The sequence below is a fragment of the Triturus cristatus genome, chromosome 12, assembly GCF_964204655.1.
Source record: "Triturus cristatus chromosome 12, aTriCri1.1, whole genome shotgun sequence".
NCBI lineage: Eukaryota > Metazoa > Chordata > Amphibia > Caudata > Salamandridae > Triturus > Triturus cristatus.
The window spans coordinates 177,791,951-177,864,039 of NC_140595.1; positions in this window are offsets into that span (position 1 = coordinate 177,791,951).

Genomic DNA, 72,089 nt, shown 5'->3' on the forward strand with positions numbered 1-72,089 from the left:
ACTTCCCGTGGAGGAGAAACACTTTTTAAGGCCTCAGAATGAGTAAATTGGCCATTTTCATTCACTTTTAGCCATTCCTCAAATCTCGTGTTTAAGGCCCCTGGAAGCATGAAAATCACTTTAAACATCTCAATTCATCTTTAAAGTGATTTTCCACGTACAAATGTGAATTGTAGTTCAAAGAGGCGACATTTGAAAACGGACCATTTTTTTTTTGTTTCTGAAGCATGTCGTAAGGGGGGTGGTTATCTCTTTCATCAAAAATCGGGCGTTTTTGATTGAACAATAAAGGCCTACAAATGTTATTTAATTCACTTTCTGGGGTGGAGAAAAACTTTTTAAGGCCTCAGAGTGAATAAATTGGCCATTTTCATTCACATTTACCCATTCCTCAAATCTTGTGTTTAGGGCCCCTGGAAGCTTGAAAATCACTTTAAACATCTAATTTCATCTCTAAAAGTGATTATCCACGTACAAATGTGAATTGTAGTTCAAAGACGAAACATTTGAAAATGGACCATTTTTTTCGTTTCTGATGCATGTCGTAAGGGGGGGTGGTTATCTCTTTCACCAAAAAACGGGCATTTTTGATTGAACAATAAAGGCCTCCAAATGGTATTTTATTCACTTCCCGTGGAGGAGAAACACTTTTTAAGGCCGCAGAGAGAGTAAATTGGCCATTTTCATTCACGTTTACCCATTTCTCAAATCTTGTGTTTAGGGCCCCTGGAAGCTTGAAAATCACTTTAAACATCTCATTTTATCTCTAAAAGTGATTATCCACGTACAATGTTAATTGCAGTTCAAAGAGGCAAAATTTGAAAACGGACCATTTTTTTAGTTTCTGAAGCATGTCGTAAGGGGGGTGGTTATCTCTTTCGTCAAAAATCGGGCGTTTTGCTTGAACAATAAATGCCTACAAATTTTATTTTATTCACTTCCCGTGGAGGAGAAACACTTTTTATGGCCTCAGAGTGAGTAAATTGGCCATTTTCATTCACTTTTACCCATTTCTCAAATCTTGTGTTTAGGGCCCCTGGAAGCTTGAAAATCACTTTAAACATCTAATTTTATCTCTAAAAGTGATTATCCACGTACAAATGTGAATTGTCGTTCAAAGACGCAACATTTGAAAATGGACCATTTTTTTCGTTTCTGAAGCATGTCGTAAGGGGGGGTGCTTATCTCTTTCACAAAAAAACAGGCGTTTTTGATTGAACAATAAAGGCCTCGAAATATTATTTTATTCACTTCCCGTGGAGGAGAAACACTTTTTAAGGCCGCAGAGTGAGTAAATTGGCCATTTTCATTCACTTTTACCCATTCCTCAAATCTCGTGTTTCAGGCCCCTGGAAGCATGAAAATCCCTTTAAACATCTCAATTCATCTTTAAACATGATTTTCCATGTACAAATGTGAATTGTAGTTCAAAGAGGCAACATTTGAAAACGGACCATTTTTTTAGTTTCTGAAGCATGTCGTAAGGGGGGGGTGGTTATCTCTTTCGTCAAAAATCAGGCATTTTCGCTTGAACAATAAAGGCCTACAAATGTTATTTAATTCACTTCCAGTGGAGGAGAAACACTTTTTAAGGCCTCAGAGTGAGTAAATTGGCCATTTTCATTCACTTTTACCCATTTCTCAAATCTTGTGTTTAGGGCCCCTGGAAGCTTGAAAATCACTTTAAACATCTAATTTTATCTCTAAAAGTGATTATCCACGTACAAATGTGAATTGTCGTTCAAAGACGCAACATTTGAAAGTGGACCATTTTTTTCGTTTCTGAAGCATGTCGTAAGGGGGGGTGGTTATCTCTTTCACAAAAAAACAGGCGTTTTTGATTGAACAATAAAGGCCTCGAAATTTTATTTTATTCACTTCCCGTGGAGGAGAAACACTTTTTAAGGCCGCAGAGTGAGTAAATTGGCCATTTTCATTCACTTTTACCCATTCCTCAAATCTCGTGTTTCAGGCCCCTGGAAGCATGAAAATCACTTTAAACATCTCAATTTATCTTTAAACATGATTTTCCATGTACAAATGTGAATTGTAGTTCAAAGAGGCAACATTTGAAAACGGACCATTTTTTTAGTTTCTGAAGCATGTCGTAAGGGGGGGTGGTTATCTCTTTCGTCAAAAATCGGGCGTTTTCGCTTGAACAATAAAGGCCTACAAATGTTATTTAATTCACTTCCCGTGGAGGAGAAACACTTTTTAAAGCCTCAGAGTGAGTAAATTGGCCATTTTCATTCACTTTTACCCTTTTCTCAAATCTTGTGTTTAGGGCCCCTGGAAGCTTGAAAATCACTTTAAACATCTAATTTTATCTCTAAAAGTGATTATCCACGTACAAATGTGAATTGTCGTTCAAAGACGCAACATTTGAAAATGGACTATTTTTTTCGTTTCTGAAGCATGTCGTAAGGGGGGGTGGTTATCTCTTTCACCAAAAAACAGGCGTTTTTGATTGAACAATAAAGGCCTCGAAACATTATTTTATTCACTTCCCGTGGAGGAGAAACACTTTTTAAGGCCTCAGAATGAGTAAATTGGCCATTTTCATTCACTTTTAGCCATTCCTCAAATCTCGTGTTTAAGGCCCCTGGAAGCATGAAAATCACTTTAAACATCTCAATTCATCTTTAAAGTGATTTTCCACGTACAAATGTGAATTGTAGTTCAAAGAGGCGACATTTGAAAACGGACCATTTTTTTTTTGTTTCTGAAGCATGTCGTAAGGGGGGTGGTTATCTCTTTCATCAAAAATCGGGCGTTTTTGATTGAACAATAAAGGCCTACAAATGTTATTTAATTCACTTTCTGGGGTGGAGAAAAACTTTTTAAGGCCTCAGAGTGAATAAATTGGCCATTTTCATTCACATTTACCCATTCCTCAAATCTTGTGTTTAGGGCCCCTGGAAGCTTGAAAATCACTTTAAACATCTAATTTCATCTCTAAAAGTGATTATCCACGTACAAATGTGAATTGTAGTTCAAAGACGAAACATTTGAAAATGGACCATTTTTTTCGTTTCTGACGCATGTCGTAAGGGGGGGTGGTTATCTCTTTCACCAAAAAACGGGCATTTTTGATTGAACAATAAAGGCCTCCAAATGGTATTTTATTCACTTCCCGTGGAGGAGAAACACTTTTTAAGGCCGCAGAGAGAGTAAATTGGCCATTTTCATTCACGTTTACCCATTTCTCAAATCTTGTGTTTAGGGCCCCTGGAAGCTTGAAAATCACTTTAAACATCTCATTTTATCTCTAAAAGTGATTATCCACGTACAATGTTAATTGCAGTTCAAAGAGGCAAAATTTGAAAACGGACCATTTTTTTAGTTTCTGAAGCATGTCGTAAGGGGGGTGGTTATCTCTTTCGTCAAAAATCGGGCGTTTTGCTTGAACAATAAATGCCTACAAATTTTATTTTATTCACTTCCCGTGGAGGAGAAACACTTTTTATGGCCTCAGAGTGAGTAAATTGGCCATTTTCATTCACTTTTACCCATTTCTCAAATCTTGTGTTTAGGGCCCCTGGAAGCTTGAAAATCACTTTAAACATCTAATTTTATCTCTAAAAGTGATTATCCACGTACAAATGTGAATTGTCGTTCAAAGACGCAACATTTGAAAATGGACCATTTTTTTCGTTTCTGAAGCATGTCGTAAGGGGGGGTGCTTATCTCTTTCACAAAAAAACAGGCGTTTTTGATTGAACAATAAAGGCCTCGAAATATTATTTTATTCACTTCCCGTGGAGGAGAAACACTTTTTAAGGCCGCAGAATGAGTAAATTGGCCATTTTCATTCACTTTTACCCATTCCTCAAATCTCGTGTTTCAGGCCCCTGGAAGCATGAAAATCCCTTTAAACATCTCAATTCATCTTTAAACATGATTTTCCATGTACAAATGTGAATTGTAGTTCAAAGAGGCAACATTTGAAAACGGACCATTTTTTTAGTTTCTGAAGCATGTCGTAAGGGGGGGTGGTTATCTCTTTCGTCAAAAATCAGGCATTTTCGCTTGAACAATAAAGGCCTACAAATGTTATTTAATTCACTTCCAGTGGAGGAGAAACACTTTTTAAGGCCTCAGAGTGAGTAAATTGGCCATTTTCATTCACTTTTACCCATTTCTCAAATCTTGTGTTTAGGGCCCCTGGAAGCTTGAAAATCACTTTAAACATCTAATTTTATCTCTAAAAGTGATTATCCACGTACAAATGTGAATTGTAGTTCAAAGAGGCGACATTTGAAAACGGACCATTTTTTTAGTTTCTGAAGCATGTCGTAAGGGGGGGTGGTTATCTCTTTCATCAAAAATCGGGCGTTTTTGATTGAACAATAAAGGCCTACAAATGTTATTTAATTCACTTTCTAGGGTGGAGAAAAACTTTTTAAGGCCTCAGAGTGAATAAATTGGCCATTTTCATTCACATTTACCCATTCCTCAAATCTTGTGTTTAGGGCCCCTGGAAGCTTGAAAATCACTTTAAACATCTAATTTCATCTCTAAAAGTGATTATCCACGTACAAATGTGAATTGTAGTTCAAAGACGCAACATTTGAAAATGGACCATTTTTTTTCGTTTCTGACGCATGTCGTAAGGGGGGGTGGTTATCTCTTTCACCAAAAAACGGGCATTTTTGATTGAACAATAAAGGCCTCCAAATGTTATTTTATTCACTTCCCGTGGAGGAGAAACACTTTTTAAGGCCGCAGAGAGAGTAAATTGGCCAATTTCATTCACGTTTACCCATTTCTCAAATCTTGTGTTTAGGGCCCCTGGAAGCTTGAAAATCACTTTAAACATCTCAATTTATCTTTAAACATGATTTTCCATGTACAAATGTGAATTGTAGTTCAAAGAGGCAACATTTGAAAACGGACCATTTTTTTAGTTTCTGAAGCATGTCGTAAGGGGGGGTGGTTATCTCTTTCGTCAAAAATCGGGCGTTTTCGCTTAAACAATAAAGGACTACAAATGTTATTTAATTCACTTCCCGTGGAGGAGAAACACTTTTTAAGGCCTCAGAGTGAGTAAATTGGCCATTTTCATTCACTTTTACCCATTTCTCAAATCTTGTGTTTAGGGCCCCTGGAAGCTTGAAAATCACTTTAAACATCTAATTTTATCTCTAAAAGTGATTATCCACGTACAAATGTGAATTGTCGATCAAAGACGCAACATTTGAAAATGGACCATTTTTTTCGTTTCTGAAGCATGTCGTAAGGGGGGGTGGTTATCTCTTTCACAAAAGAACAGGCGTTTTTGATTGAACAATAAAGGCCTCGAAATATTATTTTATTCACTTCCCGTGGAGGAGAAACACTTTTTAAGGCCGCAGAGTGAGTAAATTGGCCGTTTTCATTCACTTTTACCCTTTTCTCAAATCTTGTGTTTAGGGCCCCTGGAAGCTTGAAAATCACTTTAAACATCTCAATTTATCTTTAAACATGATTTTCCATGTACAAATGTGAGTTGTAGTTCAGAGAGGCAACATTTGAAAACGGACCATTTTTTTAGTTTCTGAAGCATGTCGTAAGGGGGGGTGGTTATCTCTTTCGTCAAAAATCGGGCGTTTTCGCTTGAACAATAAAGGCCTACAAATGTTATTTAATTCACTTCCCGTGGAGGAGAAACACTTTTTAAGGCCTCAGAGTGAGTAAATTGGCCATTTTCATTCACTTTTACCCATTTCTCAAATCTTGTGTTTAGGGCCCCTGGAAGCTTGAAAATCACTTTAAACATCTAATTTTATCTCTAAAAGTGATTATCCACGTACAAATGTGAATTGTCGTTCAAAGACGCAACATTTGAAAGTGGACCATTTTTTTCGTTTCTGAAGCATGTCGTAAGGGGGGGTGGTTATCTCTTTCACAAAAAAACAGGCGTTTTTGATTGAACAATAAAGGCCTCGAAATTTTATTTTATTCACTTCCCGTGGAGGAGAAACACTTTTTAAGGCCGCAGAGTGAGTAAATTGGCCATTTTCATTCACTTTTACCCATTCCTCAAATCTCGTGTTTCAGGCCCCTGGAAGCATGAAAATCACTTTAAACATCTCAATTTATCTTTAAACATGATTTTCCATGTACAAATGTGAATTGTAGTTCAAAGAGGCAACATTTGAAAACGGACCATTTTTTTAGTTTCTGAAGCATGTCGTAAGGGGGGGTGGTTATCTCTTTCGTCAAAAATCGGGCGTTTTCGCTTGAACAATAAAGGCCTACAAATGTTATTTAATTCACTTCCCGTGGAGGAGAAACACTTTTTAAAGCCTCAGAGTGAGTAAATTGGCCATTTTCATTCACTTTTACCCTTTTCTCAAATCTTGTGTTTAGGGCCCCTGGAAGCTTGAAAATCACTTTAAACATCTAATTTTATCTCTAAAAGTGATTATCCACGTACAAATGTGAATTGTCGTTCAAAGACGCAACATTTGAAAATGGACTATTTTTTTCGTTTCTGAAGCATGTCGTAAGGGGGGGTGGTTATCTCTTTCACCAAAAAACAGGCGTTTTTGATTGAACAATAAAGGCCTCGAAACATTATTTTATTCACTTCCCGTGGAGGAGAAACACTTTTTAAGGCCTCAGAATGAGTAAATTGGCCATTTTCATTCACTTTTAGCCATTCCTCAAATCTCGTGTTTAAGGCCCCTGGAAGCATGAAAATCACTTTAAACATCTCAATTCATCTTTAAAGTGATTTTCCACGTACAAATGTGAATTGTAGTTCAAAGAGGCGACATTTGAAAACGGACCATTTTTTTTGTTTGTTTCTGAAGCATGTCGTAAGGGGGGTGGTTATCTCTTTCATCAAAAATCGGGCGTTTTTGATTGAACAATAAAGGCCTACAAATGTTATTTAATTCACTTTCTGGGGTGGAGAAAAACTTTTTAAGGCCTCAGAGTGAATAAATTGGCCATTTTCATTCACATTTACCCATTCCTCAAATCTTGTGTTTAGGGCCCCTGGAAGCTTGAAAATCACTTTAAACATCTAATTTCATCTCTAAAAGTGATTATCCACGTACAAATGTGAATTGTAGTTCAAAGACGAAACATTTGAAAATGGACCATTTTTTTCGTTTCTGACGCATGTCGTAAGGGGGGGTGGTTATCTCTTTCACCAAAAAACTGGCATTTTTGATTGAACAATAAAGGCCTCCAAATGTTATTTTATTCACTTCCCGTGGAGGAGAAACACTTTTTAAGGCCGCAGAGAGAGTAAATTGGCCATTTTCATTCACGTTTACCCATTTCTCAAATCTTGTGTTTAGGGCCCCTGGAAGCTTGAAAATCACTTTAAACATCTCATTTTATCTCTAAAAGTGATTATCCACGTACAATGTTAATTGCAGTTCAAAGAGGCAAAATTTGAAAACGGACCATTTTTTTAGTTTCTGAAGCATGTCGTAAGGGGGGTGGTTATCTCTTTCGTCAAAAATCGGGCATTTTGCTTGAACAATAAATGCCTACAAATTTTATTTTATTCACTTCCCGTGGAGGAGAAACACTTTTTATGGCCTCAGAGTGAGTAAATTGGCCATTTTCATTCACTTTTACCCATTTCTCAAATCTTGTGTTTAGGGCCCCTGGAAGCTTGAAAATCACTTTAAACATCTAATTTTATCTCTAAAAGTGATTATCCACGTACAAATGTGAATTGTCGTTCAAAGACGCAACATTTGAAAATGGACCATTTTTTTCTCTTTCACAAAAAAACAGGCGTTTTTGATTGAACAATAAAGGCCTCGAAATATTATTTTATTCACTTCCCGTGGAGGAGAAACACTTTTTAAGGCCTCAGAGTGAGTAAATTGGCCATTTTCATTCACTTTTACCCATTTCTCAAATCTTGTGTTTAGGGCCACTGGAAGCTTGAAAATCACTTTAAACATCTAATTTTATCTCTAAAAGTGATTATCCACGTACAAATGTGAATTGTCGTTCAAAGACGCAACATTTGAAAATGGACTATTTTTTTCGTTTCTGAAGCATGTCGTAAGGGGGGGTGGTTATCTCTTTCACCAAAAAACAGGCGTTTTTGATTGAACAATAAAGGCCTCCAAATGTTATTTAATTCTCTTCCCGTGGAGGAGAAACACTTTTTAAGGCCTCAGAGTGAGTAAATTGGCCATTATCATTCACTTTTACCCATTTCTCAAATCTTGTGTTTAGGGCCCCTGAAAGCTTGAAAATCACTTTAAACATCTAATTTTATCTCTAAAAGTGATTATCCACGTACAAATGTGAATTGTCGTTCAAAGACGCAACATTTGAAAATGGACCATTTTTTTCGTTTCTGAAGCATGTTGTAAGGGGGGGTGGTTATCTCTTTCACCAAAAAACAGGCGTTTTTGATTGAACAATAAAGGCCTCGAAATATTATTTTATTCACTTCCCGTGGAGGAGAAACACTTTTTAAGGCCTCAGAATGAGTAAATTGGCCATTTTCATTCACTTTTAGCCATTCCTCAAATCTCGTGTTTAAGGCCCCTGGAAGCATGAAAATCACTTTAAACATCTCAATTTATCTTTAAAAGTGATTTTCCACGTACAAATGTGAATTGTAGTTCAAAGAGGCGACATTTGAAAACGGACCATTTTTTTAGTTTCTGAAGCATGTCGTAAGGGGGGGTGGTTATCTCTTTCATCAAAAATCGGGCGTTTTTGATTGAACAATAAAGGCCTACAAATGTTATTTAATTCACTTTCTAGGGTGGAGAAAAACTTTTTAAGGCCTCAGAGTGAATAAATTGGCCATTTTCATTCACATTTACCCATTCCTCAAATCTTGTGTTTAGGGCCCCTGGAAGCTTGAAAATCACTTTAAACATCTAATTTCATCTCTAAAAGTGATTATCCACGTACAAATGTGAATTGTAGTTCAAAGACGCAACATTTGAAAATGGACCATTTTTTTTCGTTTCTGACGCATGTCGTAAGGGGGGGTGGTTATCTCTTTCACCAAAAAACGGGCATTTTTGATTGAACAATAAAGGCCTCCAAATGTTATTTTATTCACTTCCCGTGGAGGAGAAACACTTTTTAAGGCCGCAGAGAGAGTAAATTGGCCAATTTCATTCACGTTTACCCATTTCTCAAATCTTGTGTTTAGGGCCCCTGGAAGCTTGAAAATCACTTTAAACATCTCAATTTATCTTTAAACATGATTTTCCATGTACAAATGTGAATTGTAGTTCAAAGAGGCAACATTTGAAAACGGACCATTTTTTTAGTTTCTGAAGCATGTCGTAAGGGGGGGTGGTTATCTCTTTCGTCAAAAATCGGGCGTTTTCGCTTAAACAATAAAGGACTACAAATGTTATTTAATTCACTTCCCGTGGAGGAGAAACACTTTTTAAGGCCTCAGAGTGAGTAAATTGGCCATTTTCATTCACTTTTACCCATTTCTCAAATCTTGTGTTTAGGGCCCCTGGAAGCTTGAAAATCACTTTAAACATCTCAATTTATCTTTAAACATGATTTTCCATGTACAAATGTGAATTGTAGTTCAGAGAGGCAACATTTGAAAACGGACCATTTTTTTAGTTTCTGAAGCATGTCGTAAGGGGGGGTGGTTATCTCTTTCGTCAAAAATCGGGCGTTTTCGCTTGAACAATAAAGGCCTACAAATGTTATTTAATTCACTTCCCGTGGAGGAGAAACACTTTTTAAGGCCTCAGAGTGAGTAAATTGGCCATTTTCATTCACTTTTACCCATTTCTCAAATCTTGTGTTTAGGGCCCCTGGAAGCTTGAAAATCACTTTAAACATCTAATTTTATCTCTAAAAGTGATTATCCACGTACAAATGTGAATTGTCGATCAAAGAAGCAACATTTGAAAATGGACCATTTTTTTCGTTTCTGAAGCATGTCGTAAGGGGGGGTGGTTATCTCTTTCACAAAAAAACAGGCGTTTTTGATTGAACAATAAAGGCCTCGAAATATTATTTTATTCACTTCCCGTGGAGGAGAAACACTTTTTAAGGCCGCAGAGTGAGTAAATTGGCCATTTTCATTCACTTTTACCCATTCCTCAAATCTCGTGTTTCAGGCCCCTGGAAGCATGAAAATCCCTTTAAACATCTCAATTCATCTTTAAACATGATTTTCCATGTACAAATGTGAATTGTAGTTCAAAGAGGCAACATTTGAAAACGGACCATTTTTTTAGTTTCTGAAGCATGTCGTAAGGGGGGGTGGTTATCTCTTTCGTCAAAAATCAGGCATTTTCGCTTGAACAATAAAGGCCTACAAATGTTATTTAATTCACTTCCAGTGGAGGAGAAACACTTTTTAAGGCCTCAGAGTGAGTAAATTGGCCATTTTCATTCACTTTTACCCATTTCTCAAATCTTGTGTTTAGGGCCCCTGGAAGCTTGAAAATCACTTTAAACATCTAATTTTATCTCTAAAAGTGATTATCCACGTACAAATGTGAATTGTAGTTCAAAGAGGCGACATTTGAAAACGGACCATTTTTTTAGTTTCTGAAGCATGTCGTAAGGGGGGGTGGTTGTCTCTTTCATCAAAAATCGGGCGTTTTTGATTGAACAATAAAGGCCTACAAATGTTATTTAATTCACTTTCTAGGGTGGAGAAAAACTTTTTAAGGCCTCAGAGTGAATAAATTGGCCATTTTCATTCACATTTACCCATTCCTCAAATCTTGTGTTTAGGGCCCCTGGAAGCTTGAAAATCACTTTAAACATCTAATTTCATCTCTAAAAGTGATTATCCACGTACAAATGTGAATTGTAGTTCAAAGACGCAACATTTGAAAATGGACCATTTTTTTTCGTTTCTGACGCATGTCGTAAGAAGGGTGGTTATCTCTTTCACCAAAAAACGGGCATTTTTGATTGAACAATAAAGGCCTCGAAATATTATTTTATTCACTTCCCGTGGAGGAGAAACACTTTTTAAGGCCGCAGAGTGAGTAAATTGGCCGTTTTCATTCACTTTTACCCATTCCTCAAATCTCGTGTTTCAGGCCCCTGGAAGCATGAAAATCACTTTAAACATCTCAATTTATCTTTAAACATGATTTTCCATGTACAAATGTGAATTGTAGTTCAAAGAGGCAACATTTGAAAACGGACCATTTTTTTAGTTTCTGAAGCATGTCGTAGGGGGGGGGTTATCTCTTTCGTCAAAAATCGGGCGTTTTCGCTTGAACAATAAAGGCCTACAAATGTTATTTAATTCACTTCCCGTGGAGGAGAAACACTTTTTAAAGCCTCAGAGTGAGTAAATTGGCCATTTTCATTCACTTTTACCCTTTTCTCAAATCTTGTGTTTAGGGCCCCTGGAAGCTTGAAAATCACTTTAAACATCTCAATTTATCTTTAAACATGATTTTCCATGTACAAATGTGAGTTGTAGTTCAGAGAGGCAACATTTGAAAACGGACCATTTTTTTAGTTTCTGAAGCATGTCGTAAGGGGGGGTGGTTATCTCTTTCGTCAAAAATCGGGCGTTTTCGCTTGAACAATAAAGGCCTACAAATGTTATTTAATTCACTTCCCGTGGAGGAGAAACACTTTTTAAGGCCTCAGAGTGAGTAAATTGGCCATTTTCATTCACTTTTACCCATTTCTCAAATCTTGTGTTTAGGGCCCCTGGAAGCTTGAAAATCACTTTAAACATCTAATTTTATCTCTAAAAGTGATTATCCACGTACAAATGTGAATTGTCGTTCAAAGACGCAACATTTGAAACTGGACCATTTTTTTCGTTTCTGAAGCATGTCGTAAGGGGGGGTGGTTATCTCTTTCACAAAAAAACAGGCGTTTTTGATTGAACAATAAAGGCCTCGAAATTTTATTTTATTCACTTCCCGTGGAGGAGAAACACTTTTTAAGGCCGCAGAGTGAGTAAATTGGCCATTTTCATTCACTTTTACCCATTCCTCAAATCTCGTGTTTCAGGCCCCTGGAAGCATGAAAATCACTTTAAACATCTCAATTTATCTTTAAACATGATTTTCCATGTACAAATGTGAATTGTAGTTCAAAGAGGCAACATTTGAAAACGGACCATTTTTTTAGTTTCTGAAGCATGTCGTAAGGCGGGGTGGTTATCTCTTTCGTCAAAAATCGGGCGTTTTCGCTTGAACAATAAAGGCCTACAAATGTTATTTAATTCACTTCCCGTGGAGGAGAAACACTTTTTAAAGCCTCAGAGTGAGTAAATTGGCCATTTTCATTCACTTTTACCCTTTTCTCAAATCTTGTGTTTAGGGCCCCTGGAAGCTTGAAAATCACTTTAAACATCTAATTTTATCTCTAAAAGTGATTATCCACGTACAAATGTGAATTGTCGTTCAAAGACGCAACATTTGAAAATGGACTATTTTTTTCGTTTCTGAAGCATGTCGTAAGGGGGGGTGGTTATCTCTTTCACCAAAAAACAGGCGTTTTTGATTGAACAATAAAGGCCTCGAAACATTATTTTATTCACTTCCCGTGGAGGAGAAACACTTTTTAAGGCCTCAGAATGAGTAAATTGGCCATTTTCATTCACTTTTAGCCATTCCTCAAATCTCGTGTTTAAGGCCCCTGGAAGCATGAAAATCACTTTAAACATCTCAATTCATCTTTAAAGTGATTTTCCACGTACAAATGTGAATTGTAGTTCAAAGAGGCGACATTTGAAAACGGACCATTTTTTGTTTTGTTTCTGAAGCATGTCGTAAGGGGGGTGGTTATCTCTTTCATCAAAAATCGGGCGTTTTTGATTGAACAATAAAGGCCTACAAATGTTATTTAATTCACTTTCTGGGGTGGAGAAAAACTTTTTAAGGCCTCAGAGTGAATAAATTGGCCATTTTCATTCACATTTACCCATTCCTCAAATCTTGTGTTTAGGGCCCCTGGAAGCTTGAAAATCACTTTAAACATCTAATTTCATCTCTAAAAGTGATTATCCACGTACAAATGTGAATTGTAGTTCAAAGACGAAACATTTGAAAATGGACCATTTTTTTCGTTTCTGATGCATGTCGTAAGGGGGGGTGGTTATCTCTTTCACCAAAAAACGGGCATTTTTGATTGAACAATAAAGGCCTCCAAATGTTATTTTATTCACTTCCCGTGGAGGAGAAACACTTTTTAAGGCCGCAGAGAGAGTAAATTGGCCATTTTCATTCACGTTTACCCATTTCTCAAATCTTGTGTTTAGGGCCCCTGGAAGCTTGAAAATCACTTTAAACATCTCATTTTATCTCTAAAAGTGATTATCCACGTACAATGTTAATTGCAGTTCAAAGAGGCAAAATTTGAAAACGGACCATTTTTTTAGTTTCTGAAGCATGTCGTAAGGGGGGTGGTTATCTCTTTCGTCAAAAATCGGGCGTTTTGCTTGAACAATAAATGCCTACAAATTTTATTTTATTCACTTCCCGTGGAGGAGAAACACTTTTTATGGCCTCAGAGTGAGTAAATTGGCCATTTTCATTCACTTTTACCCATTTCTCAAATCTTGTGTTTAGGGCCCCTGGAAGCTTGAAAATCACTTTAAACATCTAATTTTATCTCTAAAAGTGATTATCCACGTACAAATGTGAATTGTCGTTCAAAGACGCAACATTTGAAAATGGACCATTTTTTTCGTTTCTGAAGCATGTCGTAAGGGGGGGTGCTTATCTCTTTCACAAAAAAACAGGCGTTTTTGATTGAACAATAAAGGCCTCGAAATATTATTTTATTCACTTCCCGTGGAGGAGAAACACTTTTTAAGGCCGCAGAGTGAGTAAATTGGCCATTTTCATTCACTTTTACCCATTCCTCAAATCTCGTGTTTCAGGCCCCTGGAAGCATGAAAATCCCTTTAAACATCTCAATTCATCTTTAAACATGATTTTCCATGTACAAATGTGAATTGTAGTTCAAAGAGGCAACATTTGAAAACGGACCATTTTTTTAGTTTCTGAAGCATGTCGTAAGGGGGGGGTGGTTATCTCTTTCGTCAAAAATCAGGCATTTTCGCTTGAACAATAAAGGCCTACAAATGTTATTTAATTCACTTCCAGTGGAGGAGAAACACTTTTTAAGGCCTCAGAGTGAGTAAATTGGCCATTTTCATTCACTTTTACCCATTTCTCAAATCTTGTGTTTAGGGCCCCTGGAAGCTTGAAAATCACTTTAAACATCTAATTTTATCTCTAAAAGTGATTATCCACGTACAAATGTGAATTGTCGTTCAAAGACGCAACATTTGAAAGTGGACCATTTTTTTAGTTTCTGAAGCATGTCGTAGGGGGGGGGTTATCTCTTTCGTCAAAAATAGGGCGTTTTCGCTTGAACAATAAAGGCCTACAAATGTTATTTAATTCACTTCCCGTGGAGGAGAAACACTTTTTAAAGCCTCAGAGTGAGTAAATTGGCCATTTTCATTCACTTTTACCCTTTTCTCAAATCTTGTGTTTAGGGCCCCTGGAAGCTTGAAAATCACTTTAAACATCTCAATTTATCTTTAAACATGATTTTCCATGTACAAATGTGAGTTGTAGTTCAGAGAGGCAACATTTGAAAACGGACCATTTTTTTAGTTTCTGAAGCATGTCGTAAGGGGGGGTGGTTATCTCTTTCGTCAAAAATCGGGCGTTTTCGCTTGAACAATAAAGGCCTACAAATGTTATTTAATTCACTTCCCGTGGAGGAGAAACACTTTTTAAAGCCTCAGAGTGAGTAAATTGGCCATTTTCATTCACTTTTACCCTTTTCTCAAATCTTGTGTTTAGGGCCCCTGGAAGCTTGAAAATCACTTTAAACATCTAATTTTATCTCTAAAAGTGATTATCCACGTACAAATGTGAGTTGTCGTTCAAAGACGCAACATTTGAAAATGGACTATTTTTTTCGTTTCTGAAGCATGTCGTAAGGGGGGGTGGTTATCTCTTTCACCAAAAAACAGGCGTTTTTGATTGAACAATAAAGGCCTCGAAACATTATTTTATTCACTTCCCGTGTAGGAGAAACACTTTTTAAGGCCTCAGAATGAGTAAATTGGCCATTTTTATTCACTTTTAGCCATTCCTCAAATCTCGTGTTTAAGGCCCCTGGAAGCATGAAAATCACTTTAAACATCTCAATTCATCTTTAAAGTGATTTTCCACGTACAAATGTGAATTGTAGTTCAAAGAGGCGACATTTGAAAACGGACCTTTTTTTTTTTTGTTTCTGAAGCATGTCGTAAGGGGGGTGGTTATCTCTTTCATCAAAAATCGGGCGTTTTTGATTGAACAATAAAGGCCTACAAATGTTATTTAATTCACTTTCTGGGGTGGAGAAAAACTTTTTAAGGCCTCAGAGTGAATAAATTGGCCATTTTCATTCACATTTACCCATTCCTCAAATCTTGTGTTTAGGGCCCCTGGAAGCTTGAAAATCACTTTAAACATCTAATTTCATCTCTAAAAGTGATTATCCACGTACAAATGTGAATTGTAGTTCAAAGACGAAACATTTGAAAATGGACCATTTTTTTCGTTTCTGACGCATGTCGTAAGGGGGGGTGGTTATCTCTTTCACCAAAAAACGGGCATTTTTAATTGAACAATAAAGGCCTCCAAATGGTATTTTATTCACTTCCCGTGGAGGAGAAACACTTTTTAAGGCCGCAGAGAGAGTAAATTGGCCATTTTCATTCACGTTTACCCATTTCTCAAATCTTGTGTTTAGGGCCCCTGGAAGCTTGAAAATCACTTTAAACATCTCATTTTATCTCTAAAAGTGATTATCCACGTACAATGTTAATTGCAGTTCAAAGAGGCAAAATTTGAAAACGGACCATTTTTTTAGTTTCTGAAGCATGTCGTAAGGGGGGTGGTTATCTCTTTCGTCAAAAATCGGGCGTTTTGCTTGAACAATAAATGCCTACAAATTTTATTTTATTCACTTCCCGTGGAGGAGAAACACTTTTTATGGCCTCAGAGTGAGTAAATTGGCCATTTTCATTCACTTTTACCCATTTCTCAAATCTTGTGTTTAGGGCCCCTGGAAGCTTGAAAATCACTTTAAACATCTAATTTTATCTCTAAAAGTGATTATCCACGTACAAATGTGAATTGTCGTTCAAAGACGCAACATTTGAAAATGGACCATTTTTTTCGTTTCTGAAGCATGTCGTAAGGGGGGGTGCTTATCTCTTTCACAAAAAAACAGGCGTTTTTGATTGAACAATAAAGGCCTCGAAATATTATTTTATTCACTTCCCGTGGAGGAGAAACACTTTTTAAGGCCGCAGAGTGAGTAAATTGGCCATTTTCATTCACTTTTACCCATTCCTCAAATCTCGTGTTTCAGGCCCCTGGAAGCATGAAAATCCCTTTAAACATCTCAATTCATCTTTAAACATGATTTTCCATGTACAAATGTGAATTGTAGTTCAAAGAGGCAACATTTGAAAACGGACCATTTTTTTAGTTTCTGAAGCATGTCGTAAGGGGGGGTGGTTATCTCTTTCGTCAAAAATCAGGCATTTTCGCTTGAACAATAAAGGCCTACAAATGTTATTTAATTCACTTCCAGTGGAGGAGAAACACTTTTTAAGGCCTCAGAGTGAGTAAATTGGCCATTTTCATTCACTTTTACCCATTTCTCAAATCTTGTGTTTAGGGCCCCTGGAAGCTTGAAAATCACTTTAAACATCTAATTTTATCTCTAAAAGTGATTATCCACGTACAAATGTGAATTGTAGTTCAAAGAGGCGACATTTGAAAACGGACCATTTTTTTAGTTTCTGAAGCATGTCGTAAGGGGGGGTGGTTGTCTCTTTCATCAAAAATCGGGCGTTTTTGATTGAACAATAAAGGCCTACAAATGTTATTTAATTCACTTTCTAGGGTGGAGAAAAACTTTTTAAGGCCTCAGAGTGAATAAATTGGCCATTTTCATTCACATTTACCCATTCCTCAAATCTTGTGTTTAGGGCCCCTGGAAGCTTGAAAATCACTTTAAACATCTAATTTCATCTCTAAAAGTGATTATCCACGTACAAATGTGAATTGTAGTTCAAAGACGCAACATTTGAAAATGGACCATTTTTTTTCGTTTCTGACGCATGTCGTAAGAAGGGTGGTTATCTCTTTCACCAAAAAACGGGCATTTTTGATTGAACAATAAAGGCCTCGAAATATTATTTTATTCACTTCCCGTGGAGGAGAAACACTTTTTAAGGCCGCAGAGTGAGTAAATTGGCCGTTTTCATTCACTTTTACCCATTCCTCAAATCTCGTGTTTCAGGCCCCTGGAAGCATGAAAATCACTTTAAACATCTCAATTTATCTTTAAACATGATTTTCCATGTACAAATGTGAATTGTAGTTCAAAGAGGCAACATTTGAAAACGGACCATTTTTTTAGTTTCTGAAGCATGTCGTAGGGGGGGGGTTATCTCTTTCGTCAAAAATCGGGCGTTTTCGCTTGAACAATAAAGGCCTACAAATGTTATTTAATTCACTTCCCGTGGAGGAGAAACACTTTTTAAAGCCTCAGAGTGAGTAAATTGGCCATTTTCATTCACTTTTACCCTTTTCTCAAATCTTGTGTGTAGGGCCCCTGGAAGCTTGAAAATCACTTTAAACATCTCAATTTATCTTTAAACATGATTTTCCATGTACAAATGTGAGTTGTAGTTCAGAGAGGCAACATTTGAAAACGGACCATTTTTTTAGTTTCTGAAGCATGTCGTAAGGGGGGGTGGTTATCTCTTTCGTCAAAAATCGGGCGTTTTCGCTTGAACAATAAAGGCCTACAAATGTTATTTAATTCACTTCCCGTGGAGGAGAAACACTTTTTAAGGCCTCAGAGTGAGTAAATTGGCCATTTTCATTCACTTTTACCCATTTCTCAAATCTTGTGTTTAGGGCCCCTGGAAGCTTGAAAATCACTTTAAACATCTAATTTTATCTCTAAAAGTGATTATCCACGTACAAATGTGAATTGTCGTTCAAAGACGCAACATTTGAAACTGGACCATTTTTTTCGTTTCTGAAGCATGTCGTAAGGGGGGGTGGTTATCTCTTTCACAAAAAAACAGGCGTTTTTGATTGAACAATAAAGGCCTCGAAATTTTATTTTATTCACTTCCCGTGGAGGAGAAACACTTTTTAAGGCCGCAGAGTGAGTAAATTGGCCATTTTCATTCACTTTTACCCATTCCTCAAATCTCGTGTTTCAGGCCCCTGGAAGCATGAAAATCACTTTAAACATCTCAATTTATCTTTAAACATGATTTTCCATGTACAAATGTGAATTGTAGTTCAAAGAGGCAACATTTGAAAACGGACCATTTTTTTAGTTTCTGAAGCATGTCGTAAGGCGGGGTGGTTATCTCTTTCGTCAAAAATCGGGCGTTTTCGCTTGAACAATAAAGGCCTACAAATGTTATTTAATTCACTTCCCGTGGAGGAGAAACACTTTTTAAAGCCTCAGAGTGAGTAAATTGGCCATTTTCATTCACTTTTACCCTTTTCTCAAATCTTGTGTTTAGGGCCCCTGGAAGCTTGAAAATCACTTTAAACATCTAATTTTATCTCTAAAAGTGATTATCCACGTACAAATGTGAATTGTCGTTCAAAGACGCAACATTTGAAAATGGACTATTTTTTTCGTTTCTGAAGCATGTCGTAAGGGGGGGTGGTTATCTCTTTCACCAAAAAACAGGCGTTTTTGATTGAACAATAAAGGCCTCGAAACATTATTTTATTCACTTCCCGTGGAGGAGAAACACTTTTTAAGGCCTCAGAATGAGTAAATTGGCCATTTTCATTCACTTTTAGCCATTCCTCAAATCTCGTGTTTAAGGCCCCTGGAAGCATGAAAATCACTTTAAACATCTCAATTCATCTTTAAAGTGATTTTCCACGTACAAATGTGAATTGTAGTTCAAAGAGGCGACATTTGAAAACGGACCATTTTTTGTTTTGTTTCTGAAGCATGTCGTAAGGGGGGTGGTTATCTCTTTCATCAAAAATCGGGCGTTTTTGATTGAACAATAAAGGCCTACAAATGTTATTTAATTCACTTTCTGGGGTGGAGAAAAACTTTTTAAGGCCTCAGAGTGAATAAATTGGCCATTTTCATTCACATTTACCCATTCCTCAAATCTTGTGTTTAGGGCCCCTGGAAGCTTGAAAATCACTTTAAACATCTAATTTCATCTCTAAAAGTGATTATCCACGTACAAATGTGAATTGTAGTTCAAAGACGAAACATTTGAAAATGGACCATTTTTTTCGTTTCTGATGCATGTCGTAAGGGGGGGTGGTTATCTCTTTCACCAAAAAACGGGCATTTTTGATTGAACAATAAAGGCCTCCAAATGTTATTTTATTCACTTCCCGTGGAGGAGAAACACTTTTTAAGGCCGCAGAGAGAGTAAATTGGCCATTTTCATTCACGTTTACCCATTTCTCAAATCTTGTGTTTAGGGCCCCTGGAAGCTTGAAAATCACTTTAAACATCTCATTTTATCTCTAAAAGTGATTATCCACGTACAATGTTAATTGCAGTTCAAAGAGGCAAAATTTGAAAACGGACCATTTTTTTAGTTTCTGAAGCATGTCGTAAGGGGGGTGGTTATCTCTTTCGTCAAAAATCGGGCGTTTTGCTTGAACAATAAATGCCTACAAATTTTATTTTATTCACTTCCCGTGGAGGAGAAACACTTTTTATGGCCTCAGAGTGAGTAAATTGGCCATTTTCATTCACTTTTACCCATTTCTCAAATCTTGTGTTTAGGGCCCCTGGAAGCTTGAAAATCACTTTAAACATCTAATTTTATCTCTAAAAGTGATTATCCACGTACAAATGTGAATTGTCGTTCAAAGACGCAACATTTGAAAATGGACCATTTTTTTCGTTTCTGAAGCATGTCGTAAGGGGGGGTGCTTATCTCTTTCACAAAAAAACAGGCGTTTTTGATTGAACAATAAAGGCCTCGAAATATTATTTTATTCACTTCCCGTGGAGGAGAAACACTTTTTAAGGCCGCAGAGTGAGTAAATTGGCCATTTTCATTCACTTTTACCCATTCCTCAAATCTCGTGTTTCAGGCCCCTGGAAGCATGAAAATCCCTTTAAACATCTCAATTCATCTTTAAACATGATTTTCCATGTACAAATGTGAATTGTAGTTCAAAGAGGCAACATTTGAAAACGGACCATTTTTTTAGTTTCTGAAGCATGTCGTAAGGGGGGGGTGGTTATCTCTTTCGTCAAAAATCAGGCATTTTCGCTTGAACAATAAAGGCCTACAAATGTTATTTAATTCACTTCCAGTGGAGGAGAAACACTTTTTAAGGCCTCAGAGTGAGTAAATTGGCCATTTTCATTCACTTTTACCCATTTCTCAAATCTTGTGTTTAGGGCCCCTGGAAGCTTGAAAATCACTTTAAACATCTAATTTTATCTCTAAAAGTGATTATCCACGTACAAATGTGAATTGTCGTTCAAAGACGCAACATTTGAAAGTGGACCATTTTTTTCGTTTCTGAAGCATGTCGTAAGGGGGGGTGGTTATCTCTTTCACAAAAAAACAGGCGTTTTTGATTGAACAATAAAGGCCTCGAAATTTTATTTTATTCACTTCCCGTGGAGGAGAAACACTTTTTAAGGCCGCAGAGTGAGTAAATTGGCCATTTTCATTCACTTTTACCCATTCCTCAAATCTCGTGTTTCAGGCCCCTGGAAGCATGAAAATCACTTTAAACATCTCAATTTATCTTTAAACATGATTTTCCATGTACAAATGTGAATTGTAGTTCAAAGAGGCAACATTTGAAAACGGACCATTTTTTTAGTTTCTGAAGCATGTCGTAAGGGGGGGTGGTTATCTCTTTCGTCAAAAATCGGGCGTTTTCGCTTGAACAATAAAGGCCTACAAATGTTATTTAATTCACTTCCCGTGGAGGAGAAACACTTTTTAAAGCCTCAGAGTGAGTAAATTGGCCATTTTCATTCACTTTTACCCTTTTCTCAAATCTTGTGTTTAGGGCCCCTGGAAGCTTGAAAATCACTTTAAACATCTAATTTTATCTCTAAAAGTGATTATCCACGTACAAATGTGAATTGTCGTTCAAAGACGCAACATTTGAAAATGGACTATTTTTTTCGTTTCTGAAGCATGTCGTAAGGGGGGGTGGTTATCTCTTTCACCAAAAAACAGGCGTTTTTGATTGAACAATAAAGGCCTCGAAACATTATTTTATTCACTTCCCGTGGAGGAGAAACACTTTTTAAGGCCTCAGAATGAGTAAATTGGCCATTTTCATTCACTTTTAGCCATTCCTCAAATCTCGTGTTTAAGGCCCCTGGAAGCATGAAAATCACTTTAAACATCTCAATTCATCTTTAAAGTGATTTTCCACGTACAAATGTGAATTGTAGTTCAAAGAGGCGACATTTGAAAACGGACCATTTTTTTTTTGTTTCTGAAGCATGTCGTAAGGGGGGTGGTTATCTCTTTCATCAAAAATCGGGCGTTTTTGATTGAACAATAAAGGCCTACAAATGTTATTTAATTCACTTTCTGGGGTGGAGAAAAACTTTTTAAGGCCTCAGAGTGAATAAATTGGCCATTTTCATTCACATTTACCCATTCCTCAAATCTTGTGTTTAGGGCCCCTGGAAGCTTGAAAATCACTTTAAACATCTAATTTCATCTCTAAAAGTGATTATCCACGTACAAATGTGAATTGTAGTTCAAAGACGAAACATTTGAAAATGGACCATTTTTTTCGTTTCTGATGCATGTCGTAAGGGGGGGTGGTTATCTCTTTCACCAAAAAACGGGCATTTTTGATTGAACAATAAAGGCCTCCAAATGGTATTTTATTCACTTCCCGTGGAGGAGAAACACTTTTTAAGGCCGCAGAGAGAGTAAATTGGCCATTTTCATTCACGTTTACCCATTTCTCAAATCTTGTGTTTAGGGCCCCTGGAAGCTTGAAAATCACTTTAAACATCTCATTTTATCTCTAAAAGTGATTATCCACGTACAATGTTAATTGCAGTTCAAAGAGGCAAAATTTGAAAACGGACCATTTTTTTAGTTTCTGAAGCATGTCGTAAGGGGGGTGGTTATCTCTTTCGTCAAAAATCGGGCGTTTTGCTTGAACAATAAATGCCTACAAATTTTATTTTATTCACTTCCCGTGGAGGAGAAACACTTTTTATGGCCTCAGAGTGAGTAAATTGGCCATTTTCATTCACTTTTACCCATTTCTCAAATCTTGTGTTTAGGGCCCCTGGAAGCTTGAAAATCACTTTAAACATCTAATTTTATCTCTAAAAGTGATTATCCACGTACAAATGTGAATTGTCGTTCAAAGACGCAACATTTGAAAATGGACCATTTTTTTCGTTTCTGAAGCATGTCGTAAGGGGGGGTGCTTATCTCTTTCACAAAAAAACAGGCGTTTTTGATTGAACAATAAAGGCCTCGAAATATTATTTTATTCACTTCCCGTGGAGGAGAAACACTTTTTAAGGCCGCAGAGTGAGTAAATTGGCCATTTTCATTCACTTTTACCCATTCCTCAAATCTCGTGTTTCAGGCCCCTGGAAGCATGAAAATCCCTTTAAACATCTCAATTCATCTTTAAACATGATTTTCCATGTACAAATGTGAATTGTAGTTCAAAGAGGCAACATTTGAAAACGGACCATTTTTTTAGTTTCTGAAGCATGTCGTAAGGGGGGGGTGGTTATCTCTTTCGTCAAAAATCAGGCATTTTCGCTTGAACAATAAAGGCCTACAAATGTTATTTAATTCACTTCCAGTGGAGGAGAAACACTTTTTAAGGCCTCAGAGTGAGTAAATTGGCCATTTTCATTCACTTTTACCCATTTCTCAAATCTTGTGTTTAGGGCCCCTGGAAGCTTGAAAATCACTTTAAACATCTAATTTTATCTCTAAAAGTGATTATCCACGTACAAATGTGAATTGTCGTTCAAAGACGCAACATTTGAAAGTGGACCATTTTTTTCGTTTCTGAAGCATGTCGTAAGGGGGGGTGGTTATCTCTTTCACAAAAAAACAGGCGTTTTTGATTGAACAATAAAGGCCTCGAAATTTTATTTTATTCACTTCCCGTGGAGGAGAAACACTTTTTAAGGCCGCAGAGTGAGTAAATTGGCCATTTTCATTCACTTTTACCCATTCCTCAAATCTCGTGTTTCAGGCCCCTGGAAGCATGAAAATCACTTTAAACATCTCAATTTATCTTTAAACATGATTTTCCATGTACAAATGTGAATTGTAGTTCAAAGAGGCAACATTTGAAAACGGACCATTTTTTTAGTTTCTGAAGCATGTCGTAAGGGGGGGTGGTTATCTCTTTCGTCAAAAATCGGGCGTTTTCGCTTGAACAATAAAGGCCTACAAATGTTATTTAATTCACTTCCCGTGGAGGAGAAACACTTTTTAAAGCCTCAGAGTGAGTAAATTGGCCATTTTCATTCACTTTTACCCTTTTCTCAAATCTTGTGTTTAGGGCCCCTGGAAGCTTGAAAATCACTTTAAACATCTAATTTTATCTCTAAAAGTGATTATCCACGTACAAATGTGAATTGTCGTTCAAAGACGCAACATTTGAAAATGGACTATTTTTTTCGTTTCTGAAGCATGTCGTAAGGGGGGGTGGTTATCTCTTTCACCAAAAAACAGGCGTTTTTGATTGAACAATAAAGGCCTCGAAACATTATTTTATTCACTTCCCGTGGAGGAGAAACACTTTTTAAGGCCTCAGAATGAGTAAATTGGCCATTTTCATTCACTTTTAGCCATTCCTCAAATCTCGTGTTTAAGGCCCCTGGAAGCATGAAAATCACTTTAAACATCTCAATTCATCTTTAAAGTGATTTTCCACGTACAAATGTGAATTGTAGTTCAAAGAGGCGACATTTGAAAACGGACCATTTTTTTTTTGTTTCTGAAGCATGTCGTAAGGGGGGTGGTTATCTCTTTCATCAAAAATCGGGCGTTTTTGATTGAACAATAAAGGCCTACAAATGTTATTTAATTCACTTTCTGGGGTGGAGAAAAACTTTTTAAGGCCTCAGAGTGAATAAATTGGCCATTTTCATTCACATTTACCCATTCCTCAAATCTTGTGTTTAGGGCCCCTGGAAGCTTGAAAATCACTTTAAACATCTAATTTCATCTCTAAAAGTGATTATCCACGTACAAATGTGAATTGTAGTTCAAAGACGAAACATTTGAAAATGGACCATTTTTTTCGTTTCTGACGCATGTCGTAAGGGGGGGTGGTTATCTCTTTCACCAAAAAACGGGCATTTTTGATTGAACAATAAAGGCCTCCAAATGGTATTTTATTCACTTCCCGTGGAGGAGAAACACTTTTTAAGGCCGCAGAGAGAGTAAATTGGCCATTTTCATTCACGTTTACCCATTTCTCAAATCTTGTGTTTAGGGCCCCTGGAAGCTTGAAAATCACTTTAAACATCTCATTTTATCTCTAAAAGTGATTATCCACGTACAATGTTAATTGCAGTTCAAAGAGGCAAAATTTGAAAACGGACCATTTTTTTAGTTTCTGAAGCATGTCGTAAGGGGGGTGGTTATCTCTTTCGTCAAAAATCGGGCGTTTTGCTTGAACAATAAATGCCTACAAATTTTATTTTATTCACTTCCCGTGGAGGAGAAACACTTTTTATGGCCTCAGAGTGAGTAAATTGGCCATTTTCATTCACTTTTACCCATTTCTCAAATCTTGTGTTTAGGGCCCCTGGAAGCTTGAAAATCACTTTAAACATCTAATTTTATCTCTAAAAGTGATTATCCACGTACAAATGTGAATTGTCGTTCAAAGACGCAACATTTGAAAATGGACCATTTTTTTCGTTTCTGAAGCATGTCGTAAGGGGGGGTGCTTATCTCTTTCACAAAAAAACAGGCGTTTTTGATTGAACAATAAAGGCCTCGAAATATTATTTTATTCACTTCCCGTGGAGGAGAAACACTTTTTAAGGCCGCAGAATGAGTAAATTGGCCATTTTCATTCACTTTTACCCATTCCTCAAATCTCGTGTTTCAGGCCCCTGGAAGCATGAAAATCCCTTTAAACATCTCAATTCATCTTTAAACATGATTTTCCATGTACAAATGTGAATTGTAGTTCAAAGAGGCAACATTTGAAAACGGACCATTTTTTTAGTTTCTGAAGCATGTCGTAAGGGGGGGTGGTTATCTCTTTCGTCAAAAATCAGGCATTTTCGCTTGAACAATAAAGGCCTACAAATGTTATTTAATTCACTTCCAGTGGAGGAGAAACACTTTTTAAGGCCTCAGAGTGAGTAAATTGGCCATTTTCATTCACTTTTACCCATTTCTCAAATCTTGTGTTTAGGGCCCCTGGAAGCTTGAAAATCACTTTAAACATCTAATTTTATCTCTAAAAGTGATTATCCACGTACAAATGTGAATTGTAGTTCAAAGAGGCGACATTTGAAAACGGACCATTTTTTTAGTTTCTGAAGCATGTCGTAAGGGGGGGTGGTTATCTCTTTCATCAAAAATCGGGCGTTTTTGATTGAACAATAAAGGCCTACAAATGTTATTTAATTCACTTTCTAGGGTGGAGAAAAACTTTTTAAGGCCTCAGAGTGAATAAATTGGCCATTTTCATTCACATTTACCCATTCCTCAAATCTTGTGTTTAGGGCCCCTGGAAGCTTGAAAATCACTTTAAACATCTAATTTCATCTCTAAAAGTGATTATCCACGTACAAATGTGAATTGTAGTTCAAAGACGCAACATTTGAAAATGGACCATTTTTTTTCGTTTCTGACGCATGTCGTAAGGGGGGGTGGTTATCTCTTTCACCAAAAAACGGGCATTTTTGATTGAACAATAAAGGCCTCCAAATGTTATTTTATTCACTTCCCGTGGAGGAGAAACACTTTTTAAGGCCGCAGAGAGAGTAAATTGGCCAATTTCATTCACGTTTACCCATTTCTCAAATCTTGTGTTTAGGGCCCCTGGAAGCTTGAAAATCACTTTAAACATCTCAATTTATCTTTAAACATGATTTTCCATGTACAAATGTGAATTGTAGTTCAAAGAGGCAACATTTGAAAACGGACCATTTTTTTAGTTTCTGAAGCATGTCGTAAGGGGGGGGTGGTTATCTCTTTCGTCAAAAATCGGGCGTTTTCGCTTAAACAATAAAGGACTACAAATGTTATTTAATTCAATTCCCGTGGAGGAGAAACACTTTTTAAGGCCTCAGAGTGAGTAAATTGGCCATTTTCATTCACTTTTACCCATTTCTCAAATCTTGTGTTTAGGGCCCCTGGAAGCTTGAAAATCACTTTAAACATCTAATTTTATCTCTAAAAGTGATTATCCACGTACAAATGTGAATTGTCGATCAAAGACGCAACATTTGAAAATGGACCATTTTTTTCGTTTCTGAAGCATGTCGTAAGGGGGGGTGGTTATCTCTTTCACAAAAGAACAGGCGTTTTTGATTGAACAATAAAGGCCTCGAAATATTATTTTATTCACTTCCCGTGGAGGAGAAACACTTTTTAAGGCCGCAGAGTGAGTAAATTGGCCGTTTTCATTCACTTTTACCCTTTTCTCAAATCTTGTGTTTAGGGCCCCTGGAAGCTTGAAAATCACTTTAAACATCTCAATTTATCTTTAAACATGATTTTCCATGTACAAATGTGAGTTGTAGTTCAGAGAGGCAACATTTGAAAACGGACCATTTTTTTAGTTTCTGAAGCATGTCGTAAGGGGGGGTGGTTATCTCTTTCGTCAAAAATCGGGCGTTTTCGCTTGAACAATAAAGGCCTACAAATGTTATTTAATTCACTTCCCGTGGAGGAGAAACACTTTTTAAGGCCTCAGAGTGAGTAAATTGGCCATTTTCATTCACTTTTACCCATTTCTCAAATCTTGTGTTTAGGGCCCCTGGAAGCTTGAAAATCACTTTAAACATCTAATTTTATCTCTAAAAGTGATTATCCACGTACAAATGTGAATTGTCGTTCAAAGACGCAACATTTGAAAGTGGACCATTTTTTTCGTTTCTGAAGCATGTCGTAAGGGGGGGTGGTTATCTCTTTCACAAAAAAACAGGCGTTTTTGATTGAACAATAAAGGCCTCGAAATTTTATTTTATTCACTTCCCGTGGAGGAGAAACACTTTTTAAGGCCGCAGAGTGAGTAAATTGGCCATTTTCATTCACTTTTACCCATTCCTCAAATCTCGTGTTTCAGGCCCCTGGAAGCATGAAAATCACTTTAAACATCTCAATTTATCTTTAAACATGATTTTCCATGTACAAATGTGAATTGTAGTTCAAAGAGGCAACATTTGAAAACGGACCATTTTTTTAGTTTCTGAAGCATGTCGTAAGGGGGGGGTGGTTATCTCTTTCGTCAAAAATCGGGCGTTTTCGCTTGAACAATAAAGGCCTACAAATGTTATTTAATTCACTTCCCGTGGAGGAGAAACACTTTTTAAAGCCTCAGAGTGAGTAAATTGGCCATTTTCATTCACTTTTACCCTTTTCTCAAATCTTGTGTTTAGGGCCCCTGGAAGCTTGAAAATCACTTTAAACATCTAATTTTATCTCTAAAAGTGATTATCCACGTACAAATGTGAATTGTCGTTCAAAGACGCAACATTTGAAAATGGACTATTTTTTTCGTTTCTGAAGCATGTCGTAAGGGGGGGTGGTTATCTCTTTCACCAAAAAACAGGCGTTTTTGATTGAACAATAAAGGCCTCGAAACATTATTTTATTCACTTCCCGTGGAGGAGAAACACTTTTTAAGGCCTCAGAATGAGTAAATTGGCCATTTTCATTCACTTTTAGCCATTCCTCAAATCTCGTGTTTAAGGCCCCTGGAAGCATGAAAATCACTTTAAACATCTCAATTCATCTTTAAAGTGATTTTCCACGTACAAATGTGAATTGTAGTTCAAAGAGGCGACATTTGAAAACGGACCATTTTTTTTTTTGTTTCTGAAGCATGTCGTAAGGGGGGTGGTTATCTCTTTCATCAAAAATCGGGCGTTTTTGATTGAACAATAAAGGCCTACAAATGTTATTTAATTCACTTTCTGGGGTGGAGAAAAACTTTTTAAGGCCTCAGAGTGAATAAATTGGCCATTTTCATTCACATTTACCCATTCCTCAAATCTTGTGTTTAGGGCCCCTGGAAGCTTGAAAATCACTTTAAACATCTAATTTCATCTCTAAAAGTGATTATCCACGTACAAATGTGAATTGTAGTTCAAAGACGAAACATTTGAAAATGGACCATTTTTTTCGTTTCTGACGCATGTCGTAAGGGGGGGTGGTTATCTCTTTCACCAAAAAACTGGCATTTTTGATTGAACAATAAAGGCCTCCAAATGTTATTTTATTCACTTCCCGTGGAGGAGAAACACTTTTTAAGGCCGCAGAGAGAGTAAATTGGCCATTTTCATTCACGTTTACCCATTTCTCAAATCTTGTGTTTAGGGCCCCTGGAAGCTTGAAAATCACTTTAAACATCTCATTTTATCTCTAAAAGTGATTATCCACGTACAATGTTAATTGCAGTTCAAAGAGGCAAAATTTGAAAACGGACCATTTTTTTAGTTTCTGAAGCATGTCGTAAGGGGGGTGGTTATCTCTTTCGTCAAAAATCGGGCATTTTGCTTGAACAATAAATGCCTACAAATTTTATTTTATTCACTTCCCGTGGAGGAGAAACACTTTTTATGGCCTCAGAGTGATTAAATTGGCCATTTTCATTCACTTTTACCCATTTCTCAAATCTTGTGTTTAGGGCCCCTGGAAGCTTGAAAATCACTTTAAACATCTAATTTTATCTCTAAAAGTGATTATCCACGTACAAATGTGAATTGTCGTTCAAAGACGCAACATTTGAAAATGGACCATTTTTTTCTCTTTCACAAAAAAACAGGCGTTTTTGATTGAACAATAAAGGCCTCGAAATATTATTTTATTCACTTCCCGTGGAGGAGAAACACTTTTTAAGGCCTCAGAGTGAGTAAATTGGCCATTTTCATTCACTTTTACCCATTTCTCAAATCTTGTGTTTAGGGCCACTGGAAGCTTGAAAATCACTTTAAACATCTAATTTTATCTCTAAAAGTGATTATCCACGTACAAATGTGAATTGTCGTTCAAAGACGCAACATTTGAAAATGGACTATTTTTTTCGTTTCTGAAGCATGTCGTAAGGGGGGGTGGTTATCTCTTTCACCAAAAAACAGGCGTTTTTGATTGAACAATAAAGGCCTCCAAATGTTATTTAATTCTCTTCCCGTGGAGGAGAAACACTTTTTAAGGCCTCAGAGTGAGTAAATTGGCCATTATCATTCACTTTTACCCATTTCTCAAATCTTGTGTTTAGGGCCCCTGAAAGCTTGAAAATCACTTTAAACATCTAATTTTATCTCTAAAAGTGATTATCCACGTACAAATGTGAATTGTCGTTCAAAGACGCAACATTTGAAAATGGACCATTTTTTTCGTTTCTGAAGCATGTTGTAAGGGGGGGTGGTTATCTCTTTCACCAAAAAACAGGCGTTTTTGATTGAACAATAAAGGCCTCGAAATAATATTTTATTCACTTCCCGTGGAGGAGAAACACTTTTTAAGGCCTCAGAATGAGTAAATTGGCCATTTTCATTCACTTTTAGCCATTCCTCAAATCTCGTGTTTAAGGCCCCTGGAAGCATGAAAATCACTTTAAACATCTCAATTTATCTTTAAAAGTGATTTTCCACGTACAAATGTGAATTGTAGTTCAAAGAGGCGACATTTGAAAACGGACCATTTTTTTAGTTTCTGAAGCATGTCGTAAGGGGGGGTGGTTATCTCTTTCATCAAAAATCGGGCGTTTTTGATTGAACAATAAAGGCCTACAAATGTTATTTAATTCACTTTCTAGGGTGGAGAAAAACTTTTTAAGGCCTCAGAGTGAATAAATTGGCCATTTTCATTCACATTTACCCATTCCTCAAATCTTGTGTTTAGGGCCCCTGGAAGCTTGAAAATCACTTTAAACATCTAATTTCATCTCTAAAAGTGATTATCCACGTACAAATGTGAATTGTAGTTCAAAGACGCAACATTTGAAAATGGACCATTTTTTTTCGTTTCTGACGCATGTCGTAAGGGGGGGTGGTTATCTCTTTCACCAAAAAACGGGCATTTTTGATTGAACAATAAAGGCCTCCAAATGTTATTTTATTCACTTCCCGTGGAGGAGAAACACTTTTTAAGGCCGCAGAGAGAGTAAATTGGCCAATTTCATTCACGTTTACCCATTTCTCAAATCTTGTGTTTAGGGCCCCTGGAAGCTTGAAAATCACTTTAAACATCTCAATTTATCTTTAAACATGATTTTCCATGTACAAATGTGAATTGTAGTTCAAAGAGGCAACATTTGAAAACGGACCATTTTTTTAGTTTCTGAAGCATGTCGTAAGGGGGGGTGGTTATCTCTTTCGTCAAAAATCGGGCGTTTTCGCTTAAACAATAAAGGACTACAAATGTTATTTAATTCACTTCCCGTGGAGGAGAAACACTTTTTAAGGCCTCAGAGTGAGTAAATTGGCCATTTTCATTCACTTTTACCCATTTCTCAAATCTTGTGTTTAGGGCCCCTGGAAGCTTGAAAATCACTTTAAACATCTAATTTTATCTCTAAAAGTGATTATCCACGTACAAATGTGAATTGTCGATCAAAGACGCAACATTTGAAAATGGACCATTTTTTTCGTTTCTGAAGCATGTCGTAAGGGGGGGTGGTTATCTCTTTCACAAAAGAACAGGCGTTTTTGATTGAACAATAAAGGCCTCGAAATATTATTTTATTCACTTCCCGTGGAGGAGAAACACTTTTTAAGGCCGCAGAGTGAGTAAATTGGCCGTTTTCATTCACTTTTACCCTTTTCTCAAATCTTGTGTTTAGGGCCCCTGGAAGCTTGAAAATCACTTTAAACATCTCAATTTATCTTTAAACATGATTTTCCATGTACAAATGTGAGTTGTAGTTCAGAGAGGCAACATTTGAAAACGGACCATTTTTTTAGTTTCTGAAGCATGTCGTAAGGGGGGGTGGTTATCTCTTTCGTCAAAAATCGGGCGTTTTCGCTTGAACAATAAAGGCCTACAAATGTTATTTAATTCACTTCCCGTGGAGGAGAAACACTTTTTAAGGCCTCAGAGTGAGTAAATTGGCCATTTTCATTCACTTTTACCCATTTCTCAAATCTTGTGTTTAGGGCCCCTGGAAGCTTGAAAATCACTTTAAACATCTAATTTTATCTCTAAAAGTGATTATCCACGTACAAATGTGAATTGTCGTTCAAAGACGCAACATTTGAAAGTGGACCATTTTTTTCGTTTCTGAAGCATGTCGTAAGGGGGGGTGGTTATCTCTTTCACAAAAAAACAGGCGTTTTTGATTGAACAATAAAGGCCTCGAAATTTTATTTTATTCACTTCCCGTGGAGGAGAAACACTTTTTAAGGCCGCAGAGTGAGTAAATTGGCCATTTTCATTCACTTTTACCCATTCCTCAAATCTCGTGTTTCAGGCCCCTGGAAGCATGAAAATCACTTTAAACATCTCAATTTATCTTTAAACATGATTTTCCATGTACAAATGTGAATTGTAGTTCAAAGAGGCAACATTTGAAAACGGACCATTTTTTTAGTTTCTGAAGCATGTCGTAAGGGGGGGTGGTTATCTCTTTCGTCAAAAATCGGGCGTTTTCGCTTGAACAATAAAGGCCTACAAATGTTATTTAATTCACTTCCCGTGGAGGAGAAACACTTTTTAAAGCCTCAGAGTGAGTAAATTGGCCATTTTCATTCACTTTTACCCTTTTCTCAAATCTTGTGTTTAGGGCCCCTGGAAGCTTGAAAATCACTTTAAACATCTAATTTTATCTCTAAAAGTGATTATCCACGTACAAATGTGAATTGTCGTTCAAAGACGCAACATTTGAAAATGGACTATTTTTTTTCGTTTCTGAAGCATGTCGTAAGGGGGGTGGTTATCTCTTTCACCAAAAAACAGGCGTTTTTGATTGAACAATAAAGGCCTCGAAACATTATTTTATTCACTTCCCGTGGAGGAGAAACACTTTTTAAGGCCTCAGAATGAGTAAATTGGCCATTTTCATTCACTTTTAGCCATTCCTCAAATCTCGTGTTTAAGGCCCCTGGAAGCATGAAAATCACTTTAAACATCTCAATTCATCTTTAAAGTGATTTTCCACGTACAAATGTGAATTGTAGTTCAAAGAGGCGACATTTGAAAACGGACCATTTTTTTTTTTGTTTCTGAAGCATGTCGTAAGGGGGGTGGTTATCTCTTTCATCAAAAATCGGGCGTTTTTGATTGAACAATAAAGGCCTACAAATGTTATTTAATTCACTTTCTGGGGTGGAGAAAAACTTTTTAAGGCCTCAGAGTGAATAAATTGGCCATTTTCATTCACATTTACCCATTCCTCAAATCTTGTGTTTAGGGCCCCTGGAAGCTTGAAAATCACTTTAAACATCTAATTTCATCTCTAAAAGTGATTATCCACGTACAAATGTGAATTGTAGTTCAAAGACGAAACATTTGAAAATGGACCATTTTTTTCGTTTCTGACGCATGTCGTAAGGGGGGGTGGTTATCTCTTTCACCAAAAAACTGGCATTTTTGATTGAACAATAAAGGCCTCCAAATGTTATTTTATTCACTTCCCGTGGAGGAGAAACACTTTTTAAGGCCGCAGAGAGAGTAAATTGGCCATTTTCATTCACGTTTACCCATTTCTCAAATCTTGTGTTTAGGGCCCCTGGAAGCTTGAAAATCACTTTAAACATCTCATTTTATCTCTAAAAGTGATTATCCACGTACAATGTTAATTGCAGTTCAAAGAGGCAAAATTTGAAAACGGACCATTTTTTTAGTTTCTGAAGCATGTCGTAAGGGGGGTGGTTATCTCTTTCGTCAAAAATCGGGCATTTTGCTTGAACAATAAATGCCTACAAATTTTATTTTATTCACTTCCCGTGGAGGAGAAACACTTTTTATGGCCTCAGAGTGAGTAAATTGGCCATTTTCATTCACTTTTACCCATTTCTCAAATCTTGTGTTTAGGGCCCCTGGAAGCTTGAAAATCACTTTAAACATCTAATTTTATCTCTAAAAGTGATTATCCACGTACAAATGTGAATTGTCGTTCAAAGACGCAACATTTGAAAATGGACCATTTTTTTCTCTTTCACAAAAAAACAGGCGTTTTTGATTGAACAATAAAGGCCTCGAAATATTATTTTATTCACTTCCCGTGGAGGAGAAACACTTTTTAAGGCCTCAGAGTGAGTAAATTGGCCATTTTCATTCACTTTTACCCATTTCTCAAATCTTGTGTTTAGGGCCACTGGAAGCTTGAAAATCACTTTAAACATCTAATTTTATCTCTAAAAGTGATTATCCACGTACAAATGTGAATTGTCGTTCAAAGACGCAACATTTGAAAATGGACTATTTTTTTCGTTTCTGAAGCATGTCGTAAGGGGGGGTGGTTATCTCTTTCACCAAAAAACAGGCGTTTTTGATTGAACAATAAAGGCCTCCAAATGTTATTTAATTCTCTTCCCGTGGAGGAGAAACACTTTTTAAGGCCTCAGAGTGAGTAAATTGGCCATTATCATTCACTTTTACCCATTTCTCAAATCTTGTGTTTAGGGCCCCTGAAAGCTTGAAAATCACTTTAAACATCTAATTTTATCTCTAAAAGTGATTATCCACGTACAAATGTGAATTGTCGTTCAAAGACGCAACATTTGAAAATGGACCATTTTTTTCGTTTCTGAAGCATGTTGTAAGGGGGGGTGGTTATCTCTTTCACCAAAAAACAGGCGTTTTTGATTGAACAATAAAGGCCTCGAAATATTATTTTATTCACTTCCCGTGGAGGAGAAACACTTTTTAAGGCCTCAGAATGAGTAAATTGGCCATTTTCATTCACTTTTAGCCATTCCTCAAATCTCGTGTTTAAGGCCCCTGGAAGCATGAAAATCACTTTAAACATCTCAATTTATCTTTAAAAGTGATTTTCCACGTACAAATGTGAATTGTAGTTCAAAGAGGCGACATTTGAAAACGGACCATTTTTTTAGTTTCTGAAGCATGTCGTAAGGGGGGGTGGTTATCTCTTTCATCAAAAATCGGGCGTTTTTGATTGAACAATAAAGGCCTACAAATGTTATTTAATTCACTTTCTAGGGTGGAGAAAAACTTTTTAAGGCCTCAGAGTGAATAAATTGGCCATTTTCATTCACATTTACCCATTCCTCAAATCTTGTGTTTAGGGCCCCTGGAAGCTTGAAAATCACTTTAAACATCTAATTTCATCTCTAAAAGTGATTATCCACGTACAAATGTGAATTGTAGTTCAAAGACGCAACATTTGAAAATGGACCATTTTTTTTCGTTTCTGACGCATGTCGTAAGGGGGGGTGGTTATCTCTTTCACCAAAAAACGGGCATTTTTGATTGAACAATAAAGGCCTCCAAATGTTATTTTATTCACTTCCCGTGGAGGAGAAACACTTTTTAAGGCCGCAGAGAGAGTAAATTGGCCAATTTCATTCACGTTTACCCATTTCTCAAATCTTGTGTTTAGGGCCCCTGGAAGCTTGAAAATCACTTTAAACATCTCAATTTATCTTTAAACATGATTTTCCATGTACAAATGTGAATTGTAGTTCAAAGAGGCAACATTTGAAAACGGACCATTTTTTTAGTTTCTGAAGCATGTCGTAAGGGGGGGTGGTTATCTCTTTCGTCAAAAATCGGGCGTTTTCGCTTAAACAATAAAGGACTACAAATGTTATTTAATTCACTTCCCGTGGAGGAGAAACACTTTTTAAGGCCTCAGAGTGAGTAAATTGGCCATTTTCATTCACTTTTACCCATTTCTCAAATCTTGTGTTTAGGGCCCCTGGAAGCTTGAAAATCACTTTAAACATCTCAATTTATCTTTAAACATGATTTTCCATGTACAAATGTGAATTGTAGTTCAGAGAGGCAACATTTGAAAACGGACCATTTTTTTAGTTTCTGAAGCATGTCGTAAGGGGGGGTGGTTATCTCTTTCGTCAAAAATCGGGCGTTTTCGCTTGAACAATAAAGGCCTACAAATGTTATTTAATTCACTTCCCGTGGAGGAGAAACACTTTTTAAGGCCTCAGAGTGAGTAAATTGGCCATTTTCATTCACTTTTACCCATTTCTCAAATCTTGTGTTTAGGGCCCCTGGAAGCTTGAAAATCACTTTAAACATCTAATTTTATCTCTAAAAGTGATTATCCACGTACAAATGTGAATTGTCGATCAAAGAAGCAACATTTGAAAATGGACCATTTTTTTCGTTTCTGAAGCATGTCGTAAGGGGGGGTGGTTATCTCTTTCACAAAAAAACAGGCGTTTTTGATTGAACAATAAAGGCCTCGAAATATTATTTTATTCACTTCCCGTGGAGGAGAAACACTTTTTAAGGCCGCAGAGTGAGTAAATTGGCCATTTTCATTCACTTTTACCCATTCCTCAAATCTCGTGTTTCAGGCCCCTGGAAGCATGAAAATCCCTTTAAACATCTCAATTCATCTTTAAACATGATTTTCCATGTACAAATGTGAATTGTAGTTCAAAGAGGCAACATTTGAAAACGGACCATTTTTTTAGTTTCTGAAGCATGTCGTAAGGGGGGGTGGTTATCTCTTTCGTCAAAAATCAGGCATTTTCGCTTGAACAATAAAGGCCTACAAATGTTATTTAATTCACTTCCAGTGGAGGAGAAACACTTTTTAAGGCCTCAGAGTGAGTAAATTGGCCATTTTCATTCACTTTTACCCATTTCTCAAATCTTGTGTTTAGGGCCCCTGGAAGCTTGAAAATCACTTTAAACATCTAATTTTATCTCTAAAAGTGATTATCCACGTACAAATGTGAATTGTAGTTCAAAGAGGCGACATTTGAAAACGGACCATTTTTTTAGTTTCTGAAGCATGTCGTAAGGGGGGGTGGTTGTCTCTTTCATCAAAAATCGGGCGTTTTTGATTGAACAATAAAGGCCTACAAATGTTATTTAATTCACTTTCTAGGGTGGAGAAAAACTTTTTAAGGCCTCAGAGTGAATAAATTGGCCATTTTCATTCACATTTACCCATTCCTCAAATCTTGTGTTTAGGGCCCCTGGAAGCTTGAAAATCACTTTAAACATCTAATTTCATCTCTAAAAGTGATTATCCACGTACAAATGTGAATTGTAGTTCAAAGACGCAACATTTGAAAATGGACCATTTTTTTTCGTTTCTGACGCATGTCGTAAGAAGGGTGGTTATCTCTTTCACCAAAAAACGGGCATTTTTGATTGAACAATAAAGGCCTCGAAATATTATTTTATTCACTTCCCGTGGAGGAGAAACACTTTTTAAGGCCGCAGAGTGAGTAAATTGGCCGTTTTCATTCACTTTTACCCATTCCTCAAATCTCGTGTTTCAGGCCCCTGGAAGCATGAAAATCACTTTAAACATCTCAATTTATCTTTAAACATGATTTTCCATGTACAAATGTGAATTGTAGTTCAAAGAGGCAACATTTGAAAACGGACCATTTTTTTAGTTTCTGAAGCATGTCGTAGGGGGGGGGTTATCTCTTTCGTCAAAAATCGGGCGTTTTCGCTTGAACAATAAAGGCCTACAAATGTTATTTAATTCACTTCCCGTGGAGGAGAAACACTTTTTAAAGCCTCAGAGTGAGTAAATTGGCCATTTTCATTCACTTTTACCCTTTTCTCAAATCTTGTGTTTAGGGCCCCTGGAAGCTTGAAAATCACTTTAAACATCTCAATTTATCTTTAAACATGATTTTCCATGTACAAATGTGAGTTGTAGTTCAGAGAGGCAACATTTGAAAACGGACCATTTTTTTAGTTTCTGAAGCATGTCGTAAGGGGGGGTGGTTATCTCTTTCGTCAAAAATCGGGCGTTTTCGCTTGAACAATAAAGGCCTACAAATGTTATTTAATTCACTTCCCGTGGAGGAGAAACACTTTTTAAGGCCTCAGAGTGAGTAAATTGGCCATTTTCATTCACTTTTACCCATTTCTCAAATCTTGTGTTTAGGGCCCCTGGAAGCTTGAAAATCACTTTAAACATCTAATTTTATCTCTAAAAGTGATTATCCACGTACAAATGTGAATTGTCGTTCAAAGACGCAACATTTGAAACTGGACCATTTTTTTCGTTTCTGAAGCATGTCGTAAGGGGGGGTGGTTATCTCTTTCACAAAAAAACAGGCGTTTTTGATTGAACAATAAAGGCCTCGAAATTTTATTTTATTCACTTCCCGTGGAGGAGAAACACTTTTTAAGGCCGCAGAGTGAGTAAATTGGCCATTTTCATTCACTTTTACCCATTCCTCAAATCTCGTGTTTCAGGCCCCTGGAAGCATGAAAATCACTTTAAACATCTCAATTTATCTTTAAACATGATTTTCCATGTACAAATGTGAATTGTAGTTCAAAGAGGCAACATTTGAAAACGGACCATTTTTTTAGTTTCTGAAGCATGTCGTAAGGCGGGGTGGTTATCTCTTTCGTCAAAAATCGGGCGTTTTCGCTTGAACAATAAAGGCCTACAAATGTTATTTAATTCACTTCCCGTGGAGGAGAAACACTTTTTAAAGCCTCAGAGTGAGTAAATTGGCCATTTTCATTCACTTTTACCCTTTTCTCAAATCTTGTGTTTAGGGCCCCTGGAAGCTTGAAAATCACTTTAAACATCTAATTTTATCTCTAAAAGTGATTATCCACGTACAAATGTGAATTGTCGTTCAAAGACGCAACATTTGAAAATGGACTATTTTTTTCGTTTCTGAAGCATGTCGTAAGGGGGGGTGGTTATCTCTTTCACCAAAAAACAGGCGTTTTTGATTGAACAATAAAGGCCTCGAAACATTATTTTATTCACTTCCCGTGGAGGAGAAACACTTTTTAAGGCCTCAGAATGAGTAAATTGGCCATTTTCATTCACTTTTAGCCATTCCTCAAATCTCGTGTTTAAGGCCCCTGGAAGCATGAAAATCACTTTAAACATCTCAATTCATCTTTAAAGTGATTTTCCACGTACAAATGTGAATTGTAGTTCAAAGAGGCGACATTTGAAAACGGACCATTTTTTGTTTTGTTTCTGAAGCATGTCGTAAGGGGGGTGGTTATCTCTTTCATCAAAAATCGGGCGTTTTTGATTGAACAATAAAGGCCTACAAATGTTATTTAATTCACTTTCTGGGGTGGAGAAAAACTTTTTAAGGCCTCAGAGTGAATAAATTGGCCATTTTCATTCACATTTACCCATTCCTCAAATCTTGTGTTTAGGGCCCCTGGAAGCTTGAAAATCACTTTAAACATCTAATTTCATCTCTAAAAGTGATTATCCACGTACAAATGTGAATTGTAGTTCAAAGACGAAACATTTGAAAATGGACCATTTTTTTCGTTTCTGATGCATGTCGTAAGGGGGGGTGGTTATCTCTTTCACCAAAAAACGGGCATTTTTGATTGAACAATAAAGGCCTCCAAATGTTATTTTATTCACTTCCCGTGGAGGAGAAACACTTTTTAAGGCCGCAGAGAGAGTAAATTGGCCATTTTCATTCACGTTTACCCATTTCTCAAATCTTGTGTTTAGGGCCCCTGGAAGCTTGAAAATCACTTTAAACATCTCATTTTATCTCTAAAAGTGATTATCCACGTACAATGTTAATTGCAGTTCAAAGAGGCAAAATTTGAAAACGGACCATTTTTTTAGTTTCTGAAGCATGTCGTAAGGGGGGTGGTTATCTCTTTCGTCAAAAATCGGGCGTTTTGCTTGAACAATAAATGCCTACAAATTTTATTTTATTCACTTCCCGTGGAGGAGAAACACTTTTTATGGCCTCAGAGTGAGTAAATTGGCCATTTTCATTCACTTTTACCCATTTCTCAAATCTTGTGTTTAGGGCCCCTGGAAGCTTGAAAATCACTTTAAACATCTAATTTTATCTCTAAAAGTGATTATCCACGTACAAATGTGAATTGTCGTTCAAAGACGCAACATTTGAAAATGGACCATTTTTTTCGTTTCTGAAGCATGTCGTAAGGGGGGGTGCTTATCTCTTTCACAAAAAAACAGGCGTTTTTGATTGAACAATAAAGGCCTCGAAATATTATTTTATTCACTTCCCGTGGAGGAGAAACACTTTTTAAGGCCGCAGAGTGAGTAAATTGGCCATTTTCATTCACTTTTACCCATTCCTCAAATCTCGTGTTTCAGGCCCCTGGAAGCATGAAAATCCCTTTAAACATCTCAATTCATCTTTAAACATGATTTTCCATGTACAAATGTGAATTGTAGTTCAAAGAGGCAACATTTGAAAACGGACCATTTTTTTAGTTTCTGAAGCATGTCGTAAGGGGGGGGTGGTTATCTCTTTCGTCAAAAATCAGGCATTTTCGCTTGAACAATAAAGGCCTACAAATGTTATTTAATTCACTTCCAGTGGAGGAGAAACACTTTTTAAGGCCTCAGAGTGAGTAAATTGGCCATTTTCATTCACTTTTACCCATTTCTCAAATCTTGTGTTTAGGGCCCCTGGAAGCTTGAAAATCACTTTAAACATCTAATTTTATCTCTAAAAGTGATTATCCACGTACAAATGTGAATTGTCGTTCAAAGACGCAACATTTGAAAGTGGACCATTTTTTTCGTTTCTGAAGCATGTCGTAAGGGGGGGTGGTTATCTCTTTCACAAAAAAACAGGCGTTTTTGATTGAACAATAAAGGCCTCGAAATTTTATTTTATTCACTTCCCGTGGAGGAGAAACACTTTTTAAGGCCGCAGAGTGAGTAAATTGGCCATTTTCATTCACTTTTACCCATTCCTCAAATCTCGTGTTTCAGGCCCCTGGAAGCATGAAAATCACTTTAAACATCTCAATTTATCTTTAAACATGATTTTCCATGTACAAATGTGAATTGTAGTTCAAAGAGGCAACATTTGAAAACTGACCATTTTTTTAGTTTCTGAAGCATGTCGTAAGGGGGGGTGGTTATCTCTTTCGTCAAAAATCGGGCGTTTTCGCTTGAACAATAAAGGCCTACAAATGTTATTTAATTCACTTCCCGTGGAGGAGAAACACTTTTTAAAGCCTCAGAGTGAGTAAATTGGCCATTTTCATTCACTTTTACCCTTTTCTCAAATCTTGTGTTTAGGGCCCCTGGAAGCTTGAAAATCACTTTAAACATCTAATTTTATCTCTAAAAGTGATTATCCACGTACAAATGTGAATTGTCGTTCAAAGACGCAACATTTGAAAATGGACTATTTTTTTCGTTTCTGAAGCATGTCGTAAGGGGGGGTGGTTATCTCTTTCACCAAAAAACAGGCGTTTTTGATTGAACAATAAAGGCCTCGAAACATTATTTTATTCACTTCCCGTGGAGGAGAAACACTTTTTAAGGCCTCAGAATGAGTAAATTGGCCATTTTCATTCACTTTTAGCCATTCCTCAAATCTCGTGTTTAAGGCCCCTGGAAGCATGAAAATCACTTTAAACATCTCAATTCATCTTTAAAGTGATTTTCCACGTACAAATGTGAATTGTAGTTCAAAGAGGCGACATTTGAAAACGGACCATTTTTTGTTTTGTTTCTGAAGCATGTCGTAAGGGGGGTGGTTATCTCTTTCATCAAAAATCGGGCGTTTTTGATTGAACAATAAAGGCCTACAAATGTTATTTAATTCACTTTCTGGGGTGGAGAAAAACTTTTTAAGGCCTCAGAGTGAATAATTGGCCATTTTCATTCACATTTACCCATTCCTCAAATCTTGTGTTTAGGGCCCCTGGAAGCTTGAAAATCACTTTAAACATCTAATTTCATCTCTAAAAGTGATTATCCACGTACAAATGTGAATTGTAGTTCAAAGACGAAACATTTGAAAATGGACCATTTTTTTCGTTTCTGACGCATGTCGTAAGGGGGGGTGGTTATCTCTTTCACCAAAAACGGGCATTTTTGATTGAACAATAAAGGCCTCCAAATGTTATTTTATTCACTTCCCGTGGAGGAGAAACACTTTTTAAGGCCGCAGAGAGAGTAAATTGGCCATTTTCATTCACGTTTACCCATTTCTCAAATCTTGTGTTTAGGGCCCCTGGAAGCTTGAAAATCACTTTAAACATCTCATTTTATCTCTAAAAGTGATTATCCACGTACAATGTTAATTGCAGTTCAAAGAGGCAAAATTTGAAAACGGACCATTTTTTTAGTTTCTGAAGCATGTCGTAAGGGGGGTGGTTATCTCTTTCGTCAAAAATCGGGCGTTTTGCTTGAACAATAAATGCCTACAAATTTTATTTTATTCACTTCCCGTGGAGGAGAAACACTTTTTATGGCCTCAGAGTGAGTAAATTGGCCATTTTCATTCACTTTTACCCATTTCTCAAATCTTGTGTTTAGGGCCCCTGGAAGCTTGAAAATCACTTTAAACATCTAATTTTATCTCTAAAAGTGATTATCCACGTACAAATGTGAATTGTCGTTCAAAGACGCAACATTTGAAAATGGACCCTTTTTTTCGTTTCTGAAGCATGTCGTAAGGGGGGGTGCTTATCTCTTTCACAAAAAAACAGGCGTTTTTGATTGAACAATAAAGGCCTCGAAATATTATTTTATTCACTTCCCGTGGAGGAGAAACACTTTTTAAGGCCGCAGAGTGAGTAAATTGGCCATTTTCATTCACTTTTACCCATTCCTCAAATCTCGTGTTTCAGGCCCCTGGAAGCATGAAAATCCCTTTAAACATCTCAATTCATCTTTAAACATGATTTTCCATGTACAAATGTGAATTGTAGTTCAAAGAGGCAACATTTGAAAACGGACCATTTTTTTAGTTTCTGAAGCATGTCGTAAGGGGGGGGTGGTTATCTCTTTCGTCAAAAATCAGGCATTTTCGCTTGAACAATAAAGGCCTACAAATGTTATTTAATTCACTTCCAGTGGAGGAGAAACACTTTTTAAGGCCTCAGAGTGAGTAAATTGGCCATTTTCATTCACTTTTACCCATTTCTCAAATCTTGTGTTTAGGGCCCCTGGAAGCTTGAAAATCACTTTAAACATCTAATTTTATCTCTAAAAGTGATTATCCACGTACAAATGTGAATTGTCGTTCAAAGACGCAACATTTGAAAGTGGACCATTTTTTTCGTTTCTGAAGCATGTCGTAAGGGGGGGTGGTTATCTCTTTCACAAAAAAACAGGCGTTTTTGATTGAACAATAAAGGCCTCGAAATTTTATTTTATTCACTTCCCGTGGAGGAGAAACACTTTTTAAGGCCGCAGAGTGAGTAAATTGGCCATTTTCATTCACTTTTACCCATTCCTCAAATCTCGTGTTTCAGGCCCCTGGAAGCATGAAAATCACTTTAAACATCTCAATTTATCTTTAAACATGATTTTCCATGTACAAATGTGAATTGTAGTTCAAAGAGGCAACATTTGAAAACGGACCATTTTTTTAGTTTCTGAAGCATGTCGTAAGGGGGGGTGGTTATCTCTTTCGTCAAAAATCGGGCGTTTTCGCTTGAACAATAAAGGCCTACAAATGTTATTTAATTCACTTCCCGTGGAGGAGAAACACTTTTTAAAGCCTCAGAGTGAGTAAATTGGCCATTTTCATTCACTTTTACCCTTTTCTCAAATCTTGTGTTTAGGGCCCCTGGAAGCTTGAAAATCACTTTAAACATCTAATTTTATCTCTAAAAGTGATTATCCACGTACAAATGTGAATTGTCGTTCAAAGACGCAACATTTGAAAATGGACTATTTTTTTCGTTTCTGAAGCATGTCGTAAGGGGGGGTGGTTATCTCTTTCACCAAAAAACAGGCGTTTTTGATTGAACAATAAAGGCCTCGAAACATTATTTTATTCACTTCCCGTGGAGGAGAAACACTTTTTAAGGCCTCAGAATGAGTAAATTGGCCATTTTCATTCACTTTTAGCCATTCCTCAAATCTCGTGTTTAAGGCCCCTGGAAGCATGAAAATCACTTTAAACATCTCAATTCATCTTTAAAGTGATTTTCCACGTACAAATGTGAATTGTAGTTCAAAGAGGCGACATTTGAAAACGGACCATTTTTTGTTTTGTTTCTGAAGCATGTCGTAAGGGGGGTGGTTATCTCTTTCATCAAAAATCGGGCGTTTTTGATTGAACAATAAAGGCCTACAAATGTTATTTAATTCACTTTCTGGGGTGGAGAAAAACTTTTTAAGGCCTCAGAGTGAATAAATTGGCCATTTTCATTCACATTTACCCATTCCTCAAATCTTGTGTTTAGGGCCCCTGGAAGCTTGAAAATCACTTTAAACATCTAATTTCATCTCTAAAAGTGATTATCCACGTACAAATGTGAATTGTAGTTCAAAGACGAAACATTTGAAAATGGACCATTTTTTTCGTTTCTGACGCATGTCGTAAGGGGGGGTGGTTATCTCTTTCACCAAAAAACGGGCATTTTTGATTGAACAATAAAGGCCTCCAAATGGTATTTTATTCACTTCCCGTGGAGGAGAAACACTTTTTAAGGCCGCAGAGAGAGTAAATTGGCCATTTTCATTCACGTTTACCCATTTCTCAAATCTTGTGTTTAGGGCCCCTGGAAGCTTGAAAATCACTTTAAACATCTCATTTTATCTCTAAAAGTGATTATCCACGTACAATGTTAATTGCAGTTCAAAGAGGCAAAATTTGAAAACGGACCATTTTTTTAGTTTCTGAAGCATGTCGTAAGGGGGGTGGTTATCTCTTTCGTCAAAAATCGGGCGTTTTGCTTGAACAATAAATGCCTACAAATTTTATTTTATTCACTTCCCGTGGAGGAGAAACACTTTTTATGGCCTCAGAGTGAGTAAATTGGCCATTTTCATTCACTTTTACCCATTTCTCAAATCTTGTGTTTAGGGCCCCTGGAAGCTTGAAAATCACTTTAAACATCTAATTTTATCTCTAAAAGTGATTATCCACGTACAAATGTGAATTGTCGTTCAAAGACGCAACATTTGAAAATGGACCATTTTTTTCTCTTTCACAAAAAAACAGGCGTTTTTGATTGAACAATAAAGGCCTCGAAATATTATTTTATTCACTTCCCGTGGAGGAGAAACACTTTTTAAGGCCTCAGAGTGAGTAAATTGGCCATTTTCATTCACTTTTACCCATTTCTCAAATCTTGTGTTTAGGGCCACTGGAAGCTTGAAAATCACTTTAAACATCTAATTTTATCTCTAAAAGTGATTATCCACGTACAAATGTGAATTGTCGTTCAAAGACGCAACATTTGAAAATGGACTATTTTTTTCGTTTCTGAAGCATGTCGTAAGGGGGGGTGGTTATCTCTTTCACCAAAAAACAGGCGTTTTTGATTGAACAATAAAGGCCTCCAAATGTTATTTAATTCTCTTCCCGTGGAGGAGAAACACTTTTTAAGGCCTCAGAGTGAGTAAATTGGCCATTATCATTCACTTTTACCCATTTCTCAAATCTTGTGTTTAGGGCCCCTGAAAGCTTGAAAATCACTTTAAACATCTAATTTTATCTCTAAAAGTGATTATCCACGTACAAATGTGAATTGTCGTTCAAAGACGCAACATTTGAAAATGGACCATTTTTTTCGTTTCTGAAGCATGTTGTAAGGGGGGGTGGTTATCTCTTTCACCAAAAAACAGGCGTTTTTGATTGAACAATAAAGGCCTCGAAATATTATTTTATTCACTTCCCGTGGAGGAGAAACACTTTTTAAGGCCTCAGAATGAGTAAATTGGCCATTTTCATTCACTTTTAGCCATTCCTCAAATCTCGTGTTTAAGGCCCCTGGAAGCATGAAAATCACTTTAAACATCTCAATTTATCTTTAAAAGTGATTTTCCACGTACAAATGTGAATTGTAGTTCAAAGAGGCGACATTTGAAAACGGACCATTTTTTTAGTTTCTGAAGCATGTCGTAAGGGGGGGTGGTTATCTCTTTCATCAAAAATCGGGCGTTTTTGATTGAACAATAAAGGCCTACAAATGTTATTTAATTCACTTTCTAGGGTGGAGAAAAACTTTTTAAGGCCTCAGAGTGAATAAATTGGCCATTTTCATTCACATTTACCCATTCCTCAAATCTTGTGTTTAGGGCCCCTGGAAGCTTGAAAATCACTTTAAACATCTAATTTCATCTCTAAAAGTGATTATCCACGTACAAATGTGAATTGTAGTTCAAAGACGCAACATTTGAAAATGGACCATTTTTTTTCGTTTCTGACGCATGTCGTAAGGGGGGGTGGTTATCTCTTTCACCAAAAAACGGGCATTTTTGATTGAACAATAAAGGCCTCCAAATGTTATTTTATTCACTTCCCGTGGAGGAGAAACACTTTTTAAGGCCGCAGAGAGAGTAAATTGGCCAATTTCATTCACGTTTACCCATTTCTCAAATCTTGTGTTTAGGGCCCCTGGAAGCTTGAAAATCACTTTAAACATCTCAATTTATCTTTAAACATGATTTTCCATGTACAAATGTGAATTGTAGTTCAAAGAGGCAACATTTGAAAACGGACCATTTTTTTAGTTTCTGAAGCATGTCGTAAGGGGGGGTGGTTATCTCTTTCGTCAAAAATCGGGCGTTTTCGCTTAAACAATAAAGGACTACAAATGTTATTTAATTCACTTCCCGTGGAGGAGAAACACTTTTTAAGGCCTCAGAGTGAGTAAATTGGCCATTTTCATTCACTTTTACCCATTTCTCAAATCTTGTGTTTAGGGCCCCTGGAAGCTTGAAAATCACTTTAAACATCTCAATTTATCTTTAAACATGATTTTCCATGTACAAATGTGAATTGTAGTTCAGAGAGGCAACATTTGAAAACGGACCATTTTTTTAGTTTCTGAAGCATGTCGTAAGGGGGGGTGGTTATCTCTTTCGTCAAAAATCGGGCGTTTTCGCTTGAACAATAAAGGCCTACAAATGTTATTTAATTCACTTCCCGTGGAGGAGAAACACTTTTTAAGGCCTCAGAGTGAGTAAATTGGCCATTTTCATTCACTTTTACCCATTTCTCAAATCTTGTGTTTAGGGCCCCTGGAAGTTTGAAAATCACTTTAAACATCTAATTTTATCTCTAAAAGTGATTATCCACGTACAAATGTGAATTGTCGATCAAAGACGCAACATTTGAAAATGGACCATTTTTTTCGTTTCTGAAGCATGTCGTAAGGGGGGGTGGTTATCTCTTTCACAAAAAAACAGGCGTTTTTGATTGAACAATAAAGGCCTCGAAATATTATTTTATTCACTTCCCGTGGAGGAGAAACACTTTTTAAGGCCGCAGAGTGAGTAAATTGGCCGTTTTCATTCACTTTTACCCATTCCTCAAATCTCGTGTTTCAGGCCCCTGGAAGCATGAAAATCACTTTAAACATCTCAATTTATCTTTAAACATGATTTTCCATGTACAAATGTGAATTGTAGTTCAAAGAGGCGACATTTGAAAACGGACCTTTTTTTTTTTTGTTTCTGAAGCATGTCGTAAGGGGGGTGGTTATCTCTTTCATCAAAAATCGGGCGTTTTTGATTGAACAATAAAGGCCTACAAATGTTATTTAATTCACTTTCTGGGGTGGAGAAAAACTTTTTAAGGCCTCAGAGTGAGTAAATTGGCCATTTTCATTCACTTTTACCCATTTCTCAAATCTTGTGTTTAGGGCCCCTGGAAGCTTGAAAATCACTTTAAACATCTAATTTTATCTCTAAAAGTGATTATCCACGTACAAATGTGAATTGTCGTTCAAAGACGCAACATTTGAAAGTGGACCATTTTTTTCGTTTCTGAAGCATGTCGTAAGGGGGGGTGGTTATCTCTTTCACAAAAAAACAGGCGTTTTTGATTGAACAATAAAGGCCTCGAAATTTTATTTTATTCACTTCCCGTGGAGGAGAAACACTTTTTAAGGCCGCAGAGTGAGTAAATTGGCCATTTTCATTCACTTTTACCCATTCCTCAAATCTCGTGTTTCAGGCCCCTGGAAGCATGAAAATCACTTTAAACATCTCAATTTATCTTTAAACATGATTTTCCATGTACAAATGTGAATTGTAGTTCAAAGAGGCAACATTTGAAAACGGACCATTTTTTTAGTTTCTGAAGCATGTCGTAAGGGGGGGTGGTTATCTCTTTCGTCAAAAATCGGGTGTTTTCGCTTGAACAATAAAGGCCTACAAATGTTATTTAATTCACTTCCCGTGGAGGAGAAACACTTTTTAAAGCCTCAGAGTGAGTAAATTGGCCATTTTCATTCACTTTTACCCTTTTCTCAAATCTTGTGTTTAGGGCCCCTGGAAGCTTGAAAATCACTTTAAACATCTAATTTTATCTCTAAAAGTGATTATCCACGTACAAATGTGAATTGTCGTTCAAAGACGCAACATTTGAAAATGGACTATTTTTTTCGTTTCTGAAGCATGTCGTAAGGGGGGGTGGTTATCTCTTTCACCAAAAAACAGGCGTTTTTGATTGAACAATAAAGGCCTCGAAACATTATTTTATTCACTTCCCGTGGAGGAGAAACACTTTTTAAGGCCTCAGAATGAGTAAATTGGCCATTTTCATTCACTTTTAGCCATTCCTCAAATCTCGTGTTTAAGGCCCCTGGAAGCATGAAAATCACTTTAAACATCTCAATTCATCTTTAAAGTGATTTTCCACGTACAAATGTGAATTGTAGTTCAAAGAGGCGACATTTGAAAACGGACCATTTTTTTGTTTTGTTTCTGAAGCATGTCGTAAGGGGGGTGGTTATCTCTTTCATCAAAAATCGGGCGTTTTTGATTGAACAATAAAGGCCTACAAATGTTATTTAATTCACTTTCTGGGGTGGAGAAAAACTTTTTAAGGCCTCAGAGTGAATAAATTGGCCATTTTCATTCACATTTACCCATTCCTCAAATCTTGTGTTTAGGGCCCCTGGAAGCTTGAAAATCACTTTAAACATCTAATTTCATCTCTAAAAGTGATTATCCACGTACAAATGTGAATTGTAGTTCAAAGACGAAACATTTGAAAATGGACCATTTTTTTCGTTTCTGACGCATGTCGTAAGGGGGGGTGGTTATCTCTTTCACCAAAAAACTGGCATTTTTGATTGAACAATAAAGGCCTCCAAATGTTATTTTATTCACTTCCCGTGGAGGAGAAACACTTTTTAAGGCCGCAGAGAGAGTAAATTGGCCATTTTCATTCACGTTTACCCATTTCTCAAATCTTGTGTTTAGGGCCCCTGGAAGCTTGAAAATCACTTTAAACATCTCATTTTATCTCTAAAAGTGATTATCCACGTACAATGTTAATTGCAGTTCAAAGAGGCAAAATTTGAAAACGGACCATTTTTTTAGTTTCTGAAGCATGTCGTAAGGGGGGTGGTTATCTCTTTCGTCAAAAATCGGGCGTTTTGCTTGAACAATAAATGCCTACAAATTTTATTTTATTCACTTCCCGTGGAGGAGAAACACTTTTTATGGCCTCAGAGTGAGTAAATTGGCCATTTTCATTCACTTTTACCCATTTCTCAAATCTTGTGTTTAGGGCCCCTGGAAGCTTGAAAATCACTTTAAACATCTAATTTTATCTCTAAAAGTGATTATCCACGTACAAATGTGAATTGTCGTTCAAAGACGCAACATTTGAAAATGGACCATTTTTTTCTCTTTCACAAAAAAACAGGCGTTTTTGATTGAACAATAAAGGCCTCGAAATATTATTTTATTCACTTCCCGTGGAGGAGAAACACTTTTTAAGGCCTCAGAGTGAGTAAATTGGCCATTTTCATTCACTTTTACCCATTTCTCAAATCTTGTGTTTAGGGCCACTGGAAGCTTGAAAATCACTTTAAACATCTAATTTTATCTCTAAAAGTGATTATCCACGTACAAATGTGAATTGTCGTTCAAAGACGCAACATTTGAAAATGGACTATTTTTTTCGTTTCTGAAGCATGTCGTAAGGGGGGGTGGTTATCTCTTTCACCAAAAAACAGGCGTTTTTGATTGAACAATAAAGGCCTCCAAATGTTATTTAATTCTCTTCCCGTGGAGGAGAAACACTTTTTAAGGCCTCAGAGTGAGTAAATTGGCCATTATCATTCACTTTTACCCATTTCTCAAATCTTGTGTTTAGGGCCCCTGAAAGCTTGAAAATCACTTTAAACATCTAATTTTATCTCTAAAAGTGATTATCCACGTACAAATGTGAATTGTCGTTCAAAGACGCAACATTTGAAAATGGACCATTTTTTTCGTTTCTGAAGCATGTTGTAAGGGGGGGTGGTTATCTCTTTCACCAAAAAACAGGCGTTTTTGATTGAACAATAAAGGCCTCGAAATATTATTTTATTCACTTCCCGTGGAGGAGAAACACTTTTTAAGGCCTCAGAATGAGTAAATTGGCCATTTTCATTCACTTTTAGCCATTCCTCAAATCTCGTGTTTAAGGCCCCTGGAAGCATGAAAATCACTTTAAACATCTCAATTTATCTTTAAAAGTGATTTTCCACGTACAAATGTGAATTGTAGTTCAAAGAGGCGACATTTGAAAACAGACCATTTTTTTAGTTTCTGAAGCATGTCGTAAGGGGGGGTGGTTATCTCTTTCATCAAAAATCGGGCGTTTTTGATTGAACAATAAAGGCCTACAAATGTTATTTAATTCACTTTCTGGGGTGGAGAAAAACTTTTTAAGGCCTCAGAGTGAATAAATTGGCCATTTTCATTCACATTTACCAATTCCTCAAATCTTGTGTTTAGGGCCCCTGGAAGCTTGAAAATCACTTTAAACATCTAATTTCATCTCTAAAAGTGATTATCCACGTACAAATGTGAATTGTAGTTCAAAGACGCAACATTTGAAAATGGACCATTTTTTTTCGTTTCTGACGCATGTCGTAAGGGGGGGTGGTTATCTCTTTCACCAAAAAACGGGCATTTTTGATTGAACAATAAAGGCCTCCAAATGTTATTTTATTCACTTCCCGTGGAGGAGAAACACTTTTTAAGGCCGCAGAGAGAGTAAATTGGCCATTTTCATTCACTTTTACCCATTTCTCAAATCTTGTGTTTAGGGCCCCTGAAAGCTTGAAAATCACTTTAAACATCTAATTTTATCTCTAAAAGTGATTATCCACGTACAAATGTGAATTGTCGTTCAAAGACGCAACATTTGAAAATGGACCATTTTTTTCGTTTCTGAAGCATGTCGTAAGGGGGGGTGGTTATCTCTTTCACCAAAAAACAGGCGTTTTTGATTGAACAATAAAGGCCTCGAAATATTATTTTATTCACTTCCCGTGGAGGAGAAACACTTTTTAAGGCCTCAGAATGAGTAAATTGGCCATTTTCATTCACTTTTAGCCATTCCTCAAATCTCGTGTTTAAGGCCCCTGGAAGCATGAAAATCACTTTAAACATCTCAATTTATCTTTAAAAGTGATTTTCCACGTACAAATGTGAATTGTAGTTCAAAGAGGCGACATTTGAAAACAGACCATTTTTTTAGTTTCTGAAGCATGTCGTAAGGGGGGGTGGTTATCTCTTTCATCAAAAATCGGGCGTTTTTGATTGAACAATAAAGGCCTACAAATGTTATTTAATTCACTTTCTGGGGTGGAGAAAAACTTTTTAAGGCCTCAGAGTGAATAAATTGGCCATTTTCATTCACATTTACCCATTCCTCAAATCTTGTGTTTAGGGCCCCTGGAAGCTTCAAAATCACTTTAAACATCTAATTTCATCTCTAAAAGTGATTATCCACGTACAAATGTGAATTGTAGTTCAAAGACGCAACATTTGAAAATGGACCATTTTTTTCGTTTCTGACGCATGTCGTAAGGGGGGGTGGTTATCTCTTTCACCAAAAAACTGGCATTTTTGATTGAACAATAAAGGCCTCCAAATGTTATTTTATTCACTTCCCGTGGAGGAGAAACACTTTTTAAGGCCGCAGAGAGAGTAAATTGGCCATTTTCATTCACGTTTACCCATTTCTCAAATCTTGTGTTTAGGGCACCTGGAAGCTTGAAAATCACTTTAAACATCTCATTTTATCTCTAAAAGTGATTATCCACGTACAAATGTGAATTGTCGTTCAAAGACGCAACATTTGAAAATGGACCATTTTTTTCGTTTCTGAAGCATGTCGTAAGGGGGGGTGGTTATCTCTTTCACCAAAAAACAGGCGTTTTTGATTGAACAATAAAGGCCTCGAAACATTATTTTATTCACTTCCCGTGGAGGAGAAACACTTTTTAAGGCCTCAGAATGAGTAAATTGGCCATTTTCATTCACTTTTAGCCATTCCTCAAATCTCGTGTTTAAGGCCCCTGGAAGCATGAAAATCACTTTAAACATCTCAATTCATCTTTAAAGTGATTTTCCACGTACAAATGTGAATTGTAGTTCAAAGAGGCGACATTTGAAAACGGACCATTTTTTTTTGTTTCTGAAGCATGTCGTAAGGGGGGTGGTTATCTCTTTCATCAAAAATCGGGCGTTTTTGATTGAACAATAAAGGCCTACAAATGTTATTTAATTCACTTTCTGGGGTGGAGAAAAACTTTTTAAGGCCTCAGAGTGAATAAATTGGCCATTTTCATTCACATTTACCCATTCCTCAAATCTTGTGTTTAGGGCCCCTGGAAGCTTGAAAATCACTTTAAACATCTAATTTCATCTCTAAAAGTGATTATCCACGTACAAATGTGAATTGTAGTTCAAAGACGAAACATTTGAAAATGGACCATTTTTTTCGTTTCTGACGCATGTCGTAAGGGGGGGTGGTTATCTCTTTCACCAAAAAACGGGCATTTTTGATTGAACAATAAAGGCCTCCAAATGGTATTTTATTCACTTCCCGTGGAGGAGAAACACTTTTTAAGGCCGCAGAGAGAGTAAATTGGCCATTTTCATTCACGTTTACCCATTTCTCAAATCTTGTGTTTAGGGCCCCTGGAAGCTTGAAAATCACTTTAAACATCTCATTTTATCTCTAAAAGTGATTATCCACGTACAATGTTAATTGCAGTTCAAAGAGGCAAAATTTGAAAACGGACCATTTTTTTAGTTTCTGAAGCATGTCGTAAGGGGGGTGGTTATCTCTTTCGTCAAAAATCGGGCGTTTTGCTTGAACAATAAATGCCTACAAATTTTATTTTATTCACTTCCCGTGGAGGAGAAACACTTTTTATGGCCTCAGAGTGAGTAAATTGGCCATTTTCATTCACTTTTACCCATTTCTCAAATCTTGTGTTTAGGGCCCCTGGAAGCTTGAAAATCACTTTAAAAATCTAATTTTATCTCTAAAAGTGATTATCCACGTACAAATGTGAATTGTCGTTCAAAGACGCAACATTTGAAAATGGACCATTTTTTTCGTTTCTGAAGCATGTCGTAAGGGGGGGTGCTTATCTCTTTCACAAAAAAACAGGCGTTTTTGATTGAACAATAAAGGCCTCGAAATATTATTTTATTCACTTCCCGTGGAGGAGAAACACTTTTTAAGGCCGCAGAGTGAGTAAATTGGCCATTTTCATTCACTTTTACCCATTCCTCAAATCTCGTGTTTCAGGCCCCTGGAAGCATGAAAATCCCTTTAAACATCTCAATTCATCTTTAAACATGATTTTCCATGTACAAATGTGAATTGTAGTTCAAAGAGGCAACATTTGAAAACGGACCATTTTTTTAGTTTCTGAAGCATGTCGTAAGGGGGGGTGGTTATCTCTTTCGTCAAAAATCAGGCATTTTCGCTTGAACAATAAAGGCCTACAAATGTTATTTAATTCACTTCCAGTGGAGGAGAAACACTTTTTAAGGCCTCAGAGTGAGTAAATTGGCCATTTTCATTCACTTTTACCCATTTCTCAAATCTTGTGTTTAGGGCCCCTGGAAGCTTGAAAATCACTTTAAACATCTAATTTTATCTCTAAAAGTGATTATCCACGTACAAATGTGAATTGTAGTTCAAAGAGGCGACATTTGAAAACGGACCATTTTTTTAGTTTCTGAAGCATGTCGTAAGGGGGGGTGGTTATCTCTTTCATCAAAAATCGGGCGTTTTTGATTGAACAATAAAGGCCTACAAATGTTATTTAATTCACTTTCTAGGGTGGAGAAAAACTTTTTAAGGCCTCAGAGTGAATAAATTGGCCATTTTCATTCACATTTACCCATTCCTCAAATCTTGTGTTTAGGGCCCCTGGAAGCTTGAAAATCACTTTAAACATCTAATTTCATCTCTAAAAGTGATTATCCACGTACAAATGTGAATTGTAGTTCAAAGACGCAACATTTGAAAATGGACCATTTTTTTTCGTTTCTGACGCATGTCGTAAGGGGGGGTGGTTATCTCTTTCACCAAAAAACGGGCATTTTTGATTGAACAATAAAGGCCTCCAAATGTTATTTTATTCACTTCCCGTGGAGGAGAAACACTTTTTAAGGCCGCAGAGAGAGTAAATTGGCCAATTTCATTCACGTTTACCCATTTCTCAAATCTTGTGTTTAGGGCCCCTGGAAGCTTGAAAATCACTTTAAACATCTCAATTTATCTTTAAACATGATTTTCCATGTACAAATGTGAATTGTAGTTCAAAGAGGCAACATTTGAAAACGGACCATTTTTTTAGTTTCTGAAGCATGTCGTAAGGGGGGGTGGTTATCTCTTTCGTCAAAAATCGGGCGTTTTCGCTTAAACAATAAAGGACTACAAATGTTATTTAATTCACTTCCCGTGGAGGAGAAACACTTTTTAAGGCCTCAGAGTGAGTAAATTGGCCATTTTCATTCACTTTTACCCATTTCTCAAATCTTGTGTTTAGGGCCCCTGGAAGCTTGAAAATCACTTTAAACATCTAATTTTATCTCTAAAAGTGATTATCCACGTACAAATGTGAATTGTCGTTCAAAGACGCAACATTTGAAAGTGGACCATTTTTTTCGTTTCTGAAGCATGTCGTAAGGGGGGGTGGTTATCTCTTTCACAAAAAAACAGGCGTTTTTGATTGAACAATAAAGGCCTCGAAATTTTATTTTATTCACTTCCCGTGGAGGAGAAACACTTTTTAAGGCCGCAGAGTGAGTAAATTGGCCATTTTCATTCACTTTTACCCATTCCTCAAATCTCGTGTTTCAGGCCCCTGGAAGCATGAAAATCACTTTAAACATCTCAATTTATCTTTAAACATGATTTTCCATGTACAAATGTGAATTGTAGTTCAAAGAGGCAACATTTGAAAACGGACCATTTTTTTAGTTTCTGAAGCATGTCGTAAGGGGGGGTGGTTATCTCTTTCGTCAAAAATCGGGTGTTTTCGCTTGAACAATAAAGGCCTACAAATGTTATTTAATTCACTTCCCGTGGAGGAGAAACACTTTTTAAAGCCTCAGAGTGAGTAAATTGGCCATTTTCATTCACTTTTACCCTTTTCTCAAATCTTGTGTTTAGGGCCCCTGGAAGCTTGAAAATCACTTTAAACATCTAATTTTATCTCTAAAAGTGATTATCCACGTACAAATGTGAATTGTCGTTCAAAGACGCAACATTTGAAAATGGACTATTTTTTTCGTTTCTGAAGCATGTCGTAAGGGGGGGTGGTTATCTCTTTCACCAAAAAACAGGCGTTTTTGATTGAACAATAAAGGCCTCGAAACATTATTTTATTCACTTCCCGTGGAGGAGAAACACTTTTTAAGGCCTCAGAATGAGTAAATTGGCCATTTTCATTCACTTTTAGCCATTCCTCAAATCTCGTGTTTAAGGCCCCTGGAAGCATGAAAATCACTTTAAACATCTCAATTCATCTTTAAAGTGATTTTCCACGTACAAATGTGAATTGTAGTTCAAAGAGGCGACATTTGAAAACGGACCATTTTTTTTTTTTGTTTCTGAAGCATGTCGTAAGGGGGGTGGTTATCTCTTTCATCAAAAATCGGGCGTTTTTGATTGAACAATAAAGGCCTACAAATGTTATTTAATTCACTTTCTGGGGTGGAGAAAAACTTTTTAAGGCCTCAGAGTGAATAAATTGGCCATTTTCATTCACATTTACCCATTCCTCAAATCTTGTGTTTAGGGCCCCTGGAAGCTTGAAAATCACTTTAAACATCTAATTTCATCTCTAAAAGTGATTATCCACGTACAAATGTGAATTGTAGTTCAAAGACGAAACATTTGAAAATGGACCATTTTTTTCGTTTCTGACGCATGTCGTAAGGGGGGGTGGTTATCTCTTTCACCAAAAAACTGGCATTTTTGATTGAACAATAAAGGCCTCCAAATGTTATTTTATTCACTTCCCGTGGAGGAGAAACACTTTTTAAGGCCGCAGAGAGAGTAAATTGGCCATTTTCATTCACGTTTACCCATTTCTCAAATCTTGTGTTTAGGGCCCCTGGAAGCTTGAAAATCACTTTAAACATCTCATTTTATCTCTAAAAGTGATTATCCACGTACAATGTTAATTGCAGTTCAAAGAGGCAAAATTTGAAAACGGACCATTTTTTTAGTTTCTGAAGCATGTCGTAAGGGGGGTGGTTATCTCTTTCGTCAAAAATCGGGCGTTTTGCTTGAACAATAAATGCCTACAAATTTTATTTTATTCACTTCCCGTGGAGGAGAAACACTTTTTATGGCCTCAGAGTGAGTAAATTGGCCATTTTCATTCACTTTTACCCATTTCTCAAATCTTGTGTTTAGGGCCCCTGGAAGCTTGAAAATCACTTTAAACATCTAATTTTATCTCTAAAAGTGATTATCCACGTACAAATGTGAATTGTCGTTCAAAGACGCAACATTTGAAAATGGACCATTTTTTTCTCTTTCACAAAAAAACAGGCGTTTTTGATTGAACAATAAAGGCCTCGAAATATTATTTTATTCACTTCCCGTGGAGGAGAAACACTTTTTAAGGCCTCAGAGTGAGTAAATTGGCCATTTTCATTCACTTTTACCCATTTCTCAAATCTTGTGTTTAGGGCCACTGGAAGCTTGAAAATCACTTTAAACATCTAATTTTATCTCTAAAAGTGATTATCCACGTACAAATGTGAATTGTCGTTCAAAGACGCAACATTTGAAAATGGACTATTTTTTTCGTTTCTGAAGCATGTCGTAAGGGGGGGTGGTTATCTCTTTCACCAAAAAACAGGCGTTTTTGATTGAACAATAAAGGCCTCCAAATGTTATTTAATTCTCTTCCCGTGGAGGAGAAACACTTTTTAAGGCCTCAGAGTGAGTAAATTGGCCATTATCATTCACTTTTACCCATTTCTCAAATCTTGTGTTTAGGGCCCCTGAAAGCTTGAAAATCACTTTAAACATCTAATTTTATCTCTAAAAGTGATTATCCACGTACAAATGTGAATTGTCGTTCAAAGACGCAACATTTGAAAATGGACCATTTTTTTCGTTTCTGAAGCATGTTGTAAGGGGGGGTGGTTATCTCTTTCACCAAAAAACAGGCGTTTTTGATTGAACAATAAAGGCCTCGAAATATTATTTTATTCACTTCCCGTGGAGGAGAAACACTTTTTAAGGCCTCAGAATGAGTAAATTGGCCATTTTCATTCACTTTTAGCCATTCCTCAAATCTCGTGTTTAAGGCCCCTGGAAGCATGAAAATCACTTTAAACATCTCAATTTATCTTTAAAAGTGATTTTCCACGTACAAATGTGAATTGTAGTTCAAAGAGGCGACATTTGAAAACAGACCATTTTTTTAGTTTCTGAAGCATGTCGTAAGGGGGGGTGGTTATCTCTTTCATCAAAAATCGGGCGTTTTTGATTGAACAATAAAGGCCTACAAATGTTATTTAATTCACTTTCTGGGGTGGAGAAAAACTTTTTAAGGCCTCAGAGTGAATAAATTGGCCATTTTCATTCACATTTACCAATTCCTCAAATCTTGTGTTTAGGGCCCCTGGAAGCTTGAAAATCACTTTAAACATCTAATTTCATCTCTAAAAGTGATTATCCACGTACAAATGTGAATTGTAGTTCAAAGACGCAACATTTGAAAATGGACCATTTTTTTTCGTTTCTGACGCATGTCGTAAGGGGGGGTGGTTATCTCTTTCACCAAAAAACGGGCATTTTTGATTGAACAATAAAGGCCTCCAAATGTTATTTTATTCACTTCCTGTGGAGGAGAAACACTTTTTAAGGCCGCAGAGAGAGTAAATTGGCCATTTTCATTCACTTTTACCCATTTCTCAAATCTTGTGTTTAGGGCCCCTGAAAGCTTGAAAATCACTTTAAACATCTAATTTTATCTCTAAAAGTGATTATCCACGTACAAATGTGAATTGTCGTTCAAAGACGCAACATTTGAAAATGGACCATTTTTTTCGTTTCTGAAGCATGTCGTAAGGGGGGGGTGGTTATCTCTTTCACCAAAAAACAGGCGTTTTTGATTGAACAATAAAGGCCTCGAAATATTATTTTATTCACTTCCCGTGGAGGAGAAACACTTTTTAAGGCCTCAGAATGAGTAAATTGGCCATTTTCATTCACTTTTAGCCATTCCTCAAATCTCGTGTTTAAGGCCCCTGGAAGCATGAAAATCACTTTAAACATCTCAATTTATCTTTAAAAGTGATTTTCCACGTACAAATGTGAATTGTAGTTCAAAGAGGCGACATTTGAAAACAGACCATTTTTTTAGTTTCTGAAGCATGTCGTAAGGGGGGGTGGTTATCTCTTTCATCAAAAATCGGGCGTTTTTGATTGAACAATAAAGGCCTACAAATGTTATTTAATTCACTTTCTGGGGTGGAGAAAAACTTTTTAAGGCCTCAGAGTGAATAAATTGGCCATTTTCATTCACATTTACCCATTCCTCAAATCTTGTGTTTAGGGCCCCTGGAAGCTTCAAAATCACTTTAAACATCTAATTTCATCTCTAAAAGTGATTATCCACGTACAAATGTGAATTGTAGTTCAAAGACGCAACATTTGAAAATGGACCATTTTTTTCGTTTCTGACGCATGTCGTAAGGGGGGGTGGTTATCTCTTTCACCAAAAAACTGGCATTTTTGATTGAACAATAAAGGCCTCCAAATGTTATTTTATTCACTTCCCGTGGAGGAGAAACACTTTTTAAGGCCGCAGAGAGAGTAAATTGGCCATTTTCATTCACGTTTACCCATTTCTCAAATCTTGTGTTTAGGGCCCCTGGAAGCTTGAAAATCACTTTAAACATCTCATTTTATCTCTAAAAGTGATTATCCACGTACAAATGTGAATTGTCGTTCAAAGACGCAACATTTGAAAATGGACCATTTTTTTCGTTTCTGAAGCATGTCGTAAGGGGGGGTGGTTTTCTCTTTCACAAAAAAACAGACGTTTTTGATTGAACAATAAAGTCCTCGAAATATTATTTTTATTCACTTCCCGTGGAGGAGAAACACTTTTTAAGGCCGCAGAGTGAGTAAATTGGCCATTTTCATTCACTTTTACCCATTCCTCAATTCTCGTGTTTCAGGCCCCTGGAAGCATGAAAATCCCTTTAAACATCTCAATTCATCTTTAAACATGATTTTCCATGTACAAATGTGAATTGTAGTTCAAAGAGGCAACATTTGAAAACGGACCATTTTTCTAGTTTCTGAAGCATGTCGTAAGGGGGGGTGGTTATCTCTTTCGTCAAAAATCAGGCATTTTCGCTTGAACAATAAAGGCCTACAAATGTTATTTAATTCACTTCCAGTGGAGGAGAAACACTTTTTAAGGCCTCAGAGTGAGTAAATTGGCCATTTTCATTCACTTTTACCCATTTCTCAAATCTTGTGTTTAGGGCCCCTGGAAGCTTGAAAATCACTTTAAACATCTAATTTTATCTCTAAAAGTGATTATCCACGTACAAATGTGAATTGTCGTTCAAAGACGCAACATTTGAAAATGGACCATTTTTTTCATTTCTGAAGCATGTCGTAAGGGGGGGTGGTTATCTCTTTCACCAAAAAACAGGCGTTTTTGAGTGAACAATAAAGGCCTCGAAATATTATTTTATTCACTTCCCGTGGAGGAGAAACACTTTTTAAGGCCTCAGAATGAGTAAATTGGCCATTTTCATTCACTTTTAGCCATTCCTCAAATCTCGTGTTTAAGGCCCCTGGAAGCATGAAAATCACTTTAAACATCTCAATTTATCTTTAAAAGTGATTTTCCACGTACAAATGTGAATTGTAGTTCAAAGAGGCGACATTTGAAAACGGACCATTTTTTTAGTTTCTGAAGCATGTCGTAAGGGGGGGTGGTTATCTCTTTCATCAAAAATCGGGCGTTTTTGATTGAACAATAAAGGCCTACAAATGTTATTTAATTCACTTTCTAGGGTGGAGAAAAACTTTTTAAGGCCTCAGAGTGAATAAATTGGCCATTTTCATTCACATTTACCCATTCCTCAAATCTTGTGTTTAGGGCCCCTGGAAGCTTGAAAATCACTTTAAACATCTAATTTCATCTCTAAAAGTGATTATCCACGTACAAATGTGAATTGTAGTTCAAAGACGCAACATTTGAAAATGGACCATTTTTTTCCGTTTCTGACGCATGTCGTAAGGGGGGGTGGTTATCTCTTTCACCAAAAAACGGGCATTTTTGATTGAACAATAAAGGCCTCCAAATGTTATTTTATTCACTTCCCGTGGAGGAGAAACACTTTTTAAGGCCGCAGAGAGAGTAAATTGGCCAATTTCATTCACGTTTACCCATTTCTCAAATCTTGTGTTTAGGCCCCCTGGAAGCTTGAAAATCACTTTAAACATCTCAATTTATCTTTAAACATGATTTTCCATGTACAAATGTGAATTGTAGTGCAAAGAGGCAACATTTGAAAACGGACCATTTTTTTAGTTTCTGAAGCATGTCGTAAGGGGGGGTGGTTATCTCTTTCGTCAAAAATCGGGCGTTTTCGCTTAAACAATAAAGGACTACAAATGTTATTTAATTCACTTCCCGTGGAGGAGAAACACTTTTTAAGGCCTCAGAGTGAGTAAATTGGCCATTTTCATTCACTTTTACCCATTTCTCAAATCTTGTGTTTAGGGCCCCTGGAAGCTTGAAAATCACTTTAAACATCTCAATTTATCTTTAAACATGATTTTCCATGTACAAATGTGAATTGTAGTTCAGAGAGGCAACATTTGAAAACGGACCATTTTTTTAGTTTCTGAAGCATGTCGTAAGGGGGGGTGGTTATCTCTTTCGTCAAAAATCGGGCGTTTTCGCTTGAACAATAAAGGCCTACAAATGTTATTTAATTCACTTCCCGTGGAGGAGAAACACTTTTTAAGGCCTCAGAGTGAGTAAATTGGCCATTTTCATTCACTTTTACCCATTTCTCAAATCTTGTGTTTAGGGCCCCTGGAAGCTTGAAAATCACTTTAAACATCTAATTTTATCTCTAAAAGTGATTATCCACGTACAAATGTGAATTGTCGATCAAAGACGCAACATTTGAAAATGGACCATTTTTTTCGTTTCTGAAGCATGTCGTAAGGGGGGGTGGTTATCTCTTTCACAAAAAAACAGGCGTTTTTGATTGAACAATAAAGGCCTCAAAATATTATTTTATTCACTTCCCGTGGAGGAGAAACACTTTTTAAGGCCGCAGAGTGAGTAAATTGGCCATTTTCATTCACTTTTACCCATTCCTCAAATCTCGTGTTTCAGGCCCCTGGAAGCATGAAAATCACTTTAAACATCTCAATTTATCTTTAAACATGATTTTCCATGTACAAATGTGAATTGTAGTTCAAAGAGGCAACATTTGAAAACGGACCATTTTTTTAGTTTCTGAAGCATGTCGTAGGGGGGGGGTTATCTCTTTCGTCAAAAATCGGGCGTTTTCGCTTGAACAATAAAGGCCTACAAATGTTATTTAATTCACTTCCCGTGGAGGAGAAACACTTTTTAAAGCCTCAGAGTGAGTAAATTGGCCATTTTCATTCACTTTTACCCTTTTCTCAAATCTTGTGTTTAGGGCCCCTGGAAGCTTGAAAATCACTTTAAACATCTCAATTTATCTTTAAACATGATTTTCCATGTACAAATGTGAGTTGTAGTTCAGAGAGGCAACATTTGAAAACGGACCATTTTTTTAGTTTCTGAAGCATGTCGTAAGGGGGGGTGGTTATCTCTTTCGTCAAAAATCGGGCGTTTTTGCTTGAACAATAAAGGCCTACAAATGTTATTTAATTCACTTCCCGTGGAGGAGAAACACTTTTTAAGGCCTCAGAGTGAGTAAATTGGCCATTTTCATTCACTTTTACCCATTTCTCAAATCTTGTGTTTAGGGCCCCTGGAAGCTTGAAAATCACTTTAAACATCTAATTTTATCTCTAAAAGTGATTATCCACGTACAAATGTGAATTGTCGTTCAAAGACGCAACATTTGAAAGTGGACCATTTTTTTCGTTTCTGAAGCATGTCGTAAGGGGGGGTGGTTATCTCTTTCACAAAAAAACAGGCGTTTTTGATTGAACATTAAAGGCCTCGAAATTTTATTTTATTCACTTCCCGTGGAGGAGAAACACTTTTTAAGGCCGCAGAGTGAGTAAATTGGCCATTTTCATTCACTTTTACCCATTCCTCAAATCTCGTGTTTCAGGCCCCTGGAAGCATGAAAATCACTTTAAACATCTCAATTTATCTTTAAACATGATTTTCCATGTACAAATGTGAATTGTAGTTCAAAGACGCAACATTTGAAAATGGACCATTTTTTTTCGTTTCTGACGCATGTCGTAAGGGGGGGTGGTTATCTCTTTCACCAAAAAACGGGCATTTTTGATTGAACAATAAAGGCCTCCAAATGTTATTTTATTCACTTCCCGTGGAGGAGAAACACTTTTTAAGGCCGCAGAGAGAGTAAATTGGCCATTTTCATTCACGTTTACCCATTTCTCAAATCTTGTGTTTAGGGCCCCTGGAAGCTTGAAAATCACTTTAAACATCTCATTTTATCTCTAAAAGTGATTATCCACGTACAATGTTAATTGTAATTCAAAGAGGCAAAATTTGAAAACGGACCATTTTTTTAGTTTCTGAAGCATGTCGTAAGGGGGGTGGTTATCTCTTTCGTCAAAAATCGGGCGTTTTGCTTGAACAATAAAGGCCTACAAATGTTATTTTATTCACTTCCCGTGGAGGAGAAACACTTTTTATGGCCTCAGAGTGAGTAAATTGGCCATTTTCATTCACTTTTACCCATTTCTCAAATCTTGTGTTTAGGGCCCCTGAAAGCTTGAAAATCACTTTAAACATCTAATTTTATCTCTAAAAGTGATTATCCACGTACAAATGTGAATTGTCGTTCAAAGACGCAACATTTGAAAATGGACCATTTTTTTCGTTTCTGAAGCATGTCGTAAGGGGGGGTGGTTATCTCTTTCACCAAAAAACAGGCGTTTTTGATTGAACAATAAAGGCCTCGAAATATTATTTTATTCACTTCCCGTGGAGGAGAAACACTTTTTAAGGCCTCAGAATGAGTAAATTGGCCATTTTCATTCACTTTTAGCCATTCCTCAAATCTCGTGTTTAAGGCCCCTGGAAGCATGAAAATCACTTTAAACATCTCAATTTATCTTTAAAAGTGATTTTCCACGTACAAATGTGAATTGTAGTTCAAAGAGGCGACATTTGAAAACAGACCATTTTTTTAGTTTCTGAAGCATGTCGTAAGGGGGGGTGGTTATCTCTTTCATCAAAAATCGGGCGTTTTTGATTGAACAATAAAGGCCTACAAATGTTATTTAATTCACTTTCTGGGGTGGAGAAAAACTTTTTAAGGCCTCAGAGTGAATAAATTGGCCATTTTCATTCACATTTACCCATTCCTCAAATCTTGTGTTTAGGGCCCCTGGAAGCTTCAAAATCACTTTAAACATCTAATTTCATCTCTAAAAGTGATTATCCACGTACAAATGTGAATTGTAGTTCAAAGACGCAACATTTGAAAATGGACCATTTTTTTTCGTTTCTGACGCATGTCGTAAGGGGGGGTGGTTATCTCTTTCACCAAAAAACTGGCATTTTTGATTGAACAATAAAGGCCTCCAAATGTTATTTTATTCACTTCCCGTGGAGGAGAAACACTTTTTAAGGCCGCAGAGAGAGTAAATTGGCCATTTTCATTCACGTTTACCCATTTCTCAAATCTTGTGTTTAGGGCCCCTGGAAGCTTGGAAATCACTTTAAACATCTCATTTTATCTCTAAAAGTGATTATCCACGTACAAATGTGAATTGTCGTTCAAAGACGCAACATTTGAAAATGGACCATTTTTTTCGTTTCTGAAGCATGTCGTAAGGGGGGGTGGTTATCTCTTTCACAAAAAAACAGACGTTTTTGATTGAACAATAAAGGCCTCGAAATATTATTTTATTCACTTCCCGTGGAGGAGAAACACTTTTTAAGGCCGCAGAGTGAGTAAATTGGCCATTTTCATTCACTTTTACCCATTCCTCAATTCTCGTGTTTCAGGCCCCTGGAAGCATGAAAATCCCTTTAAACATCTCAATTCATCTTTAAACATGATTTTCCATGTACAAATGTGAATTGTAGTTCAAAGAGGCAACATTTGAAAACGGACCATTTTTTTAGTTTCTGAAGCATGTCGTAAGGGGGGGTGGTTATCTCTTTCGTCAAAAATCAGGCGATTTCGCTTGAACAATAAAGGCCTACAAATGTTATTTAATTCACTTCCAGTGGAGGAGAAACACTTTTTAAGGCCTCAGAGTGAGTAAATTGGCCATTTTCATTCACTTTTACCCATTTCTCAAATCTTGTGTTTAGGGCCACTGGAAGCTTGAAAATCACTTTAAACATCTAATTTTATCTCTAAAAGTGATTATCCACGTACAAATGTGAATTGTCGTTCAAAGACGCAACATTTGAAAATGGACTATTTTTTTCGTTTCTGAAGCATGTCGTAAGGGGGGGTGGTTATCTCTTTCACCAAAAAACAGGCGTTTTTGATTGAACAATAAAGGCCTCCAAATGTTATTTAATTCTCTTCCCGTGGAGGAGAAACACTTTTTAAGGCCTCAGAGTGAGTAAATTGGCCATTATCATTCACTTTTACCCATTTCTCAAATCTTGTGTTTAGGGCCCCTGAAAGCTTGAAAATCACTTTAAACATCTAATTTTATCTCTAAAAGTGATTATCCACGTACAAATGTGAATTGTCGTTCAAAGACGCAACATTTGAAAATGGACCATTTTTTTCGTTTCTGAAGCATGTTGTAAGGGGGGGTAGTTATCTCTTTCACCAAAAAACAGGCGTTTTTGATTGAACAATAAAGGCCTCGAAATATTATTTTATTCACTTCCCGTGGAGGAGAAACACTTTTTAAGGCCTCAGAATGAGTAAATTGGCCATTTTCATTCACTTTTAGCCATTCCTCAAATCTCGTGTTTAAGGCCCCTGGAAGCATGAAAATCACTTTAAACATCTCAATTTATCTTTAAAAGTGATTTTCCACGTACAAATGTGAATTGTAGTTCAAAGAGGCGACATTTGAAAACAGACCATTTTTTTAGTTTCTGAAGCATGTCGTAAGGGGGGGTGGTTATCTCTTTCATCAAAAATCGGGCGTTTTTGATTGAACAATAAAGGCCTACAAATGTTATTTAATTCACTTTCTGGGGTGGAGAAAAACTTTTTAAGGCCTCAGAGTGAATAAATTGGCCATTTTCATTCACATTTACCCATTCCTCAAATCTTGTGTTTAGGGCCCGTGGAAGCTTGAAAATCACTTTTAACATCTAATTTCATCTCTAAAAGTGATTATCCACGTACAAATGTGAATTGTAGTTCAAAGACGCAACATTTGAAAATGGACCATTTTTTTTCATTTCTGACGCATGTCGTAAGGGGGGGTGGTTATCTCTTTCACCAAAAAACGGGCATTTTTGATTGAACAATAAAGGCCTCCAAATGTTATTTTATTCACTTCCCGTGGAGGAGAAACACTTTTTAAGGCCGCAGAGAGAGTAAATTGGCCATTTTCATTCACGTTTACCCATTTCTCAAATCTTGTGTTTAGGGCCCCTGGAAGCTTGAAAATCACTTTAAACATCTCATTTTATCTCTAAAAGTGATTATCCACGTACAATGTTAATTGTAATTCAAAGAGGCAAAATTTGAAAACGGACCATTTTTTTTGTTTCTGAAGCATGTCGTAAGGGGGGTGGTTATCTCTTTCGTCAAAAATCGGGCGTTTTGCTTGAACAATAAAGGCCTACAAATGTTATTTTATTCACTTCCCGTGGAGGAGAAACACTTTTTATGGCCTCAGAGTGAGTAAATTGGCCATTTTCATTCACTTTTACCCATTTCTCAAATCTTGTGTTTAGGGCCCCTGAAAGCTTGAAAATCACTTTAAACATCTAATTTTATCTCTAAAAGTGATTATCCACGTACAAATTTGAATTGTCGTTCAAAGACGCAACATTTGAAAATGGACCATTTTTTTTCGTTTCTGACGCATGTCGTAAGGGGGGGTGGTTATCTCTTTCACCAAAAAACTGGCATTTTTGATTGAACAATAAAGGCCTCCAAATGTTATTTTATTCACTTCCCGTGGAGGAGAAACACTTTTTAAGGCCGCAGAGAGAGTAAATTGGCCATTTTCATTCACGTTTACCCATTTCTCAAATCTTGTGTTTAGGGCCCCTGGAAGCTTGAAAATCACTTTAAACATCTCATTTTATCTCTAAAAGTGATTATCCACGTACAAATGTGAATTGTCGTTCAAAGACGCAACATTTGAAAATGGACCATTTTTTTCGTTTCTGAAGCATGTCGTAAGGGGGGGTGGTTATCTCTTTCACCAAAAAACAGGCGTTTTTGATTGAACAATAAAGGCCTCGAAATATTATTTTATTCACTTCCCGTGGAGGAGAAACACTTTTTAAGGCCTCAGAATGAGTAAATTGGCCATTTTCATTCACTTTTATCCATTCCTCAAATCTCGTGTTTAAGGCCCCTGGAAGCATGAAAATCACTTTAAACATCTCAATTTATCTTTAAAAGTGATTTTCCACGTACAAATGTGAATTGTAGTTCAAAGAGGCGACATTTGAAAACGGACCATTTTTTTAGTTTCTGAAGCATGTCGTAAGGGGGGGGTGGTTATCTCTTTCATCAAAAATCGGGTGTTTTTGATTGAACAATAAAGGCCTACAAATGTTATTTAATTCACTTTCTGGGGTGGAGAAAAACTTTTTAAGGCCTCAGAGTGAATAAATTGGCCATTTTCATTCACATTTACCCATTCCTCAAATCTTGTGTTTAGGGCCCCTGAAAGCTTGAAAATCACTTTAAACATCTAATTTCATCTCTAAAAGTGATTATCCACGTACAAATGTGAATTGTAGTTCAAAGACGCAACATTTGAAAATGGACCATTTTTTTCGTTTCTGACGCATGTCGTAAGGGGGGGGTGGTTATCTCTTTCACCAAAAAACAGGCATTTTTGATTGAACAATAAAGGCCTCCAAATGTTATTTTATTCACTTCCCGTGGAGGAGAAACACTTTTTAAGGCCGCAGAGAGAGTAAATTGGCCAATTTCATTCACGTTTACCCATTTCTCAAATCTTGTGTTTAGGGCCCCTGGAAGCTTGAAAATCACTTTAAACATCTCAATTTATCTTTAAACATGATTTTCCATGTACAAATGTGAATTGTAGTTCAAAGAGGCAACATTTGAAAACGGACCATTTTTTTATTTTCTGAAGCATGTCGTAAGGGGGGGTGGTTATCTCTTTCGTCAAAAATCGGGCGTTTTCGCTTAAACAATAAAGGACTACAAATGTTATTTAATTCACTTCCCGTGGAGGAGAAACACTTTTTAAGGCCTCAGAGTGAGTAAATTGGCCATTTTCATTCACTTTTACCCATTTCTCAAATCTTGTGTTTAGGGCCCCTGGAAGCTTGAAAATCACTTTAAACATCTCAATTTATCTTTAAACATGATTTTCCATGTACAAATGTGAATTGTAGTTCAAAGAGGCTACATTTGAAAACGGACCATTTTTTTAGTTTCTGAAGCATGTCGTAAGGGGGGTGGTTATCTCTTTCGTCAAAAATCGGGCGTTTTCGCTTGAACAATGAAGGCCTACAAATGTTATTTAATTCACTTCCCGTGGAGGAGAAACACTTTTTAAGGCCTCAGAGTGAGTAAATTGGCCATTTTCATTCACTTTTACCCATTTCTCAAATCTTGTGTTTAGGGCCCCTGGAAGCTTGAAAATCACTTTAAACATCTAATTGTATCTCTAAAAGTGATTATCCACGTACAAATGTGAATTGTCGTTCAAAGACGCAACATTTGAAAATGGACTATTTTTTTCGTTTCTGAAGCATGTCGTAAGGGGGGGTGGTTATCTCTTTCACCAAAAAACAGGCGTTTTTGATTGAACAATAAAGGCCTCCAAATGTTATTTAATTCACTTCCCGTGGAGGAGAAACACTTTTTAAGGCCTCAGAGTGAGTAAATTGGCCATTTTCATTCACTTTTACCCATTTCTCAAATCTTGTGTTTAGGGCCCCTGAAAGCTTGAAAATCACTTTAAACATCTAATTTTATCTCTAAAAGTGATTATCCACGTACAAATGTGAATTGTCGTTCAAAGACGCAACATTTGAAAATGGACCATTTTTTTCGTTTCTGAAGCATGTCGTAAGGGGGGGTGGTTATCTCTTTCACCAAAAAACAGGCGTTTTTGATTGAACAATAAAGGCCTCGAAATATTATTTTATTCACTTCCCGTGGAGGAGAAACACTTTTAAAGGCCGCAGAGAGAGTAAATTGGCCAATTTCATTCACGTTTACCCATTTCTCAAATCTTGTGTTTAGGGCCCCTGGAAGCTTGAAAATCACTTTAAACATCTCAATTTATCTTTAAACTTGATTTTCCATGTACAAATGTGAATTGTAGTTCAAAGAGGCAACATTTGAAAACGGACCATTTTTTTATTTTCTGAAGCATGTCGTAAGGGGGGGTGGTTATCTCTTTCGTCAAAAATCGGGTGTTTTTGATTGAACAATAAAGGCCTACAAATGTTATTTAATTCACTTTCTGGGGTGGAGAAAAACTTTTTAAGGCCTCAGAGTGAATAAATTGGCCATTTTCATTCACATTTACCCATTCCTCAAATCTTGTGTTTAGGGCCCCTGAAAGCTTGAAAATCACTTTAAACATCTAATTTCATCTCTAAAAGTGATTATCCACGTACAAATGTGAATTGTAGTTCAAAGACGCAACATTTGAAAATGGACCATTTTTTTCGTTTCTGACGCATGTCGTAAGGGGGGGTGGTTATCTCTTTCACCAAAAAACAGGCATTTTTGATTGAACAATAAAGGCCTCCAAATGTTATTTTATTCACTTCCCGTGGAGGAGAAACACTTTTTAAGGCCGCAGAGAGAGTAAATTGGCCAATTTCATTCACGTTTACCCATTTCTCAAATCTTGTGTTTAGGGCCCCTGGAAGCTTGAAAATCACTTTAAACATCTCAATTTATCTTTAAACATGATTTTCCATGTACAAATGTGAATTGTAGTTCAAAGAGGCAACATTTGAAAACGGACCATTTTTTTATTTTCTGAAGCATGTCGTAAGGGGGGGTGGTTATCTCTTTCGTCAAAAATCGGGCGTTTTCGCTTAAACAATAAAGGACTACAAATGTTATTTAATTCACTTCCCGTGGAGGAGAAACACTTTTTAAGGCCTCAGAGTGAGTAAATTGGCCATTTTCATTCACTTTTACCCATTTCTCAAATCTTGTGTTTAGGGCCCCTGGAAGCTTGAAAATCACTTTAAACATCTCAATTTATCTTTAAACATGATTTTCCATGTACAAATGTGAATTGTAGTTCAAAGAGGCTACATTTGAAAACGGACCATTTTTTTAGTTTCTGAAGCATGTCGTAAGGGGGGTGGTTATCTCTTTCGTCAAAAATCGGGCGTTTTCGCTTGAACAATGAAGGCCTACAAATGTTATTTAATTCACTTCCCGTGGAGGAGAAACACTTTTTAAGGCCTCAGAGTGAGTAAATTGGCCATTTTCATTCACTTTTACCCATTTCTCAAATCTTGTGTTTAGGGCCCCTGGAAGCTTGAAAATCACTTTAAACATCTAATTGTATCTCTAAAAGTGATTATCCACGTACAAATGTGAATTGTCGTTCAAAGACGCAACATTTGAAAATGGACTATTTTTTTCGTTTCTGAAGCATGTCGTAAGGGGGGGTGGTTATCTCTTTCACCAAAAAACAGGCGTTTTTGATTGAACAATAAAGGCCTCCAAATGTTATTTAATTCACTTCCCGTGGAGGAGAAACACTTTTTAAGGCCTCAGAGTGAGTAAATTGGCCATTTTCATTCACTTTTACCCATTTCTCAAATCTTGTGTTTAGGGCCCCTGAAAGCTTGAAAATCACTTTAAACATCTAATTTTATCTCTAAAAGTGATTATCCACGTACAAATGTGAATTGTCGTTCAAAGACGCAACATTTGAAAATGGACCATTTTTTTCGTTTCTGAAGCATGTCGTAAGGGGGGGTGGTTATCTCTTTCACCAAAAAACAGGCGTTTTTGATTGAACAATAAAGGCCTCGAAATATTATTTTATTCACTTCCCGTGGAGGAGAAACTCTTTTTAAGGCCTCAGAATGAGTAAATTGGCCATTTTCATTCACTTTTAGCCATTCCTCAAATCTCGTGTTTAAGGCCCCTGGAAGCATGAAAATCACTTTAAACATCTCAATTTATCTTTAAAAGTGATTTTCCACGTACAAATGTGAATTGTAGTTCAAAGAGGCGACATTTGAAAACGGACCATTTTTTTAGTTTCTGAAGCATGTCGTAAGGGGGGGTGGTTATCTCTTTCGTCAAAAATCGGGCGTTTTCGCTTGAACAATAAAGGCCTACAAATGTTATTTAATTCACTTCCCGTGGAGGAGAAACACTTTTTAAGGCCTCAGAGTGAGTAAATTGGCCATTTTCATTCACTTTTACCCATTTCTCAAATCTTGTGTTTAGGGCCCCTGGAAGCTTGAAAATCACTTTAAACATCTAATTTTATCTCTAAAAGTGATTATCCACATACAAATGTGAATTGTCGTTCAAAGACGCAACATTTGAAAATGGACCATTTTTTTCGTTTCTGAAGCATGTCGTAAGGGGGGGTGGTTATCTCTTTCACCAAAAAACAGGCGTTTTTGATTGAACAATAAAGGCCTCGAAATATTATTTTATTCACTTCCCGTGGAGGAGAAACACTTTTTAAGGCCGCAGAGTGAGTAAATTGGCCATTTTCATTCACTTTTACCCATTCCTCAAATCTCGTGTTTCAGGCCCCTGGAAGCATGAAAATCACTTTAAACATCTCAATTTATCTTTAAACATGATTTTCCATGTACAAATGTGAATTGTAGTTCAAAGAGGCAACATTTGAAAACGGACCATTTTTTTAGTTTCTGAAGCATGTCGTAAGGGGGGGTGGTTATCTCTTTCGTCAAAAATCGGGTGTTTTCGCTTGAACAATAAAGGCCTACAAATGTTATTTAATTCACTTCCCGTGGAGGAGAAACACTTTTTAAAGCCTCAGAGTGACTAAATTGGCCATTTTCATTCACTTTTACCCTTTTCTCAAATCTTGTGTTTAGGGCCCCTGGAAGCTTGAAAATCACTTTAAACATCTCAATTTATCTTTAAACATGATTTTCCATGTACAAATGTGAATTGTAGTTCAAAGAGGCAACATTTGAAAACGGACCATTTCTTTAGTTTCTGAAGCATGTCGTAAGGGGGGGTGGTTATCTCTTTCATCAAAAATCCGGCGTTTTCGCTTGAACAATAAAGGCCTCGAAACATTATTTTATTCACTTCCCGTGGAGGAGAAACACTTTTTAAGGCCTCAGAATGAGTAAATTGGCCATTTTCATTCACTTTTAGCCGTTCCTCAAATCTCGTGTTTAAGGCCCCTGGAAGCATGAAAATCACTTTAAACATCTCAATTCATCTTTAAAAGTGATTTTCCACGTACAAATGTGAATTGTAGTTCAAAGAGGCGACATTTGAAAACGGACCATTTTTTTTGTTTCTGAAGCATGTCGTAAGGGGGGTGGTTATCTCTTTCATCAAAAATCGGGCGTTTTTGATTGAACAATAAAGGCCTACAAATGTTATTTAATTCACTTTCTGGGGTGGAGAAAAACTTTTTAAGGCCTCAGAGTGAATAAATTGGCCATTTTCATTCACATTTACCCATTCCTCAAATCTTGTGTTTAGGGCCCCTGGAAGCTTGAAAATCACTTTAAACATCTAATTTCATCTCTAAAAGTGATTATCCACGTACAAATGTGAATTGTAGTTCAAAGACGAAACATTAGAAAATGGACCATTTTTTTCGTTTCTGACGCATGTCGTAAGGGGGGGGTGGTTATCTCTTTCACCAAAAAACGGGCATTTTTGATTGAACAATAAAGGCCTCCAAATGTTATTTTATTCACTTCCCGTGGAGGAGAAACACTTTTTAAGGCCGCAGAGAGAGTAAATTAGCCATTTTCATTCACGTTTACCCATTTCTCAAATCTTGTGTTTAGGGCCCCTGGAAGCTTGAAAATCACTTTAAACATCTCATTTTATCTCTAAAAGTGATTATCCACGTACAATGTTAATTGCAGTTCAAAGAGGCAAAATTTGAAAACGGACCATTTTTTTAGTTTCTGAAGCATGTCGTAAGGGGGGTGGTTATCTCTTTCGTCAAAAATCGGGCGTTTTGCTTGAACAATAAATGCCTACAAATTTTATTTTATTCACTTCCCGTGGAGGAGAAACACTTTT